General features: G+C 37.5%; 4 protein-coding genes, 2 long non-coding RNA genes and 2 pseudogenes across 7 annotated transcripts; 5 read left to right on the top strand and 3 right to left on the bottom strand.

Moving 5' to 3' along the window:
* The first annotated feature begins 1,900 nt into the window (after positions 1-1,900).
* LOC148569320 (uncharacterized) lies at positions 1,901-3,129 on the top strand. Its single transcript, XR_015880760.1, has 3 exons — positions 1,901-1,978; positions 2,162-2,265; positions 2,795-3,129. It is a non-coding gene; the product is annotated as an uncharacterized LOC148569320 (long non-coding RNA).
* An 824-nt stretch (positions 3,130-3,953) lies between these two features.
* Positions 3,954-9,179, bottom strand: LOC148569321 (uncharacterized; annotated as a pseudogene).
* Positions 9,180-14,641: 5,462 nt separating this feature from the next.
* Positions 14,642-16,636, top strand: LOC148569322 (uncharacterized). Its single transcript, XR_015880759.1, has 4 exons — positions 14,642-14,687; positions 15,280-15,338; positions 16,027-16,141; positions 16,344-16,636. It is a non-coding gene; the product is annotated as an uncharacterized LOC148569322 (long non-coding RNA).
* Positions 16,637-17,922: 1,286 nt separating this feature from the next.
* Positions 17,923-22,762, top strand: LOC148569323 (uncharacterized). The gene is made up of 2 exons (XM_088484988.1): positions 17,923-18,543; positions 22,702-22,762. The coding sequence occupies exons 1-2, from the start codon at positions 17,951-17,953 to the stop codon at positions 22,760-22,762; spliced, it is 654 nt and encodes a 217-aa protein (XP_088341114.1). The 5' UTR covers positions 17,923-17,950.
* LOC148569324 (uncharacterized) lies at positions 19,880-20,680 on the top strand. Its single transcript, XM_088483435.1, has one exon. It carries the CDS (start codon positions 19,880-19,882, stop codon positions 20,678-20,680), a length of 801 nt encoding a protein of 266 aa, XP_088339561.1.
* A 21,352-nt stretch (positions 22,763-44,114) lies between the features above and the next one.
* Positions 44,115-46,697, bottom strand: LOC107638079 (uncharacterized). 2 transcript variants are annotated; one of them, XM_088483440.1, is made up of 8 exons: positions 46,543-46,697; positions 46,380-46,460; positions 45,763-45,852; positions 45,509-45,675; positions 45,343-45,412; positions 44,768-44,871; positions 44,589-44,665; positions 44,115-44,461 (listed from the first exon to the last, which is right to left on the bottom strand). In XM_088483440.1, exons 2-8 carry the CDS (start codon positions 46,386-46,388, stop codon positions 44,361-44,363), a joined length of 618 nt encoding a protein of 205 aa, XP_088339566.1. In that variant the 5' UTR covers positions 46,389-46,460; positions 46,543-46,697; the 3' UTR covers positions 44,115-44,360. The 2 variants fall into 2 exon arrangements, with proteins under 2 accessions (XP_088339566.1, XP_088339567.1); XM_088483441.1 differs by having other exon boundaries at positions 46,380-46,465; positions 46,550-46,696.
* A 1,791-nt stretch (positions 46,698-48,488) lies between these two features.
* Positions 48,489-49,927, top strand: LOC107637099 (signal peptide peptidase-like 4). The gene is made up of 6 exons (XM_021122594.2): positions 48,489-48,792; positions 48,876-48,964; positions 49,071-49,177; positions 49,306-49,376; positions 49,585-49,668; positions 49,824-49,927. The coding sequence occupies exons 1-6, from the start codon at positions 48,489-48,491 to the stop codon at positions 49,925-49,927; spliced, it is 759 nt and encodes a 252-aa protein (XP_020978253.2).
* A 3,966-nt stretch (positions 49,928-53,893) lies between these two features.
* Positions 53,894-54,270, bottom strand: LOC148569325 (uncharacterized; annotated as a pseudogene).
* Between the last annotated feature and the right edge of the window lie 17,819 nt (positions 54,271-72,089).

Below are 72,089 nucleotides of genomic sequence, written 5' to 3' on the forward strand. Positions count from 1 at the left end.
TTTTCAAGAATGTGTAGCACTTTGTTGGATAGGGGAGCGTTGTCAATTTTTTAAGTGGTGGTTACTATTGAGATCTGAGAACGTTGTGGCATTTGGTTGATGTCTTAGTGCCAATAGCTGTCTTGTTATGGTAATATGTTAATAACGGTAATGAATGGTTTTTTAAGGATTAATTTGTGAATAAGGAATGAGGATACGGCAAAGTGTTTGAACTTTGTTTCGGATATGCGGTATTAGCACCTAGTACTCATATTACATAAGATGCTAGGCTAATATGTGTTGAAAATATTATCAATTGTTGGAGGTTGTGGTATTTATGAATGTGTTGATGATCACCTATTCGTCTTCGGTGAAGAATTAGGGACTGGAATTTCATGTAGTAAACATGTGCATTTTATATAGCTTCATAAACTATTCTGGCTTTTATCGGCACCAAGTGAATTGGCTAAATCATTGGCCAATTTTGTTGCCAGGTAATGTCCGAACTTGAAATTCCAATCCATGTACAATTTGGTAAAATCTTATATGGTAAAATCATATTTGTTATATGGTAAAATCGGGGATTAGTAATGGTTGTACGAAGAAACTGTTGGCCACTCCAGAATCTGAACTGAGGCAGCGGTTCAAGGGAAACTATGACTTTGTGCTTGGCCAAGTGAGTTATTGAGATTTCTACTACATGCTTCTTGGTATCTAATTATTGTTGACAGTATATGTATATAAGTAATTGGGGCAATGGGATTTTCATGTTCTTACTTTTTGCATGCTTGTGTCTATGCTCATTTGATCCTTGTAGTTGACTCCACTTATTTGTAAAATGGCTTTATTGTTTTACTTATTGAATGTGAACTTGATGAAATATGTGATGAGCAACCTTTATTTTGTTATGAAATAGAATCATTTGACTTCCAAAAATTTTATATTCTGAAGGCTTCAATAGTCTAGTTTTGAAGTTACAGTAATATTTTGATTTTTATTTTAGCATTGGAGCGTTACTTGTTCCTTGATATTATTTTCATGTTGACATTTTGTTTGCATTATCTAAATCCCAAGTAACTGTGTCCTACTTTTACGATCCTATCCCAATTTATTTTTGGGGGAGTTTAGATGTACCCCTGAATTAACTTATTTGCCAGTTGTGTTCTTTTTGATATTGCTGCCTTGAAATGTTGTAAGGCCTTTGTTAATTTCTCTTTGGCTTAATTAAATATATCATCCCGTGCTTTTATATATTTCATTAAATTCATTGTATTGGCTAACTTTATATTCATTTTTTTCTTCTAATGGGTAGTTCTCTACGGAAAGATTATACAGTGGAATAGTTCATGGTGTTAAACATGTGCATTTTATATAGCTTCATATGGAAGTATAGTCATTGTTGTCTTAGTCAACACATGGTTCAATGATTAACAGAACAATGTATTTTATTCAATTTGCTTCCAGAGTTGGCATGTTTGGAGAGTCTTGAGATTTCTTGCAGTAAAGTCACTAATTTTGGCATCATCTTTCTGAAAGGTACTTTCCGTCTCCTTGTATTATTGTGGTGTTTCAGAACAATCAAGATTTTTTATTTTATAGGTTCAACCTAGAATTTTCATCTTCTTCCATGGATTTTTCTTTGTTTTCTGTTTTTATGTGAATATATGGTTATAATTCTGAATGCAGCTATCAACCAATCAGTTTGTCTTTTCCGGGAAAAAAATTTAGTTATATATCCAATCTTCCTTGTGCTTCATTTCTTTGATGTAGACTTCAGTTGTATAAATCATTCTTGGAAGCATCTTCCATGATAAGTATGTCATTTAGTTGGGATTGTCGTTTGTTTATTGTTTTAAACTATTTGTGGATTACATCGTCACTGGTGGTGGTTTTCTTAAACCCTGTGTCTGTTGGTTGTCAGGTGCAAGCCTTCTTTGCTGCAGTGAAGGCATTGTCACGGAAAGAAGTGCATTATGGTTCTTATGCAACATCAGAGCAGGTACTGTGGGCTCGTTAATTTTGGTGGTGCTGAATGAATAACCGAAGTCTGTTGTTAAGAACTTTATAGCCTCCTATAAGTTGTTCTTACCATACTTCACTATCTGTTAATAATTATTTTGTAGCCTTTTCCTTTCTTGTATGCTAGTTTTTCATGCAAGTTAAGGGGTTTATCTGCTGGCAGGTGATTGCGGCTGGTGATCTTTGTGCTATTTGTCAAGAGAAGATGCATGCTCCAATATTACTTCGTTGTAAACACATTTTCTGTGAAGATTGTGTATCAGAGTGGTGAGACTTGCTTTGTTGTTATATATACTGGTCTGCATAGTAATCTGAAATTATTTTGTTATTTATTTTGAATTGGCACTTGGTTACCTGTATGTATGAGTTTTTTTATTTTCAAATGTAGCAGTAGTTTGCTTCATCTTTATCGATTTTAACTCAGAAGTTTCATGTTATGCTTTTTAATTTTTAGCATAGAGTTATCTGGTCCTAGATTTTGCTTTTCTAGAGTATACCCGACTCTTTAGGTAGTAGAATGCGCAATAATAGCCGTTGATGAGAAAATTGCAGATATATTTATCTATCATACAGGATTCTGTATGTTTCAAATTTTTAAATTATTTTATTTTCAAAGGTAGCTGACCACCCCTAATGGGATAAGGCTTTGTTGTTGTTTGTTATTTTCAAATTAGTGGCTATGATTGTTGAATGTGAACGTTAGAGAAGCCAAATTCACTGATCTTACAGTGCTTCAATCTCTCTTGCTACTTTCATTTTTATTCCTTTCTATTTTCTTGCTCTCTTATTTTACCAGGTTTGAGAGGGAAAGGACCTGCCCATTGTGCAGGGCTTTGGTAAAACCAGCAGACTTGAGGTCATTTGGTGATGGTTCTACTAGTTTATTCTTCCAGTTATTCTAAGATATTATAAATACAAGCCAGGATGTTTTTCTGCTATGAAGCTTTTTACATTTTTGAAAGAAGCAACCTTGGTATATATACACCAACAACACATGTAAAATTTCGCCGGAGGCATTCGTGGTTACACTTTGAGAACGTCGAATGCGGAGGAGTCACATTGAACTGGTCGCATCATGTTCATATAATATACTAGTAAGAGGTTAAGTGTATCTTCTAATGACCCTATAAGCTAGAGGAAGTTCATTATAAGTCTATGACTCTTCATTAAGAAATGAAGGTCTATTTCTGCAGTTTCTGCCATATATAGTGTAAAAGTGACAAATATTTCCGAATGTGGTTTATGAAACACACCCGCAAGGAGTGTTGCTTCACTTCACACAATCTTTATGTAGTTTTATGTTTTTGTTTTATTGCATTTGATCTGATAGTTTCCTTTTCTATATATTATGATAATTTAGTAGGCGGTAGTTTTAATTAAGAACTATGTGAAGATGCTTTTAATTATAGGTTATTCTGAATTTATTAGATGAACATTTTGTTTCTCTTTATTTGTAAGAAGGGAGATTAAGGATAATCAACATCATTTCACTTGTGATATTGCTTCTTTAATTTGTTATAGATTAGTTATAAATAACTAAAGTTATGATCAAACAATATACAATGGTTTCATAATCCTGGTTGTCACTTGAAATAGGTATGTAGCTCAAAAAATGGTCTAACTATGAAATAGGTTCTCCATCTCACTAGACCAAAATAAATACTAATGACAGTAAAGATTAATTTTCAGAGAATGGTCAAAAAGGAAAATTCAGTCACTATTACTTAAATACTTCATACGAGGCATGAGCTGAGTTAGTTCCAGGTGTCTTTCTAAAGTACAGTAATGATTGTTGAAAAGTATATAAAGGACATGAAATGAGATCATTTGCGTAAATGCCTATATGGTATCGTTATATGAAACAATTACAAGTATATATAAACTTGTGTTAGCTACTTGTACTGGTTAATATTATTTTACTAGTAGAGAATTTTAATTACTTCTAAGATGAGGCAGTAAGATGAAGTCATTTCAAAGCTTGATTGTGCATCTTCTGATGCAAAAGAAAGGAATGAATTGATTTGGACTTGCTACTGATACTTTGTAACATTCTGATTCTAAGGCCACTGTAGTACTGTACCATATAATATAGGATTTTTGTTCAGAAAATTCACCATCCAAAATCTCTGGCTGGTTTTGTTGTTATTTAACTTATTAATCTTCTTATGATAATTTGACTTCTATTAATGCATTGAATCAGAATACCAATACTTTCCTAATATAAAGATCAGAAAAAAGTGCAATTTCAATTACAAGAAGTTACAAAAAGAAAGAAAAAGAATAACTTTGTATAGATCAATATCACAGTTAACATCTCGTTTGGGAGAATAGGTGAACTTTCTGAGTTCCGAATAACCACTCGAAGAGGTGATGCTGATGGTGATGGGTTGAAAGACGTTATCCGGGACACCCCACTCGAACTGTCATAAACCTCTGGGACTTCGGCGATGCCATCATCCAGGTACACTACATCCTGCATTGTCAGCTGATGGTACTCCACAATCTCCCTTAGGAAATGGTTTCCCTAGCATATACCTCATTCTCGCCTGCCAAGCGAGCCTTCTCGGCAAGAAGCGTCTCCAGTTGAAACCGAATCTGTACAAGTTACAAAAACATAGCCATATAGGACCTAAAATTTCATATTTAAATGATCATATTGTTGTTAAAAACACAATGAGTTCTTGGGATATATGCATAACACAGGGTAGTTAGTATATATGCATATAATAAACAATTCCATAGCATGCTTGAAGCAAAAGAAAGCTCTTGCCTTCAACCACTAAATGTGTACCACTTCAACTATCTTTCAATGCTGTATATGATAGGCAAACATGCAATGGTGTAAAAGCTAGAAGGGATGAAAAAAATAATCTCCAGCAAAAATGAGGTTATAAACTTATGAGACTCAGACATATAACTCATGTTTAGATAAAACAACACATGAAATTGGAAGATGCTTTCAAATTTTGTTATGCTTGTATGAGTGCTTCATAGGTGTTGTCATATCAAATTTGAAATAGGGAACAACAAATAACCAATATCATATCATCATCTTCACGGTTCTGTCCCTTAGTGGTAGTGGTACCGCGGTCGCGGAGCATTTTATTTTCTTCTTCTAGTTGAGAATACCTGGCTTTTGCAAAAGCCAAATCTGCTTTAACAGTTTTTAGCTCGCGAAGAAGTAGTTTTGCTTTGGCAGCCGTTGCCATTGCCACCTGCAAGTTGCAACCAAAGCAAAGTGAAATTATGCTTGTTCAGTTACTTAAGAACATAAACATTTTATTCAACTAAACTGTCATTACAAACTCAATTTTCTATTTAGAAATGCTATCAGAAGCGGTTGATAATTCAAAGGAGTAAAAGGTTGAAAACTACTCATTAATCCAATGGTTAAAAAACATTATGATGTTCCGCCATAAACTTCTGACAATGAAATTCCGGTTTAGTATTTTTCTTATGATTTTATAATGGTTGAATGTGTCATTACTGATCTGCATAGAACCATCTTATTCAAACTAAAAAAATCTATTAACATCTCTGATATAGCTTATACAGTCTGTGCCTTCACTTAGTGAGGCAAGAACACACGATTACATAGTTGGCAATACTTCTCGAGATGCCTTGAGTTGTGATTCATCGTCCCCGTTAGGGGTGTTCATGGTTCAGTTTTTTCATAAACTGAACTGAAACTGCACTAAACTATTTTAAATGGTTTAGAAACTGAACCAAACTACTTTGTCACATAAGAAACTGGTTTTAAACCAGTTTATAATACAGTGCACCAGTTTAAACCAGTTCATAAAAATAAAACCAGTTTTAATTGAAAAAACCAGTTTAAACTGGTTTTTAGGCTAAAACTAGTTTAAATTGGTTTTTAGGCTAAAACTAGTTTTAACTTTCAACATATATAATTTACATTTTCTCTCTCTCCCCCTCCTCTCTCCCCCCTTCTCTCTCTCTCTCCCCTCTCCCTCTCCCATCTCTCCCTCTCTCTCTCTCCCTCTCTCTCTTCTTCTCTCCCTCTCTCTCTCTCTCCCTCCTCTCTCTCTCTCTCTCTCCCTCTCTCTCTTAACATATATAAAATTAGATTTTACATTCTCTTTCTTCCTCTCCCTCTCTCTCCTTCTCTCCCTCTCTCTTCCTCCTCTCTCTCTCTCTCTTTCTCTCTCTCCCTTCTCTCCCTTTCTGTCTTTTCCTCCCCTCTTCCTCTCTTTCTCTTCTTTCCCTCTCTCCCTTCCTTTATCTCTCTCTCTCTCTCCTTCTCCTCTCTCTCATCCTCTTCTCTCTCCTTCTCTCTCCTCCTCTTTCTCCCCCTCCCCTTTCTTTGCCTTCCTCTCTCTCTCTCCCCCTTTTCCTTTTCTCTCTCTCCCCCTCTCTCTCTTTATCTCTCTCTCTCTCCACTACCCCTCTTTCTCCCCCTCTCCTATCTTTCTCTCTCCCTTTTTCTCCCTCTCTATCCCTTTCTCTCATTCTCTTTTTCCCCCTTCTCTCTCTCCTTCTCTCCCTCTCTCCCTTCTCTCTCTCTCTCTTTCTCTCTCACCCTTCTCTCCCTTTCTCTCCATCTCTCCCCTCCTTTATCTCTCTCTCTTTCTCTCCTTCTCTCCATTTCTCTCTCTCTTTCTCTCCTTCTCTCCTTTCCTTCTCTCTCTTCCTCTTCTCTCTCTCTCTCTCTTCCTCTTTCTCCCCCTCCCCTTTCTTTGCCTTCCTCTCTCTCCCCCTTTTCCTTTTCTCTCTCTCTCCCCCTCTCTCCTTATCTCCCTCTCTCTCCCCCTCATCTCTCTCTCTACTGCCCCTCTTTCTCCCCCTCTCCTATCTTTCTCTCTCCCCTTTCTCCCTCTCTATCCCTTTCTCTCATTCTCTCTCTCATTCTCTCTCTCTCTCTCTCTCTCTCTCTCTCTCTCTCTCTCTCTCTTTTCCTTATCCCTCTTCCCCTCTCTCTCTCTCCCTCTCTTCTTTCCTCTCCCCCTCCTCTCTCTCTCTCTCTTCTTCCCTCTCCCCCTCCTCTCTCTCTCTCTCTCTCTCTCTCTCTCTCCCCCTCTCTTCTCTCTCTTTCTCTCTCTCCTCCTCCTCTCTTTCTTTTTTCTATCTCTCATTCTCCCCTCTTTTTTCTCTTTTCTCTCTCTCTCTCTCTCTCTCTCTTTTTCTCTCTTATTTTGGAGAAAAGAGGAATAGGGAGAGAGAGAGAGAGAGAGAAGAGGGTATAGAGTTAGAGAAGGCTGAGAGAGAAAGAGAAAAGAGAGAAAAAAGGGTAGAAAAGAGAGAGAAAGAGAGGGGTGGAGAAGAAAGAGAGAGAAGAGGAGAGAGAAAAAAGGAAAGAGGTGAGAGAAAAATAAGAGAAAAAAAAGAGAGAAAAAAAGGAGAGAGAGAAAGAGGAAGGGAGAAGGGTGGGAGAGAGAGAAACAAAAGGGAAAAGAGAGGGAAAAGAGGAAGAGAGAGAAAGAGAGAAGGGAAGGAGAGAGAGAGAGAGGTAAGGGGGAAGGGAGGGAGAGCGAGGGAGAGGGGAGAAAAAGGAAAGAGAGGGGGAGAGTGTGAGAGGAAAAGGAGAGAGAGAGAGGGGAGGGGGAGGAAGAGGAGAAGGAGAGAGAGAGAGAGAGGAAGAAAGAGGGGAGGGGAAGAGAGAGAGAAAAAGGAGGGAGAGAGAGGGAGATGGGGGAAAGAAGAGAGAGAGAGACAGAGAGAGAGAGAGAGAGAGAGAGAGAGGAAGAGAGATGGGATGAGAGAGAGAGAGAGAGAAAGAAAGGGGAAGAGAAAGGGAAAGAAAGGAGAGAGAGGGGAGAGGGAGAGGAAGAGAGACGGGAAAGGAGAGGGAGAAAGAGAGAGGGAAAGGAGAGAGAGAAAGAGAAAAGAGAGAAAGAAAGGGTAGAAAGAGGAGATAGAGAGAGAGAGAGGGGGGAGAAGAAAGAGAGAGAAAGAAGAAAAGGGGAGAGAGAAAGAGAGAAAGGGAAAAAGAAGAGAGAGAAAGAGGAAGAGAGAAGGGAGGGAGAGAGAGAAACAAAAGGGGAAAGAGAGGGAAAAGAGGAAGAGAGAAAGAGAGAGAAAAGGGAGAAGGGAAGGAGAGAGATAAGGGAAAGGGAGGGAGAGCAAAGGAGAGGGGAGAAAAAGAAAAGAGATGGAGAGAGAGCGAGAGAAAAAGGAGAGAGAGAGAGAGAGAGAGAGAGAGAGAGAGAGAGAGGAGGGGGAGGAAGAGGAGAAGGAGAGAGAGAGAGAGGAAGAAAGAGGGGAGGGGAGAGAGAGAAATAGGAGGGAGAAAAGAGAGAGAAAGAAAAGGGGAGAGAGAGAAAAAGGAGGGAGTGAGAGGAAGGAAGGGGGAGAGAGAGGGAGAGGTGGGAAAGGAGAGAGAGGGAGAAAGAGAAAGAGGGAGAGATGAAGAGAGATGGGAAGAGAAGGAGAGGAGGGAGAAAGAGAGAGAAAAAGAAAGGAGAAGAGAGAGAGAGAGAGAATGGAGAGAAGGAAGAAAGCGGAAAGTGAGAGAGAAGGGAGAGAGGAGGGGGAGAAAGAGGAGAGAGAAAGAGTATGTAAAAACTAATTTTGGAGTTTAAATAAAACCAGTTTTCATTTGGTTTAAAACTAAACTGAACTATAAAAACTGGTTTTTAATAAACTGGTTTTCATAAAAACTATGGTTTCAGTTCAGTTTTTTATTTAAAAAAACTGGTTTATTTAAAACAGTTTCAGTTCAGTTTCAATTCAGTTCAGTGAAACCAGTTTTTTTGCACACCCCTAGTCCCCGTGACTTTTTTTAAGCCGGATTTGAGTCTTAGGTTCTGCTGTCTTGCTCTCCACGATCATTCGACCTTCCTGAAGAAATTTGAGAAGCAGCAATGAGATGAACAATGTTATGTTGTTTCAATACTTGAAATGATACAATTCCCATACACCAGATAATGAAGAATCAAATTAGTAGTTAACTATGTGTCTCAGCTAGTTAACAATTCTGTTTTTTTCTAAAAGCAAGATGTTACTACATTGTTACCCTATAATAAAACATCATTAATAGACATAGATCAGGTTTGATGTTTCAAGCGTGGAAGAAACATTTCCCAACTAATTCAAACAAAGCCATGTAACTTGTTATGAACTGTGGACATAAACCAATTCCAAGGTGGAAACATATAAGACAGAGAAGTTACCTCAAAAGCCTTCTCAAAGGTGTCACCTAAGTGATTAAGGAAACTAGTGATTCACCTTTATTTTAATTCATTCAGGGGAAACAAGCTATCAGTTGAAGTATATCATGCAAAAACAAACTGAAATCATGAAGCAATGTACAATATGAAGACTGTAGAGATAAATATAATATGGGGTGTTTGAGCAAGACAGCAACAAATTGTAAGCCCGGTCATATGAAAACTGTAACATACCCAAGTAGTGCATAGAAAAGATAATAGGGGGTGTTTGAGCAAGCCAGCAACAAATTCAAGGTTCGATGATAATCAACTCTGATGATTTTTAGCAAAGAAAAAAAAATTAAACACGGTCATTATTCAGCAAGACAGCAACAAATTCAAGATTCAATCACTAACAAATTAATTGATTACCAATTCAACATCATCTCAAGGCAATCTGGGAAAGGGAGAACAGGGGAAGTGATGATGCATGGACTTACCAAGGGCGACTGGGTGACGAAGAGGATCCCAGCCCAGAAGAGGACGAGCGATGAAGCAAGTGACGACCCTACGACGGTCCACGATCCACGGCGACTCGCGACGGCGAATACTTGAAACCAGAAGACGACGGGCGACGACGATCCGACGAGTGCTTCTGTCGCCGGAGAGGAGGAGCCTAGGGAAGGCCGCGAGACGTTGAAACACCGGCGATGAGCTCGATTGCGAGACAAGAGAGGAGAGAGGAGAGAGGGAGAGATCTTGCGTCCGACGCACAGTGAGAAAGATTGATAGATATCGAGCAGAGAGAGACAGAGAGAGAGGATAGCAAGAGCAGAGAAGAAGATTTCAGAAATCTTCAGAGGCGTGAACGATTTTAGTTTTTTGTTCTTATAATATGTTTAATCCACATTAAGAATAATTTTAATTTTTATTTTTTTAATATGTTTTTGTTTTGTTGTTTAAATTATTTGAAATTATAAAATTAGGATTAATTGAATTCTAAAATTTGATTAATTTAAAAGGATATTTTTATTTAATTAAATAAAAAAAAGATGTTTAAGTCTTTTTGTAAAATTAAATAAAAAATATATTTTTATTTTTATTTAATTAAAGAGATATTTTAGTAAAAGTGGTGATATAATATATATTTAAAAAAAATAAATGCTGACGTGGAAAATAAATTCCACATGATTTATTATTACTTATCCGTATTTTAAACATATCGGTACGTATGAATTTATCATCATACCGTAGCAAACAATATTTTATTTCAGGGCTAGTCTAAGTGCATGTGTATGGGCAACAAGAGAAAAAGAAAAAAAAAAAGGAAAAGGCTGTTGTGTCATAGAATTCTCCTTTTATTTGCACTAGTGGAATTACTTGGTAATTGTAGGGCTATCATTAATCTGAGATGCTATGCTTCAGATATTTTTCAAGGTGAGTTCTTCTGTGCCTAAGGATTTGGTACTGAAATTGCCGAAATACACAGTATTTGAACGGAGTTTAATTACAATTTAAATTATTAATTTGACCCAGATACCAATTTTTTAATTTGTTTACAATTAAAATTTTTAACGAAAATTTTATTAGAGGTTTGCTTTATTTATTATTGTTTTTTATAAATTTTATAATTCTATTTTTCTGTTTTTATTTAATTATCATTTTGATATTTTATTCGATCTTATCACGTGCATGGCACGGGTAATTACACTTGTTATTCCTCTAGTTTTTACTTTTTGATTAATTTGATCTATCAATTTTAAGGCTAATAAAATTTGTCCTTTTATTGTTATCTAAATAGTAAAGATACTAATATTTTTCCTTTCTTTTTTTTTCACCATGAGAGCGGTTACAGATGGTGAGAGGATGGCGGCGGGGACTCAGAAACGGCGGGGACTCAGAGGCTTGTGTGAGTGGGGATGGAGAGCTTCTGATCTGCTTTTGCAGTGTGTTGGTTGGGAGGGGGAGGCAGGGGAACGAGGAAGTAGATGTTTCCGCGACGGAGTTCAGCGTGGGGAGGAACGATGAGGAGGTTGGGGGAAGAATAGTTCCTGAGGACATGCTTAGGAGCTCTCATGATGTCAGCAGCCTTGATGGTGCGAGTGGTGATCTCTTCAACTCTGCCATTGGAGTGAACTATTCGGATCACGTCCAGTGCCCCGCATGGTAGGATGCATGATATACATCACCTTATGCTCTTCTTCATTCTCCACATCCTTCCATTTCCTACCCACAATACATACGCTTTCTTCTTTTCTCTTTATATATATTTTTTCTCTCCCTACATTTTTTATTCTAAAACCCACTTGCATTTATCTTCCATATTTAATAAGTTGGCAAATTACATAAAGCACTAAGCAACTAAGCACAATTATGTATGAGAAATGCAGTTAAATGGAAATCACATGATGTACAACCAAAAGCTTAACCGTTCTTAGGTGAAACATCACTTTTTCTTTATTGGATGCCATTCGATCAATAGAGTAAACTAAAGTACCAATGTATTCTTAAAATTATTAATTTGACCCTGATACCAATTTTTTAATTTGTTTACAATTTAAATTTTTAATAAAAATTTTATTAGAGGTTTACTTTATTTATTATTATTTTTTACAAATTTTATAATCCTATTTTTCTGTTTTTATTTAATTATCATTTTAATATTTTATTCGATCTTATCACGTGCATGGCACGTGCATGACACGGGTAGTTACACTTGTTTGTTATTATATACAAGTATGACAAAAATTTACTATTCTTTGTCTGTTTTTTTTTCTTTATCATAATATTTTGGTCTGTTTTATTTAGTTGATTAAACAAGTGGATTGAAAAATGGCTTGTTTTCTACTCAAAGTAGGATAAGTGAGATTGTACCTTGAAGAAGCACTATTGGGGCCAACATTAAGCACCATGTTAGGCCCCCGCCCCCTCCTTAATCCTATGTACATATGTACATAACACTATTACATAAAAAGTATCTTCAAGCACACGTGTCTGGATTCCATGAAAAACATTGATGCGAACTAGGTATATCCCGGCACGGTCCATTCGTTGAATAGATTATAATATATTAGATTTTTGACACATGACATAGATTAAATGAGTTATATTCTTAAAATTATTAATTTGACCCTGATACCAATTTTTTAATTTGTTTACTAATGAAAAAAAGAAGAGAGCAATCAACATAATCATCAGCCACATATGTGAAATGTGAAGAGTTGGACAGTTAGAAAAATGTTTGTACCTAAAAGTTTAAAGGAAACTCGTTACTATGAAATGATCAATAATGGATTACTAATATTAATCTACACGGAAAGGAGGCGTGAGGGAGTGATCGTAATAAATTGGAACAAAGTCTGGAAAAGAATAACGCACCTCAACACCACCAATGCAAAATAGAACCACCAGAACTTCAATAAACCAGGATGCCATTAATTTGTAAAGCATAAGCAAGAAACAAGAAGCGATCACAACAAAAGAAATTGTTGCCATGGTACTGATTTCTACATAACCAGTAGAACCAACATTCTCAGTATTCAAATATTCATCCGAAGCATCCTGCAAGTTAAACATGACTATGTATCAACAGCTGGATTGATGCCTTTTTAAGTATGAGAAGAAAACTTTCTTTCGAAGGAGCAAAACTAGAACAAAAAATAATAGTATATATATATAAAATTGGCATGAAAAGGAACCAAGTAACCTTTAATAGCTTCTCCCGCTCAACAGCAGCCTCTCTGGTTGTGGTGCATTGATACTCAGCGTGGAGGTAGAGAGCTGCTGATGTACTGCCGCAGCGTGTTGGTTGGGAGGGGGAGGGGGAGGGAGGGGAACGAGCAGGTAGATATTGTCGCGATGGAGATCAGCCTCGGGAGGAATGATGACGAGGTTGGAGGAAGAATATTTTTTGAGGATATGGTTAGGATGAGCTCTCATCACATCAGCAGCCTTGATGGTGCGAGCAGCTCTTCAATGCTGCCATTGGAGTGAACTATTCGTATCACGTCCAATGCCCCGCATGGTAGGATGCATGATATGCATCCCCTTATACTCTTCATTATTAAAGCTAAGTTGGAGAAGAAGATGGGAGTAAAAGTGAAAGTTTGTGTTTATGAGAAGAAGATACGGACCTATATATAGAGATGAGAATGGCCGATAGTAAGGGGATGGGAATGACCGATAGAAATGGGGATGGGACATATAATATTTTGTTTCGCATTAGTAAGAAAAGGAAAAAGATGTTGTCTCATAGACTTCTCCTTTTATTTGCGGTGAATTCTTCCGTGCCGTTCCGAATTTGGAAATGCTCAAATATCCATTAGAATATAGATAAGTGTTATCATGTGGGTCCAACAAAAATGAAAGCTTTTAAACGGAGTTAATTATCTCTTAAAGAACTGGACAAATAGCTTTTGTAAAAGTACGAGGCATTACTATGCTAGCCTAATAAAAGTCTGAAATGCTTTAATTTTTATTTAACTAGTTTTCTCATTACTTTGAAAGACTATTTAAGGGTCATTTTATTAAATAATTAAAAATATTTTTTTTTAACTTAAAAAAATATAGATAATAAATTAACTATTTCTATTAATCTGGCAATACATACAATATTAAATCTATTGCTTTTAATATGTCAGATTAAATTTTAATAATTAATAAATATTTATATATACACATTATATTTTATCACTTTAATTAATAATAATATATAAGTTTATATATATAGTGTAACACCGTAGTTTTTCACATAATTAATTTTGAAAATTTTGTGATAATTTATCTATTATTATCTGTAATTGAATTTTAATACTAAAATTATAAGACATATAAAACCCGACTAACATATACGAATCTGATAACATAGCAGATTCTTATGTGTATATATAGTACAAATAGGGGTGGGCAAAAAAATTCAAACCAAACTATTAAAAAAGAACCAATTTTAAACCAAAAAAAATTCAAACCAAACCAAATTTATTTTATAATTTAGTTTTAACTCCAATCCATTTAAACGGTTTTAATCCCGGATCCAGATCCAGATTAAAATCCAAATCTCACAAAACCCTAATTCTTAACTTTTGATTCTCAAAAAATCCAGATCCAGAGCACCGTCACGAATCCTTTTCTCCTTCGCCCGCAGCCGGCACCGCCGCACCGGAGCAGGCAACCGGCACTGCAGTTTCGTAGCTGCCACCACCACCACGAGCGCGTCGCGCCACTGCTCTGTTCCGCCATCCGCGGTTCCGCCGTCCGCCTTTTCTCGCCGTGACCCAGCTCTGTTTTTCTCCGTTCTCTGGGTACCCTCAAGGCGCCGTCCGCCTTTTCTCGCCGTGACCCAATCAACACCCTCGCCCTCTCTGACCTCTCCAAGATCTACCTCTTCGAACGCAAGCCCAAGGATTCCAACGCTGAAGTACCGCCACCGCCTCCTACGGTTGTCGGTGGGATCCTCAAGAAGGACTGGCTCCTCAAGCACCGGACAAAAGTTCCGGCCGTCCTCGGTGCTGTGTTCAGGGCGGAGCACGTGTTTGGTGACCCTGCTCAGTGGCTCAATGTCTGCTCCGATCTCGATTCCATCAAGTAAAACCTCTCTCTCTCTCTCTTTCTATTAAGTGCGTGTTTGGATGGTGGAGTTTTGGAGAAGGTACGATTCAGCATTATGAGTGAACAACAATAACAATGGCAGCTAACTAAGTAGATAATGATAGTGTTTACTTTTTGCATTTTAAGTGAAAATGTCGATTTTTAGCTATTGTTTGGGGGGTTTGAGGATGTTGCATAAGAAAGTAATATAATTGAGCACGGATTGTATGTTGAGGAAGCTGCTGTCTTGTTTTGGAGAATGGAGATATGTAATGTATATTGAGATGTAGTGGAACAAGGAATTGTTGTTGAGGCAAGTTTGAGGTTTTATTTGCTTTATGAATATAATGGCTTTTATTTTGAGTTCAATTACTATGAACTGAAAGTGGAGAAGAATTTTAGACTTGCATGGTAAGACTTTCAAGATAGTTCGTGATTGAGTCATACACTTGTGATTTTAGCTCAATATCATCCAAGCATGACCTACAATTTGAATGTATTGTGTTGGTTTTGGATGTGGGATTTTGGTTTTGTTTTCATTTCTTGGCCTTGATTTTTCAGAAATGTGTTTGGGGTTGTTTGTGTGCAGGGCTGTGATTCGTGGGAGGAACATCAAGTTGGCTGTTGTAATTATCCACACTGGTGCAGGTGATTAACTTACTAGTTTTTCTGTCTTCATCACTTTACTTCACCATGCACTCTACTCACAAATTGTATGAGGAGAGTGAATTTAGATTGTTACATCATTGAATGGGCAAATTTTGCTGTATTGGTTGAGTTTGTGTTGCTGGATTTGTGCTTGATTATGTTATGGCGAATGTTTAATTGATCTTCTAAATATATGATTTTATATTGTGATGATTGAATGCTAATCAAACACTTGGGGCTGAGATTAAGCTTAAGGATAGTTGAGAATCAATAAAATACACCAAAGCTTTTTCTGCAGAATTAGGCAGTAAAAACCGAAAATTGTTAGATTTACTACTGCCAATCTGGGCCTCTGAATGAATCTTAGTTTTATTTCATGTTATTGTTGTTTAGGGAAGTTCTGAACCTATGTTTAATTGCATGATTAGATTAGATATACTAGGCTGCATATCCCTAAAGAAATTTATGAGTTATAAAAATGCTTCCCCTTTTGAAAAATGGTGCCTTGTGCAGAAAGAAACTGAATTCTGATTCTGCAGCAGTAGATTCTTGAGTACATAACTCTCAATTTATATGAATTTTTTATTTAAACACTGCTGCTGTCTTGCGAGATATATGAACATGCATTAGTTTATGAATCATGCTGAAGTTTTATTGGCTGCTGTTTCTTTGGATTAAATGTCTGTAGGTACTTATATCAGGGAAGGAAGATCCAGAGACAGCATTCTCTCCTGTAATTTTACATAATGAACCTATGATTTTCCCTGTATTTTAACAGCAACTAGTGATTTTGGATTATTAAGGTGTGCTAAATTCTATGTTCAATTAGATTTGTGTTGGTCGATGCTCTTTTCTTGAGCCTAATTTTTGTGCAGAGTCCAATTTGACTTAAGTTTAGATTCCTGTTCTCATTTTTATGTACCTAACAAAATGAGCATTCTTTTTTAAATACATTTTTGGTTAAAAGATTGGAATGTTTCTGATGCCAAATCATTTTCATGATAGATGAGGTGCCATTTTATGCTGCGGCCGATGAAAGGATTGTAGAGCTGCATGGAGAAGTCTTGAAGGTGCTTAAGGCACTGGAAGCAGTAGTTGGGCACCTGAGGATGATTTAGAGAGATTTTAGAGAGATTTTTTAGTGGTATTCTTTTGATATCTTGAGAATGATTAAATGTTATATAGATTAGCTATTGTCATTAGATTTATAAAGAACCAAATTCTAGTTGTAATGAACCTATACACTTTAAAATGACTTTAGTATTAATTTTACTTTTAAAAAAATTATGGTTTGAAAATTGAATTTTTGTTTAAAGAAACTGATTTTAAAACTGGATTTTCAAAAATTGGTTTAATAAAAATCCAAACCATGCCCAGCCCTAAGTACAAAGTCTAGAGTTTTATAAATTTACTCAGAAGTGGCGCTTAATAATTGATAGTATTTAGACCTACTAAAAATTTAGTCGTTACATAATTATAATATTCATATTTGTTAAGGTGTAATTTTTTTATTTTTATCATATCTAAATTATAATATTTTTGTTTATTTTATTGAATGAATAATAAATCTAATTAAATTTTTTATAATAACTAGATAGAAGACATAAACTATATATAATTGATAATTTTTTTTATATAAGTTATAATTTATTTATATAAAATTATAGATAATGTTATGTCATTTGAGCTAATCCTATTTACATTATACACAACAATAAATATCAATCATTGAGTAATATAATTTTTATTTAAAGAGGTAATGACCAAATCAGTACCCGAAAGATTAAAACGCTGACATTGCGGTACCTGACTATTGTTAACGACAAAATGGTACCTGACAAACGTATCCATAACCTGGACGGACCTAAGCTCCGGTTAGGAGAATGCCTACGTGGTCACCGGATTATGCTGACATATCATGTTTTAATTGAGATGTCATTTCTAATTAATTAAATTGCTAGCCTAGGTGGAAATTAGGTTAATTGGAATTCAATTTTCCCCTAAACCATTAGTCTTTGCCCTAATCCCAAATCAAACAAGTGTTGTTACTGCTGGGTGAGTTACTGTGACTTAGTGTTTCACTAAGAGTAAAATTGAAGGGTCACGTAAAGAGAGAGAGACGTTGCCCTGGTTACTTGGCGCGAAGAAGAACGAAGAGGATTTGAGAGACATTGTCGAAGTCGTAGCGTCAACAGGGAGGGGTTGGTAGTGGCATCATCACAACCCCAGTCTTCGCAAGGAAGAACGCTACGTAGAGGTAAGTTCACCTTCACTCCATCCTCTCATTTACGTGCCTTCTGTCGACAGCATTATTATCATGTTGATTGTTTTATTCATTGTATCTTCCCTCTACGATTTTTTAGATGGATCGTCTAGTTACCTTTGTTTATCATCACATGGGTGCCTTGAAAAGGGGTGTTGACGGTAATATGATATATGACGGGGGTTTAGTAACTGAGATACACAGGGTGAATGTGGAGACATGTAACATGTTCTTTGTCGAGGGTTTATTTTTAGACTTGGGTTACCCTGGATACAGTGAGGTGTACTGGCTAGAACCTGGTTTAGAGTTAGGTAAGGGTCTTAGAGTGCTTAGGACAGATGCTGAAGTCATGAGAATGTGTGAGAGTGCGATGAAGAATGACAACACTGTACACCTATATTTTGATCACCCCATTGACGCAAACCCTGAAATCATAGATGAAGAAGTCTTTTCTGATGGTAGTAGTGATAGTGTGGTTGAAGTCAATCCAGATGGTGATAGTGTGAAGGAGGATGAAGTTACTAATAAGGTTGACGGTCATGCTAATGAGACGGAGAATGAAGGTGTGAATGAGACCAGTGGTGAGGTTAATGAATTGGAGATGGGGTTGAGTGTGGCTGTGAAGGAGAATATGAATGACGGTGTACCTGAGGCAACTGTTGATGTTAACGAGTCGAACAAAGGTGAGAGTGGTGCAGGGGAAGAAGCTGCCAATGACGGGAATGCGGAGAAGGACACTGAAGGAGCATCAGCTCCGGAGAAACCGGCTAAGAAGGTTAGAAAGAGACATCCAAGACTAGCCCCTAGTGGTTTACCCCGAGAAAGAAGAGCTGCCGAGAATGAGGGTGTAAATGAGAGTAACCATGGAGAAGCTGAAGCTGGGAATGAACCCACCGAGGAGACCAATGATGATGATGTTGCTGGTCTCAATGGAGGTTCTGAATTTCGAGAACCTTTCGTGGATGAGGAAAGGGCAGAGGACCCTGTTACAGAAAACCCAACAGGTAAATTAGTTTTTTTCTTTAGTTAGAGTAGATGTGAATAGAAATTGCTTCAATTCTCATGTATCTCAACTGACTTTACAGCAGATAATGTAACACAAACTAGTGGGAGGGATAATGCAAGGAGAAATCATCCAAGGCCTCAACCATCTGGGCAAAGAATTGTACCTGAAAATGAGGATGAAGCACCATGGGTAGAGGTGCCTAACCCGAATAGAGAAGATGGTGATAGTGAACCTGAGATGTACCAATATGAATTCGAAGAACTCTGTAGCCCCCCTGCAACTGATGACGAAGAGGAAACTGTATTTCCTCAACATAATCCCAACACGCCATATGGAAAAATAACTCTGGAGTTGAATATGGAGTTTGAGACCATGGAGCAGTTCAAAGCAGCAGTGCAGAAGTACAACATACAAATTGGGAGATAGGTGTTCTACCTTAGGAATGAGAGGAAGAGGTGTAGGGTGATCTGCTATGATCCAGACTGCCCTTGGTTGTGCTACTGTGCCAGGACCAACTACCCAGCATCCTTTCAGATAAAGACATTTGTGGATGAGCATACGTGCCCCAGGAGTAACAAAAGTAAATCTGTTTCATGTGCTTGGGTTGCTGAGGAATTGGTCCCAAAGCTGAGGATCCATCCCAACATGCTGCAGAGAGAAGCACAAGAATGGTTTAAAGTGCAGTATGACATCTCAGTCAACGAGAGGATGATGTATAGGGCTATGGTCAAAGCCAAGGAAGTTATCGAGGGAACAGAGAAAGATCAATACCTAAGGCTCAGAGACTACCTTAACGAAATCATGAAGGCAAATCCTGGTTCAAGAGCCAACATGGGGACTACTCCACAGCCAGAGGGGTTGCCTAAGTTCAGAAACTTGTACATCTGTTTGGCTGCTTGCAAAAATGGCTTTAGAGCAGGGTGTAGGCCATTTATTGTTTTGGATGGAACGTTTCTGAAAGGGTACTTTGGAGGGCAATTATTAACAGCAGTTGGTCAGGATGCGAACAATCAGCTGTTTCCAATAGCGTATGGGGGTTGTTGATGCAGAAACTAGGAAAAATTGGAGATTCTTTTTGGAGGAGTTGCACACAGACATTGGGGACTTCAATGAGAATGGCTGGGTTTTTATGTCAGACCAGCAAAAGGTGATGTGGACTATCTTAATGTTTTTTGAGTTCCTGTAAGTATACATAAATTAGTTTTCAAATGTCCTCTAATTCATTGTGGTTACCATTCAATGCAGGGTTTAATCCCAGCATTACAGGACGTCATGCCAGGGGTGAAGCACATATTCTGTTGTATGCATATGTGGAGAAATCTGAACAAGAGATGGAAGGATAAGGAACTTAAGGCAACATTTTGGCAATGTGCAAAGGCAACTACTGATCAGGAATTTAATGATGCAATGGGAGCTGTGAAACGGATCAACAAACAGGCTTGGGAGTATTTGTCAAAGTTTGAACAAGAACAGTGGTCGAGATCAAGGTTTTCAGACTGGCCAAAGATAGACAGTTTGACAAGCAACAACTGTGAATCATTTAACTCAACAATTGTGGGACTTCGGGGGAAGAGCATCTTGACAATGCTTGAGGAGCTTAGGTTCTACATCATGAAGACAATGGCAACTCACAAAGACTCACTGATGGCTTATACTGGACAAATAGCCCCTGTACAGGTCAGTAGGTTAGAGAAAGAAAAAAGACAAGCCAATTACTGGGAAGCACAATGGTGTGGTGATGATGAGCACAATCAGTTTGAAGTAACAAAATGGCAGCATAGAGTCAGAGTCAATACACGAGAGAGGATATGCTCATGCAGAAAATGGCAGCTCACTGGACTACCATGCTGTCATGGGATTGCAGCAATCCAAAGAAAGAACGAGAAACCTGAAGACTATGTCCATCACAAACTCACTATCGAGGCTTATAATAGAACTTATATGTTTCACATTAATAGCATACCGAGTCAGGAGTACTGGGAGCATCACGAAGGGCTGCCATGTCTGCCCCCTCCATACAAGAGGCCTATTGGCAGACCTACAAAGAAGAGAAGAAATGATAGCACTGAGTAAAGTTCTGGCAGCCAATACAAGGCCAAGAGAAGATATGGACAGATAACATGCCAAACCTGCAAAAGGGTGAGCAAAACAAAATCCATTACTTAAATGCATTTACTTTACCTTATAGCAGAACTTTATTAATGCTGCTTCTCCTATCTCATGTGTTTTTTGCAAGGCTGGACATAATAGCAGAACTTGTCCTGACAAAGGAAGTGGAGCAGCAGCTGAAGAACCAGATCTTGATGAGGATGAAGCTAGGGAGCAAGAAGCTAACTGGGAGGAGACCATGGAGGCTGCACACGCTGCATATGTTGCAGATGAGGAAGAGCTCACTCAAAACCATCCACAAACTCAGCCTGATCAGGTAAATGTTAGTGATTTATTTTACCTTGTTGTACTAAACTGTTGGATCTGTCTCCATAGAAGATTTGATTTAATGAATGCACAAACTGATGCAGAATAACATCAATGATGGCAACACTACAGCAAGTGCTTCAGCCCCTAATGTAGCCACCATACCAGCAGCAACCAACCCATGTGCTCCACCAGCTAGCTCAGAACCATCACCAGCACCAAAGAGGAGAGGCAGACCATCTTTTGTTAGGGGCAATACAGTTCCACCAAGAGGAATGAGCAGCACCACTCGAAGAGGAATGGCAGCCACTACAACAACTCCAACCCCAGCACAAAATGCAGCAGCTGCACCACCACCCAAATTCCTGCATCTCCATCCAATGTTGGGCCTCAGCCTCAAGGTCCATTACCTAGGCCCAGTCTTCAGGCCCAACCTACAGCACCATTTAGGCTCCCAACTGTGACTAGGGAGACCATGGCAGCAGCAAGCCCAGCCACCCAGAGCAGGTTCACAGGCTTCATGCCCACCCCATCCTTGAAGAAGAAAAAGCCATCCGGACCACCACCATCAAAGCCATCAAGAAATGACAAGAAATGAGCTTAGATTCTTGGGTTTTTTAGTTTGTTGTTATTTGCATTTTGGACATGATTTACTTAAAATGCACCCAACTGCCATTATGGCATGTAAGTGCTAACCTAGTGTTTCTGTGTTTTGTTACTGTGATCTTGGGTCTGTAGCAGGTACTATGAACATGTGTCATTTTGGTTGTCTTATTTGGGGCCTGAACTTTGTTACTCTAAGTAGTTAATGGTTATAACTGGATGTTATTTTGGTGTTTTATTCAGTTTATGTTTACAAAACTAATTGACATGGCTTACATAAACTCCATGTATATTGGTTAAATCACCACAACAACAACTCAAACAAAGCACAACAAGAACACAGCATACATTAATTTATCTCAATTACATTGAGGACAAGATTACAAAATTCCAATCTCTGACTGTTATACTATTATAATCTACAATGTCTACCTACTTAGCCACCATAAACATAATCAAAGCCACATTTAACCCAATCAAAATACACATAAAAATTAGGCACAACTCAACCCTCTTCAGATTCTCCTTCATGTCATTCACCACAGACAGTACCATCATTATCCTTTGAATTTCCTGGCCATCCCCACAGTCAACATTGATTCTGCCTTTCTTTTTGGGTTCTGGTTTGCCTAGCATATTACTGTTCTCTGAAGAAACTTCTCCTTCCACACATTCCGCTTGTATTTCATCCAACCATTGGAAATACCCGCAACGCATTTCTGTGTTCTGGCACAACACGAAGAGTTCAAACATCAGAGAACAATCGAAATCTAAAAATGAATGAGAATAGACGATAAACCAAGAAGGGATATTACTCTACTTCCTCACATATTCATCACACTTCCAATCTTACCTTCCACAGAGGGCAGCGTAGAAACCATCTATCAGGGTTGCTACTTGTCTTCGACTTCAACGGAACCACCGGAAGGGTACAAAAGCAATAGCCATCGTAACTTTTACTCACAATGCCCGAAGCACCATCCACGTCGCAGGCTTGCATCGAGGGCTGCCTTCTCAGCGTTGCAGATTTTCCACGAGCCCTTGCAGAATGCATCTTTCAATCTTGGATCCCCTACTGCGAATGAAGGAACAGAGAGCGTTGTTGATTTGGGATTAGGGCAAAGACTAATGGTTTAGGGGAAAATTGAATTCCAATTAACCTAATTTCTACCTAGGCTAGCAATTTAATTAATTAGAAATGACAACTCAATTAAAACATGTTATGTCAGCATAATCCGGTGACCACGTAGGCATTCTCCTCACCGGAGCTTAGGTTCGGCCAGGTTATGGATACGTTTGTCAGATTTTAAAATCATCCAGGTACCATTTTATCGTTAACAATAGTCAGGTACCGCAATGTCAGCGTTTTAATCTTTCGGGTACTGATTTGGTCATTACCTCTTATTTAAATAACAAAATATAATTTTATTAATTTGTACATTTAGTCTTATTTTTATAGTTAGATACTATAAAAATTAGATTTGTAAAATCTTTTGTAGTTATATTAACAAAAATATGAAAATGAAAAAAAATTTGTGGTTCATTACCGCCATCAAAAATGAAAATAAAATGTATTATTTTGCAGACTAGGAAAATGAGATTAATATACAAATTGATCATATTTTTGTATTCTTATTTAAATTAATAAATAGAAAATTTTGATTAAATAAAAAAATTTTGAGTACCAATATAATTTTTTTTATATTATTAATATATTATGGTTAAATTTTTATTGTCTCCTGCTCATATTATTTTTATTAATCATTATACGCTAATTGAGTAACTTAAAATTAAAATTTAATTATAAAATTACTAAATTATTATTATTGTTTATTTTTAATTAACAAGAGAATACACCTAAAAAAAAGTTAGAATAATTATTTTAAGAATAAAAAATATCAATTATATCAGTATTTAATAATTAATTATTTATTAAAATATATTGTGTAAAAACTAAATATAAAAATGCTTAATATATTATATTCAAATGAAAAACAATAATTTTAGTGGTCAGAAGCCTTTTCTATAAGAGAGAATCTGGTTGCGCGCATGTTGGAGAAGATGATGCAGATGTACACACCTGACGGTCCCAATAACCTACACAACCCCCTGACCACACATTTAATTCACTTCACTTGCATTATTAAATCACCATTTGGCCCCACCCTTCATCTCATCTCGTTATTATATCGTATCACAATCATCAACTTTATCACGTGATACAATAAGTTCTCCTCTCCTCTTCTGCTCTTCTCTTCCTGGCAAATTTGCAATGGCATTCACCCGTAATATTCTCCAAACTTCAGAGGATCAGAAATCTTTTTTAGCATTATGGGTTGTCTTTTTCCGGAAAACAGGCCACATCCTATTTTCCTAGGTTGTCCCCAACGTACACTACCCTATTCATATATACAACTCCCTCTTCGTATTTTAATACGATAAATATTTACAAGTAATTATTTTTATGTATTATATGTAGTCATAAACTTTTTTTTTATTATATTTTTGTATTTTGTATATAATTATTTCTTTTTTTTAAAATATTCTACATTTTTATTGAAGTTGTCATTTTTTTCGCTACATATTGTCAAAATTATTACTACATTTTTTCCTAGAAAGTAAATATTAGATATAAAAAAGATAGTACTAATTAAATAGCAAAATCATTTTAACATTCTTACCACTATTGCTCCCATTATACTAGCTAGTACTAGTATTAATATATATAGCTATATATTATTACGTTTAGATTCACCCAACAAAAAAGGGATATCACGTTTCTCATGATAGTGATAAACTCTTTAACGCTAGAATAAGTGTTTACAAAACTCATCCATAATTGTGGTTGAGAAAATTTTAATATATATTCTCCTTAACAATAATGTTGGATGAACTGTTCTTTAATTTTTACTTTTTTTTTGCGTTATTTAAATGTTTCAGTTTTATCTTTATCCTATTCATATTATGAATAAAAAACAATATGAAATTTATTAATGAAAATGTGTTGATCATCATATGTATATGTAATTATATATATTGACATATTTGTGGCATTTCCTAAACCAAACTTTTAAACTCGTGAGTTGTTTTGTACCTTTTTTTAGTAAGTAACTAAGATTTGATTTCATGCTTTCATGGTTTTAGGTTTTGCTGTAAAGGCCTTAGAAGTCACGAATTCTAATCCTCTCCATGGCTACATACTATTACTACTATTACTATAAACACCGATATTATCTATTTCCCAACTACGCACAAATAGTACCCGCTATTATTAAACAAGCATGACAAAAGCTTGTCCGTCTAATTTGGGAAAGAAACGGAGAGGGGTCGGGGAACAGTGGAGAATGTGAAGTATAGGGAAAAGATGGAATTGTTTCGTATGAAAGGGAAGGAAATTGGAACCAATAAGAAACTCATCATTAATGTTGAATGTGGTATTGAAGTGTTAGTCAATAAGATATTACAGGGAGTATATACAGGCATGACAAAAGCTTGTCTGTTTAATTTGGATCATTAAACAAGTAAAGGGAGATTGTACTTGAAAGAAGCACTATTGGAGCCAACATTTAACATTCAACCCTTCATCGTTCTAACGAGCAACCCAACACGAAACAAAGATCATAAAATTAAGATATATTATTTGGTAATGATATAGTGTACGTTTAGAAAAGAGATGCAGATGTAAGAGTAGTGTGAAGTTTTCTTGGTTCCCCAAAAACAAGACACAAAGTCAAAGGCTACAAAGTTGGGCCCTCACATATGGTACAGCTTATGATAGTGCATATCCACACATGACACTCCCACCACGCTTCATACATTCATGCTTATTGCTTTGGATCACATGTGCACACTTTTTGTCTCAAAAAAACTATATATTCTTTGCTTCATAGATATTTTCCTTTAATGTTGTTATGTAAATAGGTTTTTAAATAGTTTGATTTTTGAATTATCATCTTTTAATTAGTCATAGATATTCTCTTATTACATCATATCAATCAACATCTTGAACTTTATTAATACCCTGTTACTTAAATACTATATATGAATGAAATTGTATTAGAAAAATATTAGTATTTTTATTAGTAATAATATTATAGAATTATAAATTTTTTTTAAAATAAATTATATTCTAATATTTGATTTTTTATTATAACTTAAAAATTAATAATATTTAATATTTTTATAATAAATATTAAAAAATTTATTAAATAAAGAAATATAAAATTTATTCAAATACAATAAAAAAGAGTATTATGTGGCACATTTTGATTATCAAATTAAAAATATATAATAAAGTAGTTTTAATTATAATAAAAAATATTATGTGATATATTTTGATTGTTAAATGATCAACTAATAATTAGTAATAATATATAAAAGAGCTATGTGAGTAGAGAGGGAACATAGAAAAGAGAAGAGGAGAAAGAAGAGACTTCATTGATTTGTAAAATTTTTTTTAATTAAATTGCAATTAGAAAGTGTTATATATATATATATATATATATATATATATATATATATATATATATATATTTTGGTTGTGAAATTAGTAATATGTAATAGATATAATAAATTATTAATAATATATATAAGAGATAGAGTAATAAAGGAGGAAGAGAAATAGAAAAATAAAAAAGGAGAGAGGTCTTCAATTTAAAAATATATATATATATTTTAATTACAAAAAGAGAATATTATGTGACATGTTTAGATAATAACTTTTAGAAATTGTGGCATATTAATTAAAATCCTAAAAAAAAATGAGTGAAGAAAAGAGGGAAAATTTATTAGTTTTGAAAAAAAAAATTATTTTAATTATAATAAAATAGAGTACAATGTGATACATTTTGATTGTTATATTAACGATATATTTCAATTTTAATTGTAATAAAAAAATATTATGTGTTACATTTTAATTGTTAAATTAATAACTAATATTAATATATAAAAAAATGTAGTAGTGAAAAGAGGATAAAATATAAAAAAGATAAAAAAAACCTCCTTAATTTAAACAAAAAAAATTTTTAATTTAATTACAATAAAAGTGTATCAAGTATTATATTTTGATTATAAAATTATTATTTTAATTACAAAAGCTATTATATAATTATTCTATAAGTCAGGTTTTACTTTAATTTATTCTTCATTTTGTTTCTTTTTTTTTTTTTTAAAGTGTTCTTCATGTATTTAGTGTGTGGCAATTTTAACTAGAGCAGCAAATACATTCCCTTACTCAAGGTAGTTGGGCTCAAGCTAAGTTTTAAGCCAACCCTATAAGAAGTGTGCATTTAATTTGCATAGCACATCAAACAATTTTCTTAGGTAGATATATCCCTTTTTTTTGTTCTCTTATTTGAATTTAATAAAGCTTATTTATGATTGAATCAAGAATTTTTTATTAGAATATATTTCATTTATGAATGCAATATTTTTTTTTATATTAATATTAGAATTAGACAATCAATAAAAATAATTAAGATGATACTAAAATATAAATTTATAATTTCATTTTTTTTTGACAAAAGTATTTTATATATGAAAAGGTCATTTAATATTTATAAATGATAAAATAATAAAAGATAAAATCTAAGTTTAAAGAAAAAAAAATAGATAAATTTTATATTAAATTAAAATTTTAGAGTGAGTTCAATATTTGATTATAAAAAATTTTAACTCATAAAAATAAAAATAAATTTAAATATTTTTACTTTTTAAATCTACACGTAAAATATTACTAACACAATAAGATATTCTTTTTAAATAGTGTATTATAAATAAAAAATTTCACTTATTTTTTTCCCCTCCAACCAAACTTGTATTGCATTATACTGGATGAATCCTATAAGATTCTGATTGCTTAGAGTTTTAGGAGAATTTTAATATTATATATGAAACTTAATATGCTTCTATATGATTCTTACATTATATATAATCGATATGAAACTTAATATATTTATTTCATTTTACTTAATTATAGTTAATGGTATTTTAATATATTTTTTTTATTTTTCTTTGTATACACTACTTAATAAGATAATAATTTTATGGAGCCTTCTTTAATGAAGAAAAAAAAAATATTTTGATTTTTCATGAACTAAATTTTTTTATAAATTATAACTATTGAAAATTTGAATTGATGGCTAGAATTTAAATTATTTATTAATTATATAATAATCATATTTTATATTTAAATATTTTAAAATAATTTTATTGTGAAATTATAATTTTATCTATTTTTTTTCTTTTTTTTCCTCTTTCAGCCATCTCATATTTTCATACTGAAACAACTATTATTACCGCCATAAAAAAAAAATTTCTCTTCTCATCACTAAGGTTAGAAGTGAATCAAACCAGCTCAGGAGCCAACTCGAGCTTGACTCATTAATAGTTCGATAAGTTGAAATCGTGAGCTGCGGAGCCGAACTTGAGCTTAAATTTAAACTCATAAATTAAATGAGTCGAACTTGAGCTTGAATAAACTCAGCTCATTAGCTCATGAACTGACTCGAATATATGCCGCGTAATACATATTGATCTTTTCACTTTAGTAATTAAAAAAAAAATTAATCTTGATATATTGTCTATAAAAATAATTTATAGATGTATTTAATTACATAATACTATGTCAAAAAAATTAGTGAGGCAAGAACACACGATTACATAGTTGGCAATACTTCTCGAGATGCCTTGAGTTGTGATTCATTGTCCTCGTGACTTCCTTTAAGCCGGATTTGAGTCTTCAGTTCTGCTGTCTTGCTCTCCACAATCATTCGACCTTCCTGAAGAAATTTGAGAAGCAGCAATGAGATGAACAATGTTATGTTGTTTCAATACTTGAAATGATACAATTCCCATATACCAGATAATGAAGAATCAAATTAGTAGTTAACTATGTGTCTCAGCTAGTTAACAATTCTGTTTTTTTCTGAAAGCAAGATGTTACTACATTGTTACCCTATAATAAAACATCATTAATAGACATAGATCAGGTTTGATGTTTCAAGCGTGGAAGAAACATTTCCCAACTAATTCAAACAAAGTCATGTAACTTGTTATGAACTGTGGACATAAACCAATTCCAAGGTGGAAACATATAAGACAGAGAAGTTACCTCAAAAGCCTTCTCAAAGGTGTCACCTAAGTGATTAAGGGAACTAGTGATTCACCTTTATTTTAATTCATTCAGGGGAAACAAGCTATCAGTTGAAGTATATCATGCAAAAACAAACTGAAATCATGAAGCAATGTACAATATGAAGACTGTAGAGATAAATATAATAGGGGGTGTTTGAGCAAGACAGCAACAAATTGTAAGCCCGGTCATATGAAAACTGTAACATACCCAAGTAGTGCATAGAAAAGATAATAGGGGGTGTTTGAGCAAGCCAGCAACAAATTCAAGGTTCGATGATAATCAACTCTGATGATTTTTAGCAAAGAAAAAAAAAATTAAACTCGGTGATTATTCAGCAAGACAGCAACAAATTCAAGATTCAATCACTAACAAATTAATTGATTACCAATTCAACATCATCTCAAAATATAGGGAGAAGGCAATCTGGGAAAGGGAGAACAGGGGAAGTGATGATGCATGGACTTACCAAGGGCGACTGGGTGACGAAGAGGACCCCAGCCCAGAAGAGGACTGTTAGAATATAATTAGGATCAATTAGGATCAATTAGTATTATTTAGTATATCTGAATATTTATTGTAGGAGATTACGTCTTTATTATTACGATTCTCTTAGTACCTATAAATACCCTTTTATATTGTAACATTCTAGACAACTTGAATGGACAACTTGATCACAACTGAATAATACACTTTTCAGATTCCTCTCCCAGTCTCTTGTTTCTAACATGGTATCAGAGTCATGGTATCCTCCTTGAAGAGGATAGGTTGTTTTCCTTGCGATGAAATCACCGTAGTTTTTATATTTTTTTTATGCTATTCTCCTTTTCTTTTTGTCACTCCTTTGATACTTTTTACCTCACCGACTAGCTTATTTTCTCTGTCTTGTATTTTTTCTGAGTCGAATGATCAAACACCATTATCATCCGTTGTTTACCTATTCTCATGAAGAAATCATATAGTTTTCGCTCTCTTTCGGCAGTTCCGTCTGCGTTCTCTCGTGCCAGTTCCGTCTGCGTTCTCTCGTGACAGTTCCGTCTGTGTTCTCCCGTGGCAGTTCCGTCTGTGTTTTTCCGTGGCAGTTCCGTCTATATTTTCCCGTCGCAGTTTTGTCTGCGTGTTTCCTTGTGGCAGTTCCGTCTGCGTTTCTTTCTGGCAATTCTGTCTGCACTTCCTTCGGATAGCGGCAGTTCCGTCTGCGCTTCCTTCAGACAAGCGGCAGTTCCGTCTGCGCTTCCTTCAGACTAGTGGCAGTTTCATCTGCGCTTCCTTCCGGCAGTTCCGTCTGCACTTCCTTCAGACAAGCGGCAGTTCCATCTGCGCTTCCTTTTGGCAGTTCCGTCTGCACCCGTTTTATCAGTTTATGCAGTTTTTTTCTTCTTTATTTCGTTGTTTTAAATAAGTTTCAAACTCAAGTTGTCACTTGAGTTTGAGGGGGGATGTTAGAATATAATTAGGATCAATTAGTATTATTTAGTATATCTGAATATTTATTGTAGGAGATTACGTCTTTATTATTACGATTCTCTTAGTACCTATAAATACCCTTTTATATTGTATCATTCTAGACAACTTGAATAGACAACTTGATCACAACTGAATAATACACTTTTCAGATTCCTCTCCCAGTCTCTTGTTTCTAACAAGGACGAGCAACGAAGCAAGTGACGACCCTACGACGGTCCATGATCCACGGTGACTCGCGACGGCGAATACTTGAAACCAGAAGACGACGGGCGACGACGATCCGACGAGTGCTTCTGTCGCCGGAGAGGAGGAGCCCAGGGAAGGCCGCGAGACGTTGAAACACCGGCGATGAGCTCGATTGCGAGACAAGAGAGGAGAGAGGGAGAGATCTTGCGTCCGACGCGCAGTGAGAAAGATTGATAGAGATCGAGCAGAGAGAGACAGAGAGAGAGGATAGCAAGAGCAGAGAAGAAGATTTCAGAAATCTTCAGAGGCGTGAACGATTTTAGTTTTTTGTTTTTATAATATGTTTAATCCACATGAAGAATAATTTTAATTTTTTGTTTTTTTAATATGTTTTTGTTTTGTTGTTTAAATTATTTGAAATTATAAAATTAAAATTAATTGAATTTTAAAATTTAATTAATTTAAAAGGATATTTTTGTCTAATTAAATAAAAAAAGGATGTTTAACTCTTTTTGTAAAATTCAATAAAAAATATTTTTTTATTTTTATTTAATTAAAGGGGTATTTTAGTAAAAATGGTGATATAATATATATTTAAAAAAAATTAAATGCTGACGTGGAAAATAAATTCCACATGATTTAAATGTGGACGTGAAACCGTTCTTAGTTATTAACTTCACGTGAAGTTGACTGTAACACCCTACCATACAGAGTCTTATGCTTAAGTCATAATTCAGAGATGGCAAGGTATTACGACCTCTAAAACAAAAATTTAGTACGTATAGTAGTATGAATAATTGATTATAACTAAGAGCCTTTGTAGAAAAAGGGGTAAACAAAAACCGTAACTCGAACGCGCAACACTCCGATCGATAACGTAACGAGCAAAGGATAAGCTAACGCAAGATCATATATATAAAGAGTGTCAAAAACGGGAATATCAAGACTCAAAATCCGGCTGCGAAGATAACCGGTCCGAGCATAATAATATATACATATAATAAAATAAGGAAACCCCAAAGGAAACCCAAAGGGACACAAATACATACAACCTATTCTCCAAAATCCCCTCTAGAAGGAGTCATCACAGTTTGTATTATTTAATGGAGATAAAAGTATCTAAACAAGATATATAAACCAAAACAGAGTCCCAAGAACAAAGGATCTTCGCTAATCCAGAAGTCTCCAGCATGCCTCAACGAGAAGCCTCGCGTCCTGCATCTGAAAACCACAAAATCCGCATGGGTGAGAACCAGAGGTCCCCAGCACGGTAACAGCTTCCACATATATAATACATAATAATAGAGGAAAGCCAAAGGCAATCCTAGAACTTCCTCCAGATAATATCAAAGCTTATAAACAAGCTAAACCATATAAGGGTATCTGACTAAAGATTCTTCAGTCTAACTAATACTTCCCTTTCCAATTCCTTCAAACCTCCCAACCACCAGCAGGAGTATATTATAGCAAACACAGTTATATCAGACAAAGAATATACAAATAGGAGCAGTTAAGACATTTAGACAATTAGCAAGTAATATGCAGTCAAATAGGCAATCTCAAACAATTCACATAGTATGCATATGATGAATGCCTGTCCCTAGTGGCTGATGATATCATCTGTCGGTTATAGAGCCAACCCGACAAGTCCTGGTAGCTAACCATTGGACTGTCCCTCTGTCGTGCATCCCCAACTCGAGTTATACTCATCATAAACTTGATCATAATCATGATCCATATCCATCACCCTCACTGGTGAATATTTATGGGGGCGAGCTCATCCGGGCCTTTCACAGTGCCCGGCCACACTTACGACATAGGGTCAAAAGAGCTTCGAGTCTCAACCTGGAGCACATGGTGGCTAGCCATTGCTACTACCCAGGGAAACCCTCATCTCCAATGGTGGAAGTGCAAACCTTCACAATTCAATCAACATCATATATGCATTTATACTTGGCCATAAACATGGCTCCGCCGTAACACGGCAATAATCTAGCCATCCGGCTCGCGGTTAAATCCATAACCAGCCAATTCATTAACAATTACGGCCCTTCGGCCCATGGCACAACAAGCACTTCCACCGCCATTCTCCGCATCTCACATAATCATCTTTGATCCTCAATGATCATTCATTTTTTTCCCTTGCTTCACTCGCAAGTTACCACATTCACTAGCCCTTTTTCTCATGCTAGGCATATCATAATGATTTAAGACATAAGTGGTGAGATCGGAGGCTTAGAAGTATGAAATTTGGCTTTTAAAACTCAAAAATCAACTTTGGGATGAAAACAGGTCCACGCGTACGCGCACTCCACGCGCACGCGTGGATGGCGCTTTCTCGAAGAACGGCGCGTACGCACCAAGTGCGCCTATGCGCGAGGGGTCATTCTGCTAAAAATTTTCTAAGTTAAAAGCTGCAGAATTTACAGATTCAAACCCCAATCTTCCGACGGACATAACTTCCTCATTTTAAATCGTTTTTCACTCGTTCTTCGAACGGCATGGACATCCTGGATCCAATTTCATTTCTAAACAGATTTGGCACAAATCAGAGATCCGTAGTCCAAGTTATGTCCCGTCAAAGTATGCCCAAAAACCATGTTTTCATACAAAACCACAAGGTGCCATTTTCAAAACAAGCCACTTTCAACTCTTTTCAAAATCAATCAAACATGCCAATTTCAATCCTTCTCTTTGAAATCATTCAAAATGTACCAAAATCAACAACAAGCCATCCTCAACTCACACATTGACACTTTACCAAGGTTTCCAAAACCACATCCAACCATTTTAACACTTCTCAATCAAATGGCTAAAGGACAAACACAATATCATGTCATACATCCTTCCTCATCCCAATTTCCAATAATACCATTTCCAATTAACCATCATTATACATAATCAACATCATACTCACCATCAACATGGTACCACCCATCAATTCAACCTCAATCATCCATCAAGCATATATCACAACATGCATTTCTCATATTTCACACAATCAAGGCATCAATATTCATAATCACATATATGAACACATCATATATTTCAACCATTCAACAACACCAACAATTCAATGCCTATCTTAGGGCCTCTAGCCTAAGTATTTCCTACCACATTACATATTAGATACGGGAAACTAAAACCATACCTTAGCCGATTCCCCAAGCTCAACCGGAGCACTTCCAAACCACTTGTCCACAAGCTCTCAAGGTATCAACACCTCCAAGAACAGATTTTATCACACAAAACCCTCTTCCAAGCTTTCCAAAATCACCAATCAAGCTCCAATATTCACATATACACAACCTAAGCCACAATCATCATACCCATACACAACATCTCAAAACCCAAACATCATAGAACAACAAAATCACACTAGGGTTGAGAATCTTACCACACCCAAGGTCCAAGGAGACAACATTAACCTTCTCCTTCAAGAGAGTTGGGTCCTATAACATCAAAGAACCCAAAATCTCAACATTTTACCCATGAAACTCGAAAATAAGGGCTGGAATTTCGAACAGAAACACGTGGCTTACCTCAAGATTAGTTGTATGGGTTTTGTAGAGCTCTCCGCGGTGAACGCGTGGCCGCAAACGGAGCGGCAATCGGAGCTCTAGATCAAAAGTTATGGTGGTTTGAAGATCAAGTGAGAGAAAGAACTTGAGAGAGTGTTCTTCCTCCCCTCTCTTCAATTTCAGCGTGTTTGAGTGTGTTGTGAGGAGAGAGAGTGCTGAAAACTAGGGTTTTGGTTTAGTTATGTTGGGCCAAGGGCCCACTTTGGGTCCGGTTGGCCCGGTTTGGCCCGTTCGGTCCAATCTTGGTCCGAATTCTATAAAATTGGTACCAAAATTCTCGTCTCAATTTCCTCTATCATATTAAGCCATAAAAATATCATTTTTGGCTTTCTAGAATAAATTCTCATATATGGGTTAACTAGCCGTTAATTAACCGGGTCTTACATTCTACCCACCTAATTGGGAATTTTGCCCACAAAATTCAAATTCAAATTCAATTACCTGAGAATAAGTGCGGATAATCCGTTCGCATCTCCGACTCAAGTTCCCAAGTGTGTTCCTCAACACCGCCTCGACTCCAAGCCACTTTGACTAATGAAACCTCTTTTCCACGCAACCGTTTGATACTAGTATCATCAATTCTGACTAGAGCCACTGGAAGCGTCAAATCTTCTCTTAACTGAACCGATTCGGGTTCTAACACATGGCTAGCATCAGGAGTGTACTTTCGAAGCTGCGACACGTGAAATACGTCGTGCAGGTTTCAAAGATGGGGTGGTAAAGCCACCCGATACGCCACTGGCCCAATCCTCTCCAAGGTCTGAAATGGACCAATGTATCGAGGATTCAACTTCTTTTCTTTAATCGCTCTACCTACTCCTGTGGTCGGAGTAACTTTCAGGAAAACATGATCTCCTTCCTCAAATTCCAAGGGCTTCCGCCTCTGATCGGCGTAACTCTTTTGGCGACTTTGCGCCGTAAGCATCCTGTCTCGGATTTTCTTGACTTGTTCAGTGGTTTCAGCTATCATTTCTGGCCCCAACAAGCCTTTCTCTCCAGCTTCATACCAACATAGTGGAGATTGACATTTTCTCCCATACAAAGCCTCATACGGAGCCATTCCGATGCTCGCATGGTAACTATTATTGTATGCAAACTCTACTAACGACATATACCGATCCCAACTCGCTGGTTGGTCCAAAACACAAGCTCTCAACATATCCTCTAGTGTTTGGATCGTCCTCTCGGATTGACCATCTGTTTGAGGATGGTACGCTGTACTCAAGCTTAATCGAGTTCCAAAAGCTTTCTGAAATGCACCCCAGAACCTCGAAGTGAAACGAGGATCTCTATCAGAGATTATAGTAGCAGGTACACCATGGAGTCTCACAATCTCCTTTATGTATAACCGAGCTAGCTCCTCAAGGGTGTAAGTCATCCGAACGGGTAAAAAGTGAGCTGACTTCGTCAGTCGGTCCAGATCACCCAGATAGCATCAAAACCAGTCCTAGTCCTTGGCAATCCCGACACAAAGTCCATTGCAATACTTTCCCACTTCCATTGCGGAACCTCTAAGGGTTGCAACATCCCGGAAGGTCTTTGATGTTCAATCTTTACCTTTTGACAAGTTAAGCACTTTGAAACATATTCCGCCACATCATTCTTCATACCCGGCCACCAAAACATTGCCTTTAAATCATGGTACATCTTAGTACTTCCCGGGTGAATGGAGAATCCGCTTTTATGTGCCTCCTTTAAGATATCTTGCCTCAAAGTGCCAACATCCGGCACCATGATCCTACCCTTGAATCTCCATAACCCATCTTTCTCTTCCGACACTCTCCACTGTTTTCCTTGCTCGATAGCCGGTAACACCTTCCATAACGCTTCATCATTTTCATGAGCCTTTAGGAGTTCGGACTTAAAGTCGCTCGAGATTTCTAATCGGCTCAAACACAAGGTTCCAGATACTTCTCGAGCACCAATTTTTAGACTCTCGAATCCCTTGAGCAACTTCTCCTCTTGAAGCATCATCCAAGACGCATATAACGACTTTCGACTTAACGCATCCGCCACTATATTCGCCTTTCCAGGATGGTAATTTAACTCAAAGTCGTAGTCCTTCAACAATTCCATCCACCTTCTCTGCCTCATATTAAGCTCTTTCTGATCAAAGAGATACTTCAAGCTCTTATGATCAGAGAAAACTTGGAACTTAACCCCATAGAGATAATGCCTCCACACCTTCAAGGCAAACACAACCGCAGCGAGTTCCAAATCGTGCGTAGGGTAACTAACTTCATGAGGTCTCAACTGTCGTGAGGCATACGCCACCACATTATGGTGCTGCATCAGCACGCACCCTAGGCCCTTTAACGATGCATCACAGTACACCTCAAAAGGCTCGTTCGGCTCAGGTAACACTAACACAGGTGCAGTGGTCAACTTTTTCTTCAATGTCTGAAAGCTCTCCTCGCACTCAGGAGTCCAAACAAACGGAGTGTCTTTGCGAGTTAACTTTGTCAACGGCAAAGCTAATTGCGAAAAGCCTTTGATGAACCTTCGGTAATAGCCAGCTAAACCCAGAAAACTCCTTATCTCAGTTACTGTGGTTGGTTGCTTCCAATCCATCACAGCTTCTACCTTGGTTGGATCTACGGCTATTCCCTTCTTACTCACCACGTGACCCAAAAACTTCACCTTATCCTTCCAAAACTCACACTTAGACAGTTTCGCATAGAGTTTCTTCTCCTTTAGAATCTGCAACACGGTCCTCAGGTGTTCCGCATGCTCTTCTTCAGTCTTGGAGTAAATCAGTATGTCGTCAATGAAGACAACAACGAATTTATCCAAAAACGGACGGAATACTCTATTCATGTAATTCATGAATACTGCAGGAGTGTTCGTCAACCCAAAGAACATTACAGTGTACTCGTAATGACCATAACGAGTCCTGAAAGCGGTCTTAGGGATATCCTCACCCCTCACCCTTATCTGGTGATAACCGGATCGCAAATCAATCTTAGAGAAAACCCCAGCTCCTTGTAACTGATCCATGAGATCATCAATCCTCGGCAATGGGTACTTATTCTTTATGGTGACCTTGTTCAGCTGCCTGTAATCCACACAGAGTCGCATACTTCCATCTTTCTTCTTTACCAGTAACACTGAAGCTCCCCACGGGGAAACACTTGGTCGGATAAAGTTCTTACCCAACAATTCCTCTAACTGAGACTTTAGCTCGGCCATCTCTAACGGTGACATCCTATAAGGAGCACTTGAGATTGGTCCCGCCCCAGGCACCAATTCAATAGCAAACTCGACCTCTCGGTTAGGTGGAAATTCCTCAATATCATCGGGAAACACTTCCAGAAACTCACACACTACCGGAATCTGATCCAACCTTTGATCATCACCCGAAACACCCACGGTTAACAACAGGATACCCTGACATTCGGTTCCAGAACAGTTCACCATCATTGAATTCAAGTAATAATTATTCATCACAACCGGCCCTTCTGTATCCTCCGGCATAAAGTACACCGACTTGGTAGAACAATCAAGCAGGACATGGTTTTCGGATAACCAGTCCAATCCCAAGATAAGATCAAGACCGATCATCGGTAAGCAGATTAGATTATGGACAAAATCACGCTGCTTGAACCTAAACGAAACTTTCGGGCATCCTAGTCTAGTTACCATAGCTTCATGGGTAGCATTATACACTTTTAAGTCATAACCTAAGGTTACGATCTTCAACCCTAACTCATGGGCTTTCTCAAATGCAACGAATGAATGCGATGCTCCCGAATCAAATAAAGCATTTAAAGTTTGACCAGCCATTTCACAGTTACCTCGAATGAGTGTCTCGGATCCCTCTGCACCCACAGCTGAGGTGGTGAACACCCGACCCGTCTGTTGTGCTTTCCCAGCACCTTGCTTTTGCTTCTCTGGACAACTTGCGGCTTTATGCCCCGCCTTTCCGCAATTGTAGCACAAACCCCATCCGGCCTTGCATGGTACTCCCGGATGGTGACTCCCACACCTAGTACAAGCTTGTTCATTCTGAGGTTGCTTCCCAAACTTCTTCCCTTGGAAATTGTTGTTGTTGTTGGGCCTCCTGAAAGAGCTCCCCCTCTTGAAAGACGGACCTCTAGGTGCAAAGCCCTTCCCTCGGTTCTGTGGAAATGAACCTTTGTGACTCCCTTTCTCAGCGGTTGCCCTTTTCACACACTCCTCAGCAACCCTACACTTGTTCACTAATTCGGAGAAAGTCCTAATCTCCATTGGTCCTACTGAACTGAAGATATCACTCCGGAGTCCTCCTTCATACTTAACACACTTCCATTCCTCATATTCCACCGGAGTCCCTTGGCACATACGAGAGAACCTGAACAGCTCCTCAAACTTGTCAGTATACTCTGATATGGACATAGTACCCTGCTTCAGCTGTAACAATTCAAGTTCCTTAGCCGTCCTAGCAGAAGTCGGAAAGTACTTCTTATAGAACTCTTCTTGAAAGACATTCCAGGTGATATAGTCATCACCCTGCTGCAGAAGACGTCGGATGCCTTGCCACCAATGCGACGCCTCACCGGTGAGCATATAAGTGGCAAACTCGACACGCTGTCCTTCAGGTACCACTTGTGCTTGTAATGCTCGCTCTATAGCCTGAAACCATGTATCAGCCTCAGTCGGGCTAGTAGTTCCCTTGAACTTAGGCGGATTAACCTTCAAAAAGTTTGCCAAGGTCATCGGACCCTGAACTCCACCTCCATCATTACCATGGTTGTTCATCTGTTGACCAAGAGCCTCAGCAGTGGCTTGCATAGCAGCAGCCATGTTCTCCAACGCAGCCATAAAGTTCACCGGGTCATTAGGATTATTCTCCGGTGCACGAGCATTCGTACGACCTCTCGCACTACCTCTACCGCGTCCACGAGGCGCCATCTGGTTCCTATACACACCCAACAATCGATATTAAGTTGATCAGTCTCAATATCGGAAGTCTAGTGCTTCAAAGTCCCAAATGCATGCTCATGAACGTTTATGCCAATTATATCAAGCAGGTATACTAATAGCACATAACACACACACAGAGAATGCACAGAAGCATAGTCAGTCCATCCCTCAGGCTCTATAGGAACGAACTGCTCTGATACCATAATGTAACACCCTACCATACAGAGTCTTATGCTTAAGTCATAATTCAGAGATGGCAAGGTATTACGACCTCTAAAACAAAAATTTAGTACGTATAGTAGTATGAATAATTGATTATAACTAGGAGCCTTTGTAGAAAAAGGGGTAAACAAAAACCGTAACTCGAACGCGCAACACTCCGATCGATAACGTAACGAGCAAAGGATAAGCTAACGCAAGATCATATATATAAAGAGTGTCAAAAACGGGAATATCAAGACTCAAAATCCGGCTGCGAAGATAACCGGTCCGAGCATAATAATATATACATATAATAAAATAAGGAAACCCCAAAGGAAACCCAAAGGGACACAAATACATACAACCTATTCTCCAAAATCCCCTCTAGAAGGAGTCATCACAGTTTGTATTATTTAATGGAGATAAAAGTATCTAAACAAGATATATAAACCAAAACAGAGTCCCAAGAACAAAGGATCTTCGCTAATCCAGAAGTCTCCAGCATGCCTCAACGAGAAGCCTCGCGTCCTGCATCTGAAAACCACAAAATCCGCATGGGTGAGAACCAGAGGTCCCCAGCACGGTAACAGCTTCCACATATATAATACATAATAATAGAGGAAAGCCAAAGGCAATCCTAGAACTTCCTCCAGATAATATCAAAGCTTATAAACAAGCTAAACCATATAAGGGTATCTGACTAAAGATTCTTCAGTCTAACTAATACTTCCCTTTCCAATTCCTTCAAACCTCCCAACCACCAGCAGGAGTATATTATAGCAAACACAGTTATATCAGACAAAGAATATACAAATAGGAGCAGTTAAGACATTTAGACAATTAGCAAGTAATATGCAGTCAAATAGGCAATCTCAAACAATTCACATAGTATGCATATGATGAATGCCTGTCCCTAGTGGCTGATGATATCATCTGTCGGTTATAGAGCCAACCCGACAAGTCCTGGTAGCTAACCATTGGACTGTCCCTCTGTCGTGCATCCCCAACTCGAGTTATACTCATCATAAACTTGATCATAATCATGATCCATATCCATCACCCTCACTGGTGAATATTTATGGGGGCGAGCTCATCCGGGCCTTTCACAGTGCCCGGCCACACTTACGACATAGGGTCAAAAGAGCTTCGAGTCTCAACCTGGAGCACATGGTGGCTAGCCATTGCTACTACCCAGGGAAACCCTCATCTCCAATGGTGGAAGTGCAAACCTTCACAATTCAATCAACATCATATATGCATTTATACTTGGCCATAAACATGGCTCCGCCGTAACACGGCAATAATCTAGCCATCCGGCTCGCGGTTAAATCCATAACCAGCCAATTCATTAACAATTACGGCCCTTCGGCCCATGGCACAACAAGCACTTCCACCGCCATTCTCCGCATCTCACATAATCATCTTTGATCCTCAATGATCATTCATTTTTTTCCCTTGCTTCACTCGCAAGTTACCACATTCACTAGCCCTTTTTCTCATGCTAGGCATATCATAATGATTTAAGACATAAGTGGTGAGATCGGAGGCTTAGAAGTATGAAATTTGGCTTTTAAAACTCAAAAATCAACTTTGGGATGAAAACAGGTCCACGCGTACGCGCACTCCACGCGCACGCGTGGATGGCGCTTTCTCGAAGAACGGCGCGTACGCACCAAGTGCGCCTATGCGCGAGGGGTCATTCTGCTAAAAATTTTCTAAGTTAAAAGCTGCAGAATTTACAGATTCAAACCCCAATCTTCCGACGGACATAACTTCCTCATTTTAAATCGTTTTTCACTCGTTCTTCGAACGGCATGGACATCCTGGATCCAATTTCATTTCTAAACAGATTTGGCACAAATCAGAGATCCGTAGTCCAAGTTATGTCCCGTCAAAGTATGCCCAAAAACCATGTTTTCATACAAAACCACAAGGTGCCATTTTCAAAACAAGCCACTTTCAACTCTTTTCAAAATCAATCAAACATGCCAATTTCAATCCTTCTCTTTGAAATCATTCAAAATGTACCAAAATCAACAACAAGCCATCCTCAACTCACACATTGACACTTTACCAAGGTTTCCAAAACCACATCCAACCATTTTAACACTTCTCAATCAAATGGCTAAAGGACAAACACAATATCATGTCATACATCCTTCCTCATCCCAATTTCCAATAATACCATTTCCAATTAACCATCATTATACATAATCAACATCATACTCACCATCAACATGGTACCACCCATCAATTCAACCTCAATCATCCATCAAGCATATATCACAACATGCATTTCTCATATTTCACACAATCAAGGCATCAATATTCATAATCACATATATGAACACATCATATATTTCAACCATTCAACAACACCAACAATTCAATGCCTATCTTAGGGCCTCTAGCCTAAGTATTTCCTACCACATTACATATTAGATACGGGAAACTAAAACCATACCTTAGCCGATTCCCCAAGCTCAACCGGAGCACTTCCAAACCACTTGTCCACAAGCTCTCAAGGTATCAACACCTCCAAGAACAGATTTTATCACACAAAACCCTCTTCCAAGCTTTCCAAAATCACCAATCAAGCTCCAATATTCACATATACACAACCTAAGCCACAATCATCATACCCATACACAACATCTCAAAACCCAAACATCATAGAACAACAAAATCACACTAGGGTTGAGAATCTTACCACACCCAAGGTCCAAGGAGACAACATTAACCTTCTCCTTCAAGAGAGTTGGGTCCTATAACATCAAAGAACCCAAAATCTCAACATTTTACCCATGAAACTCGAAAATAAGGGCTGGAATTTCGAACAGAAACACGTGGCTTACCTCAAGATTAGTTGTATGGGTTTTGTAGAGCTCTCCGCGGTGAACGCGTGGCCGCAAACGGAGCGGCAATCGGAGCTCTAGATCAAAAGTTATGGTGGTTTGAAGATCAAGTGAGAGAAAGAACTTGAGAGAGTGTTCTTCCTCCCCTCTCTTCAATTTCAGCGTGTTTGAGTGTGTTGTGAGGAGAGAGAGTGCTGAAAACTAGGGTTTTGGTTTAGTTATGTTGGGCCAAGGGCCCACTTTGGGTCCGGTTGGCCCGGTTTGGCCCGTTCGGTCCAATCTTGGTCCGAATTCTATAAAATTGGTACCAAAATTCTCGTCTCAATTTCCTCTATCATATTAAGCCATAAAAATATCATTTTTGGCTTTCTAGAATAAATTCTCATATATGGGTTAACTAGCCGTTAATTAACCGGGTCTTACATTGACTACTACACCTGAGTTTCCACCTTCTAACTAACTTATTATTACTATAAATTGTTTTATATAGGATATAGTTTTTTTTTGGTTGCCCACGTATCCCCAACCCGACAAGTCAAGGACTAATCCATCGTGGATCTGATCTCCATTTAAGGGACCAATGGGTTGTTGCATGCACAAAGCGGGATTCGAACCCCCGACACTTGCTTAAGCGGGTGAGTGAGCTGACCACTCAACCAACCCAAGTTGATTATATAGGTTATAGTTTTAAGTATTGTCGTGAGAATTGGATCGAAAATAAAAAAAAATTGTTTGATTAACCAAAAACAAATTATTAAATCAGTACTATTTATTAAGATAAAATTTGATTATAAATAATTGATTAACCGATCAAATTGATCTCATTTTATAGCGGTTAACTGATTTAAAATAAAATATTTTTTCAAAAAAATTATATATTTCATATATATAAATATATTATATTATTATATCCGGTTCGGCTTCGATTAAATCTTTAAACTTTTAAACTTTTAATTCTACTAATTTGATCACTGATTTAATTTTTGAAACTTTAGTTTTAAGTAAAAATATTTTAATAATGCCAATAGTTTCTTTCTTTTCTCATTTAATCTAAGTTTTTGTAAATGACATTTTTAATACATTTAACATGATTGTAATTTTTATGAATTATGTCTATTCTTTAAAAACTTATCTAAGTAAAAAAATTCGCCTTGATGCCCTTGAAAAGGTGCCATGCTTAGGTGGCTTAACAAATTCTAAACTAAACACACTTTAAGGCTGCGTTTGTTTTTAAGAATAGGACAGGACAAGACACTGATGGACAGAAATATAAAATTTTGTGTTCTTGTATTCTATTTGGTGATAAACTAGAACAAATTATGAAAATTTAATTTATTCTTTTTTTTTTCATTCAAAAAATTTGAGATGAAAAATATAACAATAAAAAATATAATTATAAAAAACTAACAAAAATAATGAAAGAAAAAATAAAAAATAAGTTGTGTCCCTTGTTAGTATTTTCGTATCCATGTCTCTTCTGTCAAATACGATTTTGTATCTCAGTGTCCTGTCTCTGTAAACAAACACAGCCTAACAGTGTAAGATTACATTTTTTGGTTTGCATGTTAGATCTTTAAAGAAAATGCCTATGGTAATATCTAAGTTTGAGTAAAAAATGCTACCGTTACCTTATTAATTAAGCTCATCTACAGCATAAATGAATTTATTATAGACATGATATATAACTGAATATAATAATACTGTTGGATCAATATAGGCGACTTTATCTTGATGGAATTTGTTGTTTAAGTTTTCGTGCATTACAATATAATTTTATCTATGCATCAATATTTTTACCATTTTGCATAACTTTGACGGAGACCAAAACTGCCTTCTAAGAGGAAGATGTGTAGTAAATCCTCGAAATATTTCGGTACCTTTTTTCAGCGTAGTATTACCACAAATAATATTTGCTTTCGAAATAGACATTCACATATGACTATGAGTGGCGTCGTATTTTTTGGAATCTTCCACATTGATCTTGCAGCTTCATTTGAGGCACATATTTCCTCTATTTATTTCCACATTGTGATAACTTAATATATTTAGCCACCCAAATAAAAACAAACTCAGTTATATATGTGTAAATTCAACACATTGCCTTCATCCAAGAGTGTAGATCTATCTATTATCTATCTTTTCTTATTGAACATAACACTTACATAATGAAAACCAGTTTTGAGTTTCAATAATCAACTGTCAATTTATTGTGTGTGTGTATATACTATATTACTATGTACTGAAAAAACATTTCTCTATATAACATTAGAGGATACAGTTACAGCAGCCATTTTAAATAGAAAGATTGTGGTCACAACAAACTGACTTTCTTTATAAATGAGATGGTAACAAAATGATCAGTTCAATGCTGACGCCTGAAAAAGTGAAAATTCAATGAAGGCAACAAACAATCATTTCAACTTCTTACTGAAGTCCGACAGCTCGAGAACTTGAATTCTGGGGATAGCCGCAGCTTCTTCTCTCTCTTTCTGAGTGTTGTAACCCCAGTTCCCTGATCCCAAAAACAATTACACTTATCAGGCACACTCGACCATACGTATCACGATGTCATGTAATATTTTCCCATGAGAGAATCCATTCCAATTATAAACTGGTTAAGAAATACAAAAGGAAGCTACCTAAATACAGATTCCATTGATCTAACTCAGGTTCTTTGATGACATTTTTTAAGGTAGCAATCCGATCCTCAACAAAGCTGGTTAAAAGAGTTAATTTCAGGTAAGCAATAATAGAGTTCCAGTAGAAATTACAATAACCAGAATGATGTATAATTAGTTCTAGTAGCACAATATCTTACTGAAGTGTGAGTCCTTGGTGCTTTGGTCTCTTTTGAAGCTGCTTCAGCACTTCAACCTTAGGCCTACCGGTAAAACCAAAGATGGTGCAAGGAAAGTGAATTTCCTTTCAAAAAATAAAGCAAGAGAAAAGAAAAGAAAAAAATGTTAAAGCATCACTGGACATTATTTTAGACGAATATATCCTAGACCATATATTCTTTCAGGTGGAATTGTCACCCCAGCAATCTCTCGGAGTAAAGCATCAGCAAAACGGCTCTAAAATTACAAAAGAAATGATAAAGATACAAAATGAACAGGGGACATGATGTAAAATTGCAAAAGGTGCATAAGTCGTATTAGGACAACATTATCTTCCTTTCTCTCTTACTCTTTCATTCCAAAATAATTGTCACCTTGAAATTCGGTGCATTAAAAAAATTTTATATATTTACTTGCAATTTATATCAAGATACATTGACTTTCGAAAGTAAAAATATTATGGAATGGAGTATTTTTCATTAATACTTAGACAAAAGTTTCTGTTGACAGGATTATCATCCCCTAGCTAGGGTCAAAAAGAAGGTTGGACGCTGACCTGTTTCGTGGTGACAATGTACACTCTCGAGCTTGCAAATTTTAATGCATCAGAAACACCAGGATAGAATCTATAGACAAACATCACGAATTAGTAGTAGTAGATCTCCTTCATGTGATATAAATATGCTAAACTAATCACAGCTCAGAAGGTTTAATTTGGTTACCTATTTGCACCGATCCAAGTAGCGAAATCCTGCTCCAACCATTCATCTCTAACCTTTCCAAAAAGATCTATCAAAGTTTCTCTATTCTCACTCCACTCTTCCATGATAACAGGCTTCAACTTGGACCAATTTTCCAATATACCCTCAACCGTGAGCCCCTCTGCAACCTTGCAAAAAAACGTAGGCATCAGTCAAAAGCAGATGCAAATTCCACTGATAAATGCTAAAGATCAGAGATAAGACATTGTACTCACTGAAGACTTCCTGATGGAAGGTATTCTGGTCTCTAACAACAATCTCACAAGTAAAACATTTTCATATCCAGTTTCTACAACCGGTCGGACCTATAACACAGACAACTATGGAAGTTCATCTTCAGAATGAAAACTGGTCTATTTATTCACCATATTCAAAGCAATGTTTTTGAAAGCTCAATATTTTTGAGTAAAATATTCACAACATCATATGCAAGTAACTAAATCTTTACAAAAAAAATTATTAAAACCGGAAAATGTTCATATTTTGAGGGAATAAAACTTGATTAACAATAAAAAAAGGCAACAAAGTTAGCGAGAAACAGTGTGTTGTTTAATTAACAATAAAACAAAGGCATAATGGTACTCTTCTAAAACAAGGAAATTTATTTGAAAGCAAAATAATTTTGTCTCTAATTCCCTTTCTATAATTTGAGGCCTCTGTTGTTATTTCCAAATCGAATAAGTTGATAAGCAGTTAACAGTTATTCAGAACCAAAACACATAACATCTAAATTATAAAGCAATTTAGCAAAAAACAAAGGCATAAACATAATAATTAACTAATTGATTAAAAAAATGCATAAGAAGTAAGTAGTGAATATGAGATTAATTACTGAATGCATCTGGTCAACAATCCAATCCTGAGTGGCCGAATCCACGCCATGAAACAAAGAAGGCCATCTCACTTTCGCAGCCTGAAAGGTATCCTAATTAATGAAAAAGTGAAAACTTGAAATGAAAAAACAAGTAAGAGAGAAAGGAGAGAGGGTACAGTACCTTGAGAGCAGAGAGAGAGAGCTCTCACCGCAGCTATCACAGAGGATTCCATCGAAGTCCAAAGCATAAAGCTCCCCCATTTCACTCTGCACTTGATAATTGATATTTTCACTGCATCGTTATTATGCTCCTTCCTCACTCTTCACAACTCACAATTCAACGCTCCGTTCCTTACGTCCCTGATGTAGCCACGTGTTTGCTAATCATTTTTATTTATTTTTTTTGTTGTATATTATTATATAATAAATATATTTATGTGTTCATTTAATGCTTGTAATAACTTTTTTATATTTAATGCATATTTCAAAACTTATCTTTGTATCAACCTTAACTATCAAATGGAATTGATTAGAAATGCGATGATTTTATGCGATAAAAATATATGATAAATTTATTATATAATTATATATCAAAGAGGATAATTTACTTTCTAATTTTCATTAAGCAATTGTTTATATAATTTAATTTGTATCACTCAAATTTTTTATCGAATTAAACATAAATAATTAATTTTAGGTATCTATAGTTTAATTAAATTCTCGATTAGCAACTTTAACTTATAAAGTTTGTAAATAGATTCAATTAGATATTGAGTAACTATTGTTATTGTTTTTTTTTTCTAGAAAAAGAAATATTCAATTGAATGTTGCACTGGTACAAAATGTATAGGAATATAAAATAAGGCGTTAATATATGTATAAAATATTAATATTGGAAGGGTAGTACTATTATTATTATTATGGTGTAAATGTGGGGTGATGGAAGCAACAAGAACTTTATAGTTTATAGAATGAGTAACACTAACAAAAGAGTAAAAGTAAAACTTTGAAAAGCCCATTCCCATTCGGCCATTCCTATTCCCTTTCACTCTCTCTCTCTCTTTATGTGACCTGTATCTTTTTTTAGCTAACTCTTTTTCTATATATATTTTGATTTAACATTATGCGGTTGCATCTTCTTCTCCAAAATGCGCGTAGATTCTCTCTTATAGCTTCCCCATCTTCTTCTCCAAGGAAATGGAAGTTTTTTTTATCATACGTCAACTTTAAGCACCGTGCGCTAAGTCCGCTACTTTGGTTTGGAAAGCAAATTGATTTAGTACGTTTAGCTTGGAACTATTAAACTTTACCCGATCACCTAAGAAAAAACCAATCTTACCTTAAAATTTATTCTCTGATATCTATATCGCCTAATCCCACAAGCGGATTCAAGCCTTTTTTAAGAGTTTCTTTAAGTAATTACACAAGAGTTTAGCTTTAATAATGAAGAATAGCATAAGGGGATGCATATCATGCATCCTACCATGCGGGGCATTGGACGTGATACGTATAGTTCACTCCAATGGTAGAATTAAGGTGTTAATATGTGTATAAAATATTGATATTGGAAGGGTACTATTATTATTATTATTATTATTATTATTGTGTAAATGTGGGGTGATGGAAGCAACAAGAACTTTATAGTTTATAGGATGAGTAACACTAACAAAAGAGTAAAAGTAAAACTTTGAAAAGCCTATTCCCATTCGGCCATTCCCTTTCCCTTTCACTCTCTCTCTCTTTCTCTTTATGTCACCCGCATCTTTTTCTAGCTAACTCTGTTTCTGTATATATTTTGGTTTAACATTATGCGGTTGCATCTTCTTCTCCAAAATGCGCGCAGATTCTCTCTTATAGCTTCCCCATCTTCTTCTCCAAGGAAATGGAGGTTTTTTTATCATACGTCAATTTTAAGCACCGTGTGCTAAGTCCGCTACTTTGGTTTGGAAAGCTAATTGATTTAGTACGTTTAGCTTGGAAATATTAAACTTTACCCGATCACCTAAGAAAAAACCAGTCTTACCTTAAAATTTTTTCTCTGATATCTACATCGCCTAATCCCACAAGCGGATTCAAGCCTTTTTTAAGAGTTTCTTTAAGTAATTACACAAGAGTTTAGCTTTAATAATGAAGAATAGCATAAGGGGATGCATATCATGCATCCTACCATGCGGGGCATTGGACGTGATACGTATAGTTCACTCTAATGGCAGAATTGAAGAGCTCACTACTCGCACCATCAAGGCTGCTGACGTCATGAGAGCTCATCCTAACCATATCCTCAAGAAATATTCTCCCTTCAACCTCCTCATCGTTCCTCCCTACGCTGACCTCCATCGTGGCAACATCTACTTCCTCGTTCCCCTCCCTCCCTCTCCCAACCAACACGCTGCAGCAGTAGATCAGCAGCTCTCCACCTCCACTCACACAAGCACCAGCAGCCTTCTTACTCTCTGGAGGCCTCACCTCGACACCATCTCAGAGAATAGAGATGAACTGATAGAAGAACGATAGAATCTGTTCTTCTTAGTTGCGCCTTTCTATATGACATCTTCTGGGTATTTGTCTATAAGTGGTGGTTCCATGAGAGCGTAATGATAGTGGTGAGTGTTCCCTTCTGTTTCATTCTCTACTAAGCTCGATTTTGGTCTCATAAACATGATGCGTTTCTTCCACTTGAATTAATGAAACATTTTCACTTCTGTACAGGTAGCTCGAGGCGATAGGAGTGGAGAAGATGGTATCCCCATGCTGCTTAGCATAATTGGTTTTGGGGACATAATCTTACCGGGGCTTCTAGTCGCATTTTCACTAAGGTCGAAACGAAAGTCATATATATTCGTCTTCCCTAGTTTAAACACTTTAATCACTACATAAATGAAAAGAATCCCTTGTCTTATTTTAATGGTTCCTGGACTTAATTATTGTACCGATAAATTTACAGGTATGATTGGTTGGCAAAGAGGAACCTTCGGTCTGGATACTTTGTGTGGGCAATGAGTGCTTACGGTTTAGGTATGCTATTTCTATGTTTGATTTTTGGTATGACTTTAGTTGGTAGGATGTGTCAAAGGGTAATTTTCCATAAAAACTTTTGGACTTTATTTACTTTGTTACAAAATTGAGCCGACTCACTTTCGGACCAGAATTAGGATGTAGATGAGAATTGAGATCACTGTTTGCTTGGTGTCTTTACATCATTCCCTTGAACTTTGATCTGCAGGTCTCCTTATTACATATGTTGCTTTGAACTTGATGGATGGGCATGGTCAACCAGCATTGCTTTATATTGTCCCGTTTACTCTTGGTTAGTACAATTGTTATTTCAACATGTTCGGGTGGCTGCTGAAGGCACCTTTGAGAACTAATGTTAAACTTTATGCATGTTTCTTACTACGAGTTGTCATCGTGATTTACAAAAACTTGTATTGTTTTTAAAACCTTGGTTTTCTTCAAATGCAGGCACATTGTTGTCATTGGGAAAGAAGAGAGGTAAACTCAATCTTTTATGGACAAGAGAGGAACCAGAAATGCCTTGCCCTCATAACCAAGAGTCTCAACAATGAACGAAGTGATAATAGGAATAGTAGTATAGTGTACCATAGGTGTTGGTTTAATAGGAGACTGATAGAAACTCTAGGAGACTATGTAAACATTTAAAACTGTCATAACAAAAATTTCAACCAAATCATGTTATTAGCATGTACTTATAGTTATATCAACGGCTAAGACTTTAAGATACTATTACTTTTATTAGATTAGATTTTTTATTTTATTTTTTTCTTAGATAGAAGATGGAATGAGATAAGAAGTAAGAAGATTGAAGAGCTTCCTCTTTGGCAATTATTTTTTGCCTTAGGGAACATAGTGTTCTTTTGTAATTATCTTCTGCAAGTTTGCTTATATGAGGGTGTGGCAAAAAATGATGTCTTTGTCAAGCAAATGGCAATAAGGCAAGAGACATTACAGTCAACTCTCAATGAAGGGGCCCGCAGAGGATGGTGACAAGGGAAAAAAAAGAAAAAGAAAACAAAAATGAAAATTGTTGTATGAAGATGAAAGACTATAGTTATGTTACTTATAACTAAAATTGAAATTGAAGTTGGATAAATTTCATTTTCCAAGTGTATTCTGTGATGAAATATCATTAATGTAGGCTTGGCTCATGTCCCTTGTTTTACTCATTTAAGTCATTTTCTTCCTCTATTTCTTCCAAGTCACCCTTAATGAAGTAGTCTTACTCAAGTTGTAAATATTGATTATTTAGAGGAAAAAGGAGAAAATAATCAATATAACCAAATATCACATGCAATCATGAACCAAATGGGTAGCAAAAGGAAAAACCATCTTCCAAATGATCAATCCAGACCCATGAATTGCACTCTTCTCTTCAATCTCATCTTATATGGAATGAGTTTTAAATCATTACTTATGTGAAGAAAAAAAATTACTCCAACAACTACAGAGTCTGAGAGTCACATTAAGAGTACAAAAATGAATATATGATCACAACCCAATTTTTAACAATTTGTCAACACAGAAATGGATCAGAGTAAGAAACTTCTTTCAAAACTCAAGCAATCAATGCACAAAGTTCAGTGTGGGGAGGAACGATGAGGAGGTTGGGGGAAGAATAGTTCCAGAGGACATGCTTAGGATGAGCTCTCATGACGTCAGCAGCCTTGATGGTGCGAGTGGTGATCTCTTCAACTCTGCCATTGGAGTGAACTATTCGTATCATGTCCAGTGCCCCGCATGGCAGGATGCATGATATACATCCCCTTATGCTCTTCTTTATTCTCCACATCCTTCCATTTCCTACCCACAATACACATGCTTTCTTCTTTTCTCCTTATATATATTTTTTCTCTCCCTACATTTTTTATTCTAAAACTCACTTGTATTTATCTTCCATATTTAATAAGTTGGCAAATTACATAAAGCACTAAGCAACTAAGCACAATTATGTATGAGAAATGCAGTTAAATGGAAATCACATGATGTACAACCAAAAGCTTAACCCTTCTTAGGTGAAACATCACTTTTTCTTTGTTGGATGCCATTCGTTCAATAGAGTAAACTAAAGTACCAATGTATTTTTAAAATTATTAATTTGACCCTGATACCAATTTTTTAATTTGTTTACAATTTAAATTTTTAATGAAAATTTTATTAGAGGTTTATTTTATTTATTATTATTTTTTACAAATTTTATAATCCTATTTTTCTGTTTTTATTTAATTATCATTTTAATATTTTATTCGATCTTATCACGTGCATGGCACGTGCATGACACGGGTAATTACACTTGTTTGTTATTATATACAAGCATGACAAAAATTTACTATTCTTTGTCTTTTTTTTTCTTTATCATAATATTTTGGTCTGTTTTATTTAGTTGATTAAACAAGTAGATTGAAAAATGGCTTGTTTTCTAGTCAAAGTAGGATAAGTGAGATTGTACCTTGAAGAAGCACTATTGGGGCCAACATTAAGCACCATGTTAGGCCCCCGCCCCCTCCTTAATCCTATGTACATATGTACATAACACTATTACATAAAAAGTATCCTCAAGCACACGTGTCTGGATTCCATGAAAAATATTGATGCGAACTAGGTATATCCCGACACAGTCCTTTCGTTGAATAGATTATAATATATTAGATTTTTGACACATGATATAGATTAAATGAGTTATATTCTTAAAATTATTAATTTGACCCTGATACCAATTTTTTAATTTGTTTACTAATGAAAAAAAGAAGATAGCAATCAACATAATCATCAGCCACATATGTCAACTGTGAAGAGTTGGACAGTTAGAAAAATGTTTGTACCTAAAAGTTTAAAGGAAACTCGTTACTATGAAATGATCAATAATAGATTACTAATACTAATCTACACGAAAAGGAGGCGTGAGGGAGTGATCGTAATAAACTGGAACAAAGTCTGGAAAAGAATAACGCACCTCAACACCACCAATGCAAAATAGAACCACCAGAACTTCAATAAACATGGATGCCATTAATTTGTAAAGCATAAGCAAGAAACAAGAAGCGATCACAACAAAAGAAATTGCTGCCATGGTACATATTTCTAGATAACCAGAGCATTCTCAGTATTCAAATATTCATCCGAAGCATCCTGCAAGTTAAACATGACTATGTATCAACAGCTGGATTGATGCCTTTTTAAGTATGAGAAGAAAACTTTCTTCCGAAGGAGCAAAATTAGAACAAAAAATAATAACAAATATATATATATATAAAATTGGCATGAAAAGGAATCAAGTAACCTTTAATAGCTTCTCCCGCTCAACAGCAGCCTCTCTGGTTGTGGTGCATTGATACCCATAAGATGTCATATAGAAAGGCGCATCTAAGAAGAACAGTTTCTATCGTTCTTCTATCAGTTTATCTATATTCTCTGTGATGGTGTCGAGGCCTCGCCTCGAGAGAGTAAGACGGCTGCTGGTGCTTGTGCGAGTGGAGGTAGAGAGCTGCTGATGTACTGCCGCAGCGTGTTGGTTAGGAGGGGGAGGGGGAGGGTGAGGGAGGGGAACGAGCAGGTAGATGTTGCCGCGATAGAGATCAGCCTCGGGAGGAACGATAACGAGGTTGGAGGAAGAATATTTCTTGATGATATGGTTAGGATGAGCTCTCATCACGTCAGCAGCCTTGATGGTGTGAGTAGTGAGCTCTTCAATTCTGCCATTGGAGTGAACTATTCGTATCACGTCCAATGTCCCGCATGGTAGGATGCATTATATGCATCCCCTTATGCTCTTCATTATTAAAGCTATATTGGAGAAGAAGATGGGGTAAAAGTGAAAGTTTGTGTTTATGAGAAGAATATGCGGACCTATATATAGAGATGGGAATGGCCGATAGTAAGGGGATGGGAATGGCCGAATGGGAATGGGAATGCAGACGTATATATATAATATTTTATTTCAGGGCTAGTCTAAGTGCATGAGTATGGGTAACAAGAGAAAAAGGAAAAAGAAAAGGAAAAGGCTGTTGTGTCATAGAATTCTCCTTTTATTTGCACTAGTTGAATTACTTGGTAACTGTAGGGCTATTCTTAATCTGAGATGCTATGCTTCAGATATTTTTCAATGTAGTTCTTCTGTGCCTAAGGATTTGGTACTGAAATTGCCAAAATACACAGTATTTGAACGGAGTTTAATTAGAATTTAAATTATTAATTTGACCCTGATACCAATTTTTTAATTTGTTTACAATTTAAATTTTTAACGAAAATTTTATTAGAGGTTTGCTTTATTTATTATTGTTTTTTATAAATTTTATAATTCTATTTTTCTGTTTTTATTTAATTATCATTTTGATATTTTATTCGATCTTATCACGTGCATGGCACAGGTAATTACACTTGTTATTCCTCTAGTTTTTACTTTTTGATTAATTTGATCTATCAATTTTAAGGCTAATAAAATTTGTCCTTTTATTGTTATCTAAATAGAAAAGATACTAATATTTTTCCTTTCTTTTTTTTTTTCACCATGAGAGCGGTTACAGATGGTGAGAGGATGGCGGCGAAGACTCAGAAATGGTGTCGAGATGAGGCCTCCAGAGAGTAAGACGGCGGGGTCTGCTAGTGCTTGTGTGAGTGGGGATGGAGAGCTTCTGATCTGCTTCTGCAGAGTGTTGGTTGGGAGGGGGAGGCAGGGGAACGAGGAAGTAGATGTTGCCGCGACGGAGTTCAGCGTGGGGAGGAACGATGAGGAGGTTGGGGGAAGAATAGTTCCTAGAGCTCTCATGACGTCAGCAGCCTTGATGGTGCGAGTGGTGATCTCTTCAACTCTGCTATTGGAGTGAACTATTCGTATCACGTCCAGTGCCCCGCATGGCAGGATGCATGATATACATCCCCTTATGCTCTTCTTCATTCTCCACATCCTTCCATTTCCTACCCACAATACACACGCTTTCTTCTTTTCTCCTTATATATATTTTTTCTCTCCCTACATTTTTTATTCTAAAACTCACTTGCATTTATCTTCCATATTTAATAAGTTGGCAAATTACATAAAGCACTAAGCAACTAAGCACAATTATGTATGAGAAATGCAGTTAAATGGAAATCACATGATGTACAACCAAAAGCTTGACCCTTCTTAGCTGAAACATCACTTTTTCTTTGTTGGATGCCATTCGTTCAATAGAGTAAACTAAAGTACCAATGTATTCTTAAAATTATTAATTTGACCCTGATACCAATTTTTTAATTTGTTTACAATTTAAATTTTTAATGAAAATTTTATTAGAGGTTTACTTTATTTATTATTATTTTTTACAAATTTTATAATCCTATTTTTCTGTTTTTATTTAATTATCATTTTAATATTTTATTCGATCTTATCACGTGCATGACACGAGTAATTACACTTGTTTGTTATTATATACAAGCATGACAAAATTTTACTATTCTTTGTCTGTTTTTTTTTTCTTTATCATAATATTTTGGTCTGTTTTATTTAGTTGATTAAACAAGTGGATTGAAAAATGGCTTGTTTCTAGTCAAAGTAGGATAAGTGAGATTGTACCTTGAAGAAGCACTATTGTGGCCAACATTAAGCACCATGTTAGGCCCCGCCCCCTCCTTAATCCTATGTATATATGTACATAACACTATTACATAAAAAGTATCTTCAAGCACACGTGTCTGGATTCTATGAAAAACATTGATGCGAAAATCCCGGTATGGTCCATTCGTTGAATAGATTATAATATATTAGATTTTTGACACATGACATAGATTAAATGAGTTATATTCTTAAAATTATTAATTTGACCCTGATACCAATTTTTTAATTTGTTTACTAATGAAAAAAAGATGATAGCAATCAACATAATCATCAGCTACATATGTGAACTGTGAAGAGTTGGACAGTTAGAAAAATGTTTGTACCTAAAAGTTTAAAGGAAAATCGTTACTATGAAATGATCAATAATGGATTACTAATACTAATCTACACGAAAAGGAGGCGTGAGGGAGTGATCGTAATAAACTGGAACAAAGTTTGGAAAAGAATAACGCACCTCAACACCACCAATGCAAAATAGAACCACCAAAACTTCAATAAACCAGGATGCCATTAATTTGTAAAGCATAAGCAAGAAACAAGAAGCGATCACAACAAAAGAAATTGCTGCCATGGTACTGATTTCTACATAACCAGTAGAACCAGCATTCTCAGTATTCAAATATTCATCCGAAGCATCCTGCAAGTTAAACATGACTATGTATCAACAACTGGATTGATGCCTTTTTAAGTATGAGAAAAGAACTTTCTTCCAAAGGAGCAAAATTAAACCAAAAAATAATAGCATATATATATATATATATATATATATATATATTATATATATATATATATATATATATAATTGGCATGAAAAGGAACCAAGTAACCTTTAATAGCTTCTCCGGCTCAACAGCAGCCTCTCTGGTTGTGGTGCATTGATACCCAGAAGATGTCATATAGAAAGGCGCAACTAAGAAGAACAGTTTCTATCGTTCTTCTATCAGTTCATCTATATTCCCTGTGATGGTGCCGAGGCCTCGCCTCGAGAGAGTAAGACGGCTGCTGGTGCTTGTGTGAGTGGAGGTAGAGAGCTGCTGATGTACTGCCACAGCGTGTTGGTTGGGAGGGGGAGGGGGAGGGAGGGGAACGAGCAGCTAGATGTTGCTGCGATGGAGATCAGCCTCGGGAGGAACGATGACGAGGTTGGATGAAGAATATTTCTTGATGATATGGTTAGGATGAGCTCTCATCACGTCAACAGCCTTGATGGTGCGAGCAGTGAGCTCTTCAATTCTGCCATTGGAGTGAACTATTCGTATTACGTCCAATGCCCCGCATGGTAGGATGCATTATATGCATCCCCTTATGCTCTTCATTATTAAAGCTACGTTGGAGAAGAAGATGGGGTAAAAGTGAAAGTTTGTGTTTATGAGAAGAATATGCGGACCTATATATAGAGATGGGAATGGCCGATAGTAAGGGGATGGGAATGGCCGAATGGGAATGGGAATGCAGACGTATATATATAATATTTTATTTCAGGGCTAGTCTAAATGCATGAGTATGGGTAACAAGAGAAAAAGGAAAAAGAAAAGGAAAAGGCTGCTGTGTCATAGAATTCTCCTTTTATTTGCACTAGTTGAATTACTTGGTAACTGTAGGACTATCCTTAATCTGAGATGCTATGCTTCAGATATTTTTCAATGTGAGTTCTTCTGTGCCTAAGGATTTGGTACTGAAATTGCCAAAATACACAGTATTTGAACGGAGTTTAATTACAATTTAAATTATTAATTTGACCCTGATACCAATTTTTTAATTTGTTTACAATTTAATTTTTTAACGAAAATTTTATTAGAGGTTTGCTTTATTTATTATTGTTTTTTATAAATTTTATAATTCTATTTTTCTGTTTTTATTTAATTATCATTTTGATATTTTATTCGATCTTATCACTTGCATGGCACGGGTAATTACACTTGTTATTCCTCTAGTTTTTACTTTTTGATTAATTTGATCTATCAATTTTAAGGCTAATAAAATTTGTCCTTTTATTGTTATCTAAATAGAAAAGATACTAATATTTTTCCTTTCTTTTTTTTCTCACCATGAGAGCGGTTACAGATGGTGAGAGAATGGCGGCGGAAACTCAGAAATGGTGTCGAGATGAGGCCTCCAGAGAGTAAGACGGCGGGGTCTGCTAGTGCTTGTGTGAGTGGGGATGGAGAGCTTCTGATATGCTTCTGCAGTGTATTGGTTGGGAGGGGGAGGCAGGGGAACGAGGAAGTAGATGTTGCCGCGACGGAGTTCAGCGTGGGGAGGAACGATGAGGAGGTTGGGGGAAGAATAGTTCCTGAGGACATGCTTAGGATGAGCTCTCATGACGTCAGCAGCCTTGATGGTGCGAGTGGTGATCTCTTCAACTCTGCTATTGGAGTGAACTATTCGTATCACGTCCAGTGCCCCGCATGGCAGGATGCATGATATACATCCCCTTATGCTCTTCTTCATTCTCCACATCCTTCCATTTCCTACCCACAATACACACGCTTTCTTCTTTTCTCCTTATATATATTTTTTCTCTCCCTACATTTTTTATTCTAAAACTCACTTGCATTTATCTTCCATATTTAATAAGTTGGCAAATTACATAAAGCTCTAAGCAACTAAGCACAATTATGTATGAGAAATGCAGTTAAATGGAAATCACATGATGTACAACCAAAAGCTTAACCCTTCTTAGGTGAAACATCACTTTTTCTTTGTTGGATGCCATTCGTTCAATAGAGTAAACTAAAGTACCAATGTATTTTTAAAATTATTAATTTGACCCTGATACCAATTTTTTAATTTGTTTACAATTTAAATTTTTAATGAAAATTTTATTAGAGGTTTATTTTATTTATTATTATTTTTTACAAATTTTATAATCCTATTTTTCTGTTTTTATTTAATTATCATTTTAATATTTTATTCGATCTTATCACGTGCATGGCACGTGAATGACACAAGTAATTACACTTGTTTGTTATTATATACAAGCATGATAAAATTTTACTATTCTTTGTCTGTTTTTTTTTTCTTTATCATAATATTTTGGTCTGTTTTATTTAGTTGATTAAACAAGTGGATTGAAAAATGACTTGTTTCTAGACAAAGTAGGATAAGTGAGATTGTACCTTGAAGAAGCACTATTGTGGCCAACATTAAGCACCATGTTAGGCCCCCGCCCCCTCCTTAATCCTATGTACATATGTACATAACACTATTACATAAAAAGTATCTTCAAGCACACGTGTCTAGATTCCATGAAAAACATTGATGCGAACTAGGTATATCCCGGCACGGTCCATTCGTTGAATAGATTATAATATATTAGATTTTTGACACATGACATAGATTAAACGAGCTATATTCTTAAAATTATTAATTTGACCCTGATACCAATTTTTTAATTTGTTTACTAATGAAAAAAAGAAGATAGCAATCAACATAATCATCAGCCACATATGTGAACTGTGAAGAGTTGGACAGTTAGAAAAATGTTTGTACCTAAAAGTTTAAAGGAAAATCGTTACTATGAAATGATCAATAATGTATTACTAATACTAATCTACACGAAAAGGAGGCGTGAGGGAGTGATCGTAATAAACTGGAACAAAGTCTGGAAAAGAATAACGCACCTCAACACCACCAATGCAAAATAGAACCACCAGAACTTCAATAAACCAGGATGCCATTAATTTGTAAAGCATAAGCAAGAAACAAGAAGCGATCACAACAAAAGAAATTGCTGCCATGGTACTGATTTCTACATAACCAGTAGAACCAGCATTCTCAGTATTCAAATATTCATCCGAAGCATCCTGCAAGTTAAACATGACTATGTATCAATAGCTGGATTGATGTCTTTTTAAGTATGAGAAGAAAACTTTCTTCCGAAGGAGCAAAATTAGAACAAAAAATAATAGCATATTATATATATATATATATATATATATAATTGGCATGAAAAGGAACCAAGTAACCTTTAATAGCTTCTCCCGCTCAACAGCAGCCTCTCTGGTTGTGGTGCATTGATACCCAGAAGATGTCATATAGAAGATGTCATATAGAAAGGCGCAACTAAGAAGAACAGTTTCTATCGTTCTTCTATCAGTTCATCTATATTCCCTGTGATGGTGCCGAGGCCTCGCCTCGAGAGAGTAAGACGGCTGCTGGTGCTTGTGTGAGTGGAGGTAGAGAGCTGCTGATGTACTGCCGCAGCGTGTTGGTTGGGAGGGGGAGGGGGAGGGAGGGGAACGAGCACGTAGATGTTGTCGCGATGGAGATCAGCCTTGGGAGGAACGATGACGAGGTTGGATGAAGAATATTTCTTGATGATATGGTTAGGATGAGCTCTCATCACGTCAGCAGCCTTGATGGTGCGAGCAGTGAGCTCTTCAATTCTGCCATTGGAGTGAACTATTTGTATCACGTCCAATGCCCCGCATGGTAGGATGCATTATATGCATCCCCTTATGCTCTTCATTATTAAAGCTACGTTGGAGAAGAAGATGGGGTAAAAGTGAAAGTTTGTGTTTATGAGAAGAATATGCGGACCTATATATAGAGATGGGAATGGCCGATAGTAAGGGGATGGGAATGGCCGAATGGGAATGAGAATGCAGACGTATATATATAATATTTTATTTCAGGGCTAGTCTAAGTGCATGAGTATGGGTAACAAGAGAAAAAGGAAAAAGAAAAGGAAAAGGTTGTTGTGTCATAGAATTCTCCTTTTATTTGCACTAGTTGAATTACTTGGTAACTGTAGGGCTATCTCTAATCTGAGATGCTATACTTCAGATATTTTTCAATGTGAGTTCTTCTGTGCCTAAGGATTTGGTACTGAAATTGCCAAAATACACAGTATTTGAACGAAGTTTAATTACAATTTAAATTATTAATTTGACCCTGATACTAATTTTTTAATTTGTTTACAATTTAAATTTTTAACGAAAATTTTATTAGAGGTTTGCTTTATTTATTATTGTTTTTTATAAATTTTATAATTCTATTTTTCTGTTTTTATTTAATTAACATTTTGATATTTTATTCGATCTTATCACGTGCATGGCACGGGTAATTACACTTGTTATTCCTCTAGTTTTTTCTTTTTGATTAATTTGATCTATCAATTTTAAGGCTAATAAAATTTGTCCTTTTATTGTTATCTAAATAGAAAAGATACTAATATTTTTCCTTTCTTTTTTTTTTCGCCATGCGAGCGGTGACAAATGGTGAGAGGATGGCGGCGGAGACTCAGAAATGGTGTCGAGATGAGGCCTCCAGAGAGTAAGACGGCGGGGTCTGCTAGTGCTTGTGTGAGTGGGGATGGAGAGATTCTGATCTGCTTCTGCAGTGTGTTGGTTGGGAGGGGGAGGCAGGGGAACGAGGAAGTAGATGTTGCCGCGACGGAGTTCAGTGTGGGGAGGAACGATGAGGAGGTTGGGGGAAGAATAGTTCCTGAGGACATGCTTAGGATAGCTCTCATGACGTCAGCAGCCTTGATGGTGCGAGTGGTGATCTCTTCAACTCTGCTGTTAGAGTGAACTATTCGTATCACGTCCAGTGCCCCGCATGGCAGGATGCATGATATACATCCCCTTATGCTCTTCTTCATTCTCCACATCTTTCCATTTCTTACCCACAATACACACGCTTTCTTCTTTTCTCCTTATATATATTTTTTCTCTCCCTACATTTTTTATTCTAAAACTCACTTGCATTTATCTTCCATATTTAATAAGTTGGCAAATTACATAAAGCACTAAGCAACTAAGCGCAATTATGTATGAGAAATGCAGTTAAATGGAAATCACATGATGTACAACCAAAAGCTTAACCCTTCTTAGGTGAAACATCACTTTTTCTTTGTTGGATGCCATTCGTTCAATAGAGTAAACTAAAGTACCAATGTATTCTTAAAATTATTAATTTGACTCTGATACCAATTTTTTAATTTGTTTACAATTTAAATTTTTAATGAAAATTTTATTAGAGGTTTACTTTGTAAGACCCGGTTAATTAACGGCTAATTAACCCATAAATGAGAATTTATTCTAGAAAGCCAAAAATGTTATTTTTATGGCTTAATATGATAGAGGAAATTGAGACGAGAATTTCGGTACCAATTTTATAGAAATCGGACCAAGATTGGACCGAACGGGCCAAACCGGGCCAACCGGACCCAAAGTGGGCCCTTGGCCCAACTAAACTAAACCAAAACCCTAGTTTTCAGCACTCTCTCTCCTCATTTGAGACACTAAACACGCTGAAATGGAGGCCATGGAGGGAAGAACACTCTCTCAACTTCCTTCTCTCACTTGATCTTCAAACCACCATAACTTTTGATCTAGAGCTCCGATTGCCGCTCCGTTTGCGGCCACGCGTTCACCGCGGAGAGCTCTACAAAACCCATACAATCAATCTTGAGGTAAGCCACGTTTTACTGTTCGAAATTCCAGCCCTTGATTTCGAGTTTCATGAGCAAAAATGTTGAGATTTTGGGTTCTTTGATGTTATAGGACCCAACTCTCTTGAAGGAGAAGGTTAATCTTGTCTCCTTGGACCTTGAGTGTGGTAAGATTCTCAACCCTAGTATAATTTGTTGTTCTATGATGTTTGGGTATTGAGATGTTGTGTATGGGTATGATGATTGTGGCTTAGGTTGTGTATATGTGAATATTGGAGCTTGATTGGTGATTTTGGAAAGCTTGGAAGAGGGTTTTGTGTGATAAAATCTGTTCTTGGAGGTGTTGATACCTTGAGAGCTTGTGGACAAGTGGTCTGGAAGTGCTCCGGTTGAGCTTGGGGAATCGGCTAAGGTATGGTTTTAGTTTCCCGTATCTAATATGTAATGTGGTAGGAAATACTTAGGCTAGAGGCCCTAAGATAGGCATTGAATTGTTGGTGTTGTTGAATGGTTGAAATATATGATGTGTTCATATATGTGATTATGAATATTGATGCCTTGATTGTGTGAAATATGAGAAATGCGTGTTGTGATATATGCTTGATGGATGATTGAGGTTGAATTGATGGGTGGTACCATGTTGATGGTGAGTATGATGTTGATTATGTATAATGATGGTTAATTGGAAATGGTATTATTGGAAATTGGGATGAGGAAGGATGTATGACATGATATTGTGTTTGTCCTTTAGCCATTTGATTGAGAAGTGTTAAAATGGTTGGATGTGGTTTTGGAAACCTTGGTAAAGTGTCAATGTGTGAGTTGAGGATGGCTTGTTGTTGATTTTGGTACATTTTGAATGATTTCAAAGAGAAGGATTGAAATTGGCATGTTTGATTGATTTTGAAAAGAGTTGAAAGTGGCTTGTTTTGAAAATGGCACCTTGTGGTTTTGTATGAAAACATGGTTTTTGGGCATACTTTGACGGGACATAACTTGGACTACGGATCTCTGATTTGTGTCAAATCTGTTTAGAAATGAAATTGGATCCGGGATGTCCATGCCGTTCGAAGAACGAGTGAAAAACGATTTAAAATGAGGAAGTTATGTCCGTCGGAAGATTGGGGTTTGAATCTGTAAATTCTGCAGCTTTTAACTTAGAAAATTTTTAGCAGAATGACCCCTCGCGCATAGGCGCACTTGGTGCGTACGCGCCGTTCTTCGAGAAAGCGCCATCCACGCGTGCGCGTGGAGTGCGCGTACGCGTGGACCTGTTTTCATCCCAAAGTTGATTTTTGAGTTTTAAAAGCCAAATTTCATACTTCTAAGCCTCCGATCTCACCATTTATGTCTTAAATCATTATGACATGCCTAGCTATTAAAAAGGGGCTAGTGAATGAGGTAACTTGCGAGTGAAGCAAGGGAAAAATGAATGATCAATGAGGATCAAGATGATTATGTGAGATGCGGAGGATGGTGGTGGAAGTGCTTGTTAAGCCATGGGCCGAAAGGCTATAATTGTTAATGAAACGGCTGGTTATGGATTTAACCGTGAGCCGGAAAGGCTGTGTATAATATGAATATTGGCTGGTTCTGGACTGAACCGTGAGCCGGATGGCTGATATGGATGTTGATCCATGGATGAGAATTCATGCATGCTTATGCTGAATTATTGATAATTGAGATTTGCACTTCCACTATCAGAGGCACGAGATCCCTGGGAGGAAGCAGTGGCTAGCCACCACGTGCTCCAGGTGGAGGCTCGAGACTCTGTTGACCCTATGTCGTAAGTGTGGCCGGGCACTGTGAAAGACCCGGATGAGCTCGCCCCCGAAATATTCACCAGTGAGGGTGATGGATATAGATCATGTTTATGATCAAGTTTATAACGAGTATAACTCGAGTTGGGGATGCGCGACAGAGGGACAGTCCAATGGTTAGCTACCAGGACTTGTCGGGTTGGCTCTATAACCGACAGATGATATCATCAGCCACTAGGGACAGGCATTCATCATATGCATACTATGTGAATTGTTTGAGATTGCCTATTTGACTGCATATTACTTGCTAATTGTCTAAATGTCTTAACTGCTCCTATTTGTATATTCTTTGTCTGATATAACTGTGTTTGCTATAATATACTCCTGCTGGTGGTTGGGAGGTTTGAAGGAATTGGAAAGGGAAGTATTAGTTAGACTGAAGAATCTTTAGTCAGATACCCTTATATGGTTTAGCTTGTTTATAAGCTTTGATATTATCTGGAGGAAGTTCTAGGATTGCCTTTGGCTTTCCTCTATTATTATGTATTATATATGTGGAAGCTGTTACCATGCTGGGGACCTCTGGTTCTCACCCATGCGGATTTTGTGGTTTTCAGATGCAGGACGCGAGGCTTCTCGTTGAGGCATGCTGGAGACTTCTGGATTAGCGAAGATCCTTTGTTCTCGGGACTCTGTTTTGGGTTATATATCTTGTTTAGATACTTTTATCTCCATTAAATAATACAAACTGTGATGACTCCTTCTAGAGGGGATTTTGGAGAATAGGTTGTATGTATTTGTGTCCCTTTGGGTTTCCTTTGGGGTTTCCTTATTTTATTATATGTATATATTGCTATGCTCGGACCGGTTATCTTCGCAACCGGGTTTTGAGTCTTGATATTCCCGTTTTTGACACTCTTTATATATATGATCTCGCGTTAGCTTATCCCGGTTCGTTACGTTATCGATCGGAGTGTTGCGCGTTCGAGTTACGGTTTTTGTTTACCCCTTTTTCTTCAAAGGCTCCTAGTTATAATCAATCATTCATAATACTATACGTACTAAATTTTTGTTTTAGAGGTCGTAATACCTTGCCATCTCTGAATTATGACTTAAGCATAAGACTCTGTATGGTAGGGTGTTACATTATGGTATCAGAGCAGTTCGTTCCTGTAGAGCCTGAGGAATGGACTGACTATGCTTCTGTGCATTCTCTGTATGTGTGTTATGTGCTGTTAGTATATCTACTTGATATAGTTGGCATAAACGTTCATGAGCATGCATTTGGGACTTTGAAGCACTAAACTTCCGATATTGAGACTGATCAACTTAATATCGATTGTTTGGTGTGTATAGGAACCAGATGGCGCCTCGTGGACGCGGTAGAGGTCGTGGGAGAGGACATACGAATGCTCGTGCGCCGGAGACTAACCCTAATAACCCGGTGAACTTTATGACTGCGTTAGAGAACATGGCTGCTGCTATGCAAGCCACTGCTGAGGCTCTTGGTCAACAGATGAACAACCATGGTAATGACGGAGGTGGAGTTTAGGGTCCGATGACACTGGCGAACTTTTTGAAGGTTAATCCACCGAAGTTCAAGGGAACTACTAGCCCGACTGAAGCCGATACATGGTTTCAGGCCATGGAACGAGCATTGCAAGCGCAGGTGGTGCCTGAAAGGCAGCGTGTAGAGTTTGCTACCTATTTGCTCACTGGGGAAGCGTCGCATTGGTGGCAAGGAATCCGACGCCTTCTGCAGCAGGGTGATGATTATATCACCTGGGATGTCTTCCAAGAGGAGTTCTATAAGGAGTACTTTCCGACTTCTGCTAGGACGGCCAAGGAGCTTGAATTATTGTAGCTGAAGCAGGGTACTATGTCCGTATCTGAGTATACTGACAAGTTTGAGGAGCTGTTCAGATTCTCTTGTATGTGTCAAGGGACTCCGGTGGAATATGAGGAATGGAAGTGTGTTAAGTACGAAGGAGGACTCCGGAGTGATATTTTCGGTTCGGTGGGGTCAATGGAGATTAGGACTTTCTCCGAGTTGGTGAACAAGTGTAGGGTTGCTGAAGAGTGTGTGAAGAGGGCAGCCACTGAGAAAGGGAGTCACAAAGGATCATTTTCACAAAATCGAGGGAAGAGCTTTGCACCTAGAGGTCCGCCCTTCAAGAGGGGAGGTTCTTTTAGGAGGCCCAACAACAACAACTCCCAATGGAAAAGGTTTGGGAAGCAGCCTCAAAATGATCAAGCTTGTACTAGGTGTGGGAGTCACCATCCGGGAGTACCATGCAAGGCCGGATGGGGTTTGTGCTACAATTGTGGAAAGGCGGGGCATAAAGCCGCAAGTTGTCCAGAGAAGCAAAAGCAAGGTGCTGGGAAAGCACAACAGACTGGTCGGGTGTTCACCACCTCAGCTGTGGGTGCAGAAGGATTTGAGACACTCATTCGAGGTAACTGTGAAATGGCTGGTCAAACTTTAAATGCTTTATTTGATTCGGGAGCATCGCATTCATTTATTGCATTTGAGAAAGCCCATGAGTTAGGATTGAAGATCGTAACCTTAGGTTATGACCTAAAGGTACATAATGCTACCCATGAAGCCATGGTAACTAGGCTAGGATGCCCGAAAGTTTCGTTCAGGTTCAAGCAGCGTGATTTTGTCCATAATTTAATCTGCTTACCGATGATCGGTCTTGATCTTATCTTGGGATTGGACTGGTTATCTGAGAACCATGTCCTGCTTGATTGTTTTACAAAGTCGGTGTACTTTATGCCGGAAGATACAGAAGGGCCGGTTGTGGTGAATAATTATTACTTGAATTCAATGATGGTGAACTGTTCTGGAACCGAATGTCAGGGTATCCTGTTGTTAACCGCGGGTGTTTCGGGTGATGATCAAAGGTTGGATCAGATTCCGGTAGTGTGTGAGTTTCCGGAAGTGTTTCCCGATGATATTGAGGAATTTCCACCTAACCGAGAGGTCGAGTTTGCTATTGAATTGGTGCCTGGGGCGGGACCAATCTCAAGTGTTCCTTATAGGATGTCACCGTTAGAGATGGCCGAGCTAAAGTCTCAGTTAGAGGAATTGTTGGGTAAGAACTTTATTCGACCAAGTGTTTCCCCGTGGGGTGCTCCAGTGTTACTGGTAAAGAAGAAAGATGGAAGTATGCGACTCTGTGTGGATTACAGGCAGCTGAACAAGGTCACCATAAAGAATAAGTACCCATTGCCGAGGATTGATGATCTCATGGATCAGTTACAAGGAGCTGGGGTTTTCTCTAAGATTGATTTGCGATCCGGTTATCACCAGATAAGGGTGAGGGGTGAGGATACCCCTAAGACCGCTTTCAGGACTCGTTATGGTCATTACGAGTACACTGTAATGTCCTTTGGGTTGACGAACGCTCCTGCAGTATTCATGGATTACATGAATAGAGTATTCCGTCCGTTTTTGGATAAATTCGTTGTTGTCTTCATTGACGACATACTGATTTACTCCAAGACTGAAGAAGAGCATGCGGAACACCTGAGGACCGTGTTGCAGATTCTAAAGGAGAAGAAACTCTATGCGAAACTGTCTAAGTGTGAGTTTTGGAAGGATAAGGTGAAGTTTTTGGGTCACGTGGTGAGTAAGAAGGGAATAGCCGTAGATCCAACCAAGGTAGAAGCTGTGATGGATTGGAAGCAACCAACCACAGTAACTGAGATAAGGAGTTTTCTGGGTTTAGCTGGCTATTACCGAAGGTTCATCAAAGGCTTTTCGCAATTAGCTTTGCCGTTGACAAAGTTAACTCGCAAAGACACTATGTTTGTTTGGACTCCTGAGTGCGAGGAGAGCTTTCAGGCATTGAAGAAAAAGTTGACCACTGCACCTGTGTTAGTGTTACCTAAGCCGAACGAGTCTTTTGAGGTGTACTGTGATGCATCGTTGAAGGGTCTAGGGTGCGTGCTGATGCAGCATCATAATGTGGTGGCGTATGCCTCACGACAGTTGAGACCTCATGAAGTTAGTTACCCTACGCACGATCTGGAACTCGCTGCGGTCGTATTTGCCTTGAAGGTGTGGAGGCATTATCTCTATGGGGTTAAGTTCCAAGTCTTTTCCGATCACAAGAGTTTGAAATACCTCTTTGATCAGAAAGAGCTTAATATGAGGCAAAGGAGGTGGATGGAATTATTGAAGGACTACGACTTTGAGTTGAATTACCATCCGGGAAAGGCAAATGTAGTGGCGGATGCGTTAAGTCGGAAGTCGTTATATGCGTCTTGGATGATGCTTCAAGAGGAGAAGTTGCTCAAGGGATTCGAGAGTCTAAAAATTGGTGCTCGAGAAGTATCTGGAACCTTGTGTTTAAGCCGATTAGAAATCTCAAGTGACTTTAAGTCCGAACTCCTAAAGGCTCATGAAAATGATGAAGCGTTATGGAAGGTGTTACCGGCTATCGAGCAAGGAAAATAGTGGAGAGTGTCGGAAGAAAAAGATGGGTTATGGAGATTCAAGGGTAGGATCATTGTGCCGGATGTTGGTACTTTGAGGCAAGATATCTTAAAGGAGGCACACAAAAGCGGATTCTCCATTCACCCGGGAAGTACTAAGATGTACCATGATTTAAAGGCGATGTTTTGGTGGCCGGGTATGAAGAATGATGTGGCGGAATATGTTTCAAAGTGCTTAACTTGTCAAAAGGTAAAGATTGAACATCAAAGACCTTCCGGGATGTTGCAACCCTTAGAGGTTCCGCAATGGAAGTGGGAAAGTATTGCAATGGACTTTGTGTCGGGATTGCCAAGGACTAGGACTGGTTTTGATGCTATCTGGGTGATCGTGAACCGACTGACGAAGTCAGCTCACTTTTTACCCGTTCGGATGACTTACACCCTTGAGGAGCTAGCTCGGTTATACATAAAGGAGATTGTGAGACTCCATGGTGTACCTGCTACTATAATCTCTGATAGAGATCCTCGTTTCACTTCGAGGTTCTGGGGTGCATTTCAGAAAGCTTTTGGAACTCGATTAAGCTTGAGTACAGCGTACCATCCTCAAACAGATGGTCAATCCGAGAGGACGATCCAAACACTAGAGGATATGTTGAGAGCTTGTGTTTTGGACCAACCAGCGAGTTGGGATCGGTATATGCCGTTAGTAGAGTTTGCATACAATAATAGTTACCATGCGAGCATCGGAATGGCTCCGTATGAGGCTTTGTATGGGAGAAAATGTCAATCTCCACTATGTTGGTATGAAGCTGGAGAGAAAGGCTTGTTGGGGCCAGAAATGATAGCTGAAACCACTGAACAAGTCAAGAAAATCCGAGACAGGATGCTTACGGCGCAGAGTTGCCAAAAGAGTTACGCCGATCAGAGGCGGAAGCCCTTGGAATTTGAGGAAGGAGATCATGTTTTCCTGAAGGTTACTTCGACCACAGGAGTAGGTAGAGCGATTAAAGCAAAGAAGTTGAATCCTCGATACATTGGCCCATTTCAAATCCTGGAGAGGATTGGGCCGGTGGCGTATCGGGTGGCTCTACCACCTCATCTTTCGAACCTGCACGATGTGTTTCACGTGTCACAGCTTCGGAAGTACACTCCTGATGCTAGCCATGTGTTAGAAACTGAATCAGTTCAGTTAAGAGAAGATTTGACGCTTCCAGTGGCTCCAGTTAGAATTGATGATACTAGTATCAAACGGTTGCGTGGAAAAGAGGTTTCATTAGTCAAAGTGGCTTGGAGTCGAGGCGGTGTTGAGGAACACACTTGGGAACTTGAGTCGGAGATGCGAACGGATTATCCGCACTTATTCTCAGGTAATTGAATTTGAATTTTGTGGGCAAAATTCCCAATTAGGTGGGTAGAATGTAAGACCCGGTTAATTAACGGCTAATTAACCCATAAATGAGAATTTATTCTAGAAAGCCAAAAATGTTATTTTTATGGCTTAATATGATAGAGGAAATTGAGACGAGAATTTCGGTACCAATTTTATAGAAATCGGACCAAGATTGGACCGAACGGGCCAAACCGGGCCAACCGGACCCAAAGTGGGCCCTTGGCCCAACTAAACTAAACCAAAACCCTAGTTTTCAGCACTCTCTCTCCTCATTTGAGACACTAAACACGCTGAAATGGAGGCCATGGAGGGAAGAACACTCTCTCAACTTCCTTCTCTCACTTGATCTTCAAACCACCATAACTTTTGATCTAGAGCTCCGATTGCCGCTCCGTTTGCGGCCACGCGTTCACCGCGGAGAGCTCTACAAAACCCATACAATCAATCTTGAGGTAAGCCACGTTTTACTGTTCGAAATTCCAGCCCTTGATTTCGAGTTTCATGAGCAAAAATGTTGAGATTTTGGGTTCTTTGATGTTATAGGACCCAACTCTCTTGAAGGAGAAGGTTAATCTTGTCTCCTTGGACCTTGGGTGTGGTAAGATTCTCAACCCTAGTATAATTTGTTGTTCTATGATGTTTGGGTATTGAGATGTTGTGTATGGGTATGATGATTGTGGCTTAGGTTGTGTATATGTGAATATTGGAGCTTGATTGGTGATTTTGGAAAGCTTGGAAGAGGGTTTTGTGTGATAAAATCTGTTCTTGGAGGTGTTGATACCTTGAGAGCTTGTGGACAAGTGGTCTGGAAGTGCTCCGGTTGAGCTTGGGGAATCGGCTAAGGTATGGTTTTAGTTTCCCGTATCTAATATGTAATGTGGTAGGAAATACTTAGGCTAGAGGCCCTAAGATAGGCATTGAATTGTTGGTGTTGTTGAATGGTTGAAATATATGATGTGTTCATATATGTGATTATGAATATTGATGCCTTGATTGTGTGAAATATGAGAAATGCGTGTTGTGATATATGCTTGATGGATGATTGAGGTTGAATTGATGGGTGGTACCATGTTGATGGTGAGTATGATGTTGATTATGTATAATGATGGTTAATTGGAAATGGTATTATTGGAAATTGGGATGAGGAAGGATGTATGACATGATATTGTGTTTGTCCTTTAGCCATTTGATTGAGAAGTGTTAAAATGGTTGGATGTGGTTTTGGAAACCTTGGTAAAGTGTCAATGTGTGAGTTGAGGATGGCTTGTTGTTGATTTTGGTACATTTTGAATGATTTCAAAGAGAAGGATTGAAATTGGCATGTTTGATTGATTTTGAAAAGAGTTGAAAGTGGCTTGTTTTGAAAATGGCACCTTGTGGTTTTGTATGAAAACATGGTTTTTGGGCATACTTTGACGGGACATAACTTGGACTACGGATCTCTGATTTGTGTCAAATCTGTTTAGAAATGAAATTGGATCCGGGATGTCCATGCCGTTCGAAGAACGAGTGAAAAACGATTTAAAATGAGGAAGTTATGTCCGTCGGAAGATTGGGGTTTGAATCTGTAAATTCTGCAGCTTTTAACTTAGAAAATTTTTAGCAGAATGACCCCTCGCGCATAGGCGCACTTGGTGCGTACGCGCCGTTCTTCGAGAAAGCGCCATCCACGCGTGCGCGTGGAGTGCGCGTACGCGTGGACCTGTTTTCATCCCAAAGTTGATTTTTGAGTTTTAAAAGCCAAATTTCATACTTCTAAGCCTCCGATCTCACCATTTATGTCTTAAATCATTATGACATGCCTAGCTATTAAAAAGGGGCTAGTGAATGAGGTAACTTGCGAGTGAAGCAAGGGAAAAATGAATGATCAATGAGGATCAAGATGATTATGTGAGATGCGGAGGATGGTGGTGGAAGTGCTTGTTAAGCCATGGGCCGAAAGGCTATAATTGTTAATGAAACGGCTGGTTATGGATTTAACCGTGAGCCGGAAAGGCTGTGTATAATATGAATATTGGCTGGTTCTGGACTGAACCGTGAGCCGGATGGCTGATATGGATGTTGATCCATGGATGAGAATTCATGCATGCTTATGCTGAATTATTGATAATTGAGATTTGCACTTCCACTATCAGAGGCACGAGATCCCTGGGAGGAAGCAGTGGCTAGCCACCACGTGCTCCAGGTGGAGGCTCGAGACTCTGTTGACCCTATGTCGTAAGTGTGGCCGGGCACTGTGAAAGACCCGGATGAGCTCGCCCCCGAAATATTCACCAGTGAGGGTGATGGATATAGATCATGTTTATGATCAAGTTTATAACGAGTATAACTCGAGTTGGGGATGCGCGACAGAGGGACAGTCCAATGGTTAGCTACCAGGACTTGTCGGGTTGGCTCTATAACCGACAGATGATATCATCAGCCACTAGGGACAGGCATTCATCATATGCATACTATGTGAATTGTTTGAGATTGCCTATTTGACTGCATATTACTTGCTAATTGTCTAAATGTCTTAACTGCTCCTATTTGTATATTCTTTGTCTGATATAACTGTGTTTGCTATAATATACTCCTGCTGGTGGTTGGGAGGTTTGAAGGAATTGGAAAGGGAAGTATTAGTTAGACTGAAGAATCTTTAGTCAGATACCTTTATATGGTTTAGCTTGTTTATAAGCTTTGATATTATCTGGAGGAAGTTCTAGGATTGCCTTTGGCTTTCCTCTATTATTATGTATTATATATGTGGAAGCTGTTACCATGCTGGGGACCTCTGGTTCTCACCCATGCGGATTTTGTGGTTTTCAGATGCAGGACGCGAGGCTTCTCGTTGAGGCATGCTGGAGACTTCTGGATTAGCGAAGATCCTTTGTTCTCGGGACTCTGTTTTGGGTTATATATCTTGTTTAGATACTTTTATCTCCATTAAATAATACAAACTGTGATGACTCCTTCTAGAGGGGATTTTGGAGAATAGGTTGTATGTATTTGTGTCCCTTTGGGTTTCCTTTGGGGTTTCCTTATTTTATTATATGTATATATTGCTATGCTCGGACCGGTTATCTTCGCAACCGGGTTTTGAGTCTTGATATTCCCGTTTTTGACACTCTTTATATATATGATCTCGCGT

This window comes from Arachis ipaensis, chromosome B4 (assembly GCF_059453495.1).
Source record: "Arachis ipaensis isolate K30076 ecotype BB chromosome B4, ASM5945349v1, whole genome shotgun sequence".
Lineage (NCBI taxonomy): Eukaryota > Viridiplantae > Streptophyta > Magnoliopsida > Fabales > Fabaceae > Arachis > Arachis ipaensis.

Coding starts and splice junctions, on each gene's coding strand:
- LOC148569323 (XM_088484988.1), top strand. CDS start 17,951: ATGAGAATGTGTGAGAGTGCGATGAAGAATGACAACACTGTACACCTA. Junction 18,544..22,701: donor GGTCTCAATGGAGGTTCTGA/ATTTCGAGAACC, acceptor TGGATCCCCTAC/TGCGAATGAAGGAACAGAGA.
- LOC148569324 (XM_088483435.1), top strand. CDS start 19,880: ATGCCAGGGGTGAAGCACATATTCTGTTGTATGCATATGTGGAGAAAT.
- LOC107638079 (XM_088483441.1), bottom strand. CDS start 46,622: ATGGGGGAGCTTTATGCTTTGGACTTCGATGGAATCCTCTGTGATAGC. Junction 45,853..46,379: donor TTGTTGACCAGATGCATTCA/GTAATTAATCTC, acceptor TCTGTGTTATAG/GTCCGACCGGTTGTAGAAAC. Junction 45,413..45,508: donor ACTTGGATCGGTGCAAATAG/GTAACCAAATTA, acceptor GTTTGTCTATAG/ATTCTATCCTGGTGTTTCTG.
- LOC107637099 (XM_021122594.2), top strand. CDS start 48,489: ATGAAGAATAGCATAAGGGGATGCATATCATGCATCCTACCATGCGGG. Junction 49,178..49,305: donor CTAGTCGCATTTTCACTAAG/GTCGAAACGAAA, acceptor ATAAATTTACAG/GTATGATTGGTTGGCAAAGA. Junction 49,669..49,823: donor TATTGTCCCGTTTACTCTTG/GTTAGTACAATT, acceptor CTTCAAATGCAG/GCACATTGTTGTCATTGGGA.